We start from the raw sequence: 72,089 nt of genomic DNA, 5'->3' as shown, positions 1-72,089 counted from the left end.
AGGCCATTTCTACTATGGAACCCATGGAACTATTTTGGGCACTCATGTCTATAAGGGTGCTATAATGGGCTGTTGTACAACAGTACAGTAAAGCTGCAACCTCTCCGGGACAGAAATGGAAGCTTACTATGTCTGTTCAATATCTAACACAACAGAGCTCCAGTTCTAATAGCAGCCTTTAAGTGTTATTGCACTACAACAATGGGCGGTGATAACTTAGATAATGAAAATAATGTATGCATCAGGAGTATCTATGGCATAATTACACAGTTTATTCAAAGCACCTAATCAAATTGTTCAGCAACTTAACATAAACACAGACATAGAGACAGATACTCCTAGATTAAGGAGCAAATTATGATTAGTGCAGGTATAATTGCCTCGGAAACTCTCTACATTTTCAGTCAGGCCAAGGACTGGCTAGTTCAGGCAAGCATGTATTTCTCCTTATGAAAGATAAGCCCCAAACACTTGATTAAGAGCAGTCTGAAAACAGGAATCTGCAAACACTGCATCTTTGACCCCAGGAGAAACTGACCTCAGGCAGCTTGGTAAGCTTCAGAATTACACTAAGATGTCTTTAGGGCATTCTCCAGTTGATACGCTACACTAATAGAGTCTATTTAATTATTTGAATAAATCTTACTATTTAATAAATCACTTAACAAAGGAGTGAACTCATTTTGGTATTGACTAGTTAAACTACCTGGCAAAAACAGGTAATATACAGGCAAGTAAAAGTGTTACTTCTCCAGGTTCCTCAGTTCCCAATCCTTCCAGAACTGGGCAAACCTGCTGTCTCACTGTAGAGCTGTCCCATTATATCACTGCCACACACGCTAACTACAAAGGTCTCAGAAGGCTACACTACACTCATATTTGGTACCCATATGCCATCAGCCCACAGAGAAGACCCTAGTATAATCTCAAAAGCATATAATGCTGCCATCCAACATTACAGTATCCCATTCAGCACAGGATGACCTCCTTACCAGCACATCACTGCACACCCCTCCAGTGCTGTCGGATGTCATGCACACTCACTTGTGCTCCTGCTATGTGTCTGTCTGCCTTCAGGAAAACTCCAAGCATCAATTCAGATGTAGAGCTGGAGGCCTGAAAACACCCATCCACCTTTTCATGAATTAGCAGCACCAGGCACAACCCGCAGGGGTGGGGAACCAGCAAAAAAATGGCCTGTAATCAGGTCAGCTCTTGTAGTCCTGCTAAGACCCCTCTTTTTTTGTTTCCTTTTTCTGATCCCTAGCACCAAACCAGAACCTGGACACACGAGCAGACACACACTTCCCTCTGATGCAGCAGCTACCTTATAAATTATACAGAAAATTAAAATTACTTTATCACAGTGATAACACCATCATCTGCAGTGTTTATGGGTTAAGAAATTGTGTCCATGAATGAATACGTGCTGACTCATTAACTAAGCTGCAAGTGAGAGCCGTTCATCTCTTCTGCAATACCCTGAAAACCAGTGTCCCTCCTCTGCCAGGGAATTCATTTTCATTTTCCCTGCTTTGGAGAGGGGAGCGGGAGGGGGGAGGAGGGGGGAATTATTTCCTCTTGCTCACTTCCCGCATTAGTAAAGCCCTGGAGGTTATTTAAATGGTAACTTCAAAGGAGGTATATGATCGCTCTGTTTACTGCTGTAGGAGTCTCATTTTACACTCAGATTTAAAAGCCTCTCTGACTCAGAGGCAAACAGCATCACATACAGGCTTTGGAGCTTCACAGATACAGCCAGCTCAGGTGCAATGGACAAGGAGGAAAGGGAAAGACAGAGAAAGGATTTTTTTTCCCCTTTTATCCCCCCTAAAAATAGGGAACATTGGACAGAAAGGATTTTCTGGGATATAACTTACTGGGCTCTGTAGGGAGTGATAGGGTTCCCGATGAATAGAGAGCCTAAATGCTCCAAGTGGGGAGTAAGAGGCTGTTTTGTCTTTAGGACAGTAAGAGAAAGGAATTATGAAGAGCTGTTCTGAAGCACAAGGACAGTTACAGAGGGAAGACAATCAGAGATTCTTATGTATTGAGCCTCCTGCACACTTACCCACCATGACTTTTCAACAAGTCTTGAGGCTAGTATTAGCTACAGTTCATTCATTGCATTACCCTTTCCTCCTGGGGTGGCTATGGGTCAGGCAGTGAGTTACCTTGGTAAGGCTTGTTAAGGAGATTCACTAATACAAAAGGAAGGGTTTTTTTTTAAAAAAAAAAATGCTCCTGGCACTTGGAGTGGAAACTGCATTTGTGATGACTCTTTGTTCTCCTAAGCACTGATTTCTCAGTCTGACATTACAGGCAGATTTGGAAAGGAGATGAGCTTTAGAGATAAGGTAGTTCCACCACCACCACCACCAGATTAGACCCAGCCAGTACAATGAGCATTCCATGTCACATCATGGCAGTACAGCTCCTCAGCTACAGCCTAGACCCCTTCCCACTGTTTTCATGGCTGCACCTGGCTTTGGTCACAGAGAATCTACCACACATGGGAAATTCAATTGGTTAGTTTCAATAATAATGTTTATAGGTGTGGTGTTTTTTTTTTTTTTCTGGAAGCAGAGCTCTACTAGGAAAAACTCCTCTCCTCCATCTCTGAGCAACTAAGCACATGGAAGAAGCAGGCAAGATCAAAGAAATCATCTCCCTGGAGAACCTGAGGGTAGGATTTGTAAATGCAAGTGGTTCTGCAATTAGGCATATGGACTTGCCCCTAAAACTCAAGCTGGTCAAACCCGAGAACTATGAATTTTCAACTAAATCTATGCATGTGTTCCCATGGGCATAACTAAAATGGAATCTTGACAGAAAGCCATTTTGACAAATTTTCTGACACATTCTCCCTAATACTGCCTACAGCAGGAAGCAGCAAGATTACATGGTAGAAATATCACCTTGTGGGAGAAATAAGCTCCAGGTAGTGCCAGCACTCACATATGGTTGAATATAACTGCTCCAAGCATATTTCAACTTCTGTCTCCGTCAGGCTGGCAAATTATTGCATACATATACATCTGATACAAAGAAATTGGGCTCTGAAGGATTTTTTTCTTCTCCTCTGGAAAAAAAAAAAAAGGCTTGCTTTAATTACAGTCTTCTGGCTAAAAGCCTTTTTTTGGAGCAATTGCATCAATTCTGTTCCATTAGCCACCATATGAAGCCAGAGTAGGAAATAACTTGATACATAGCTGAAAAAAGAAAGTAAACGAGAACAGTATAACAAAACCCTCTGCCTAGAAGCAATCAAGTGTCCAAGAGTATTGTGAGGGGGGTTGTGAAGAATGCATACCCTTATTTATGTATTTCATTCTTTTTTGAATTATTGCAGAGTATATGAAAGCACAGGACTGACAGCAATAGCTAATGCTCTCAGAAGAGGTCATGAACCATGGCGAGCACATCTAGACAGAGAAGGCAGGTATCTCTGCAAGCTCCGGTGATAACCCTCCAACCTACCTGATCGCCCTCCCTGTAGTTCCAAACCATCCACTCTGGATGTGTTTGTACTCTCCCAAGTTCATCAATAACAGCTACCCAAATAACCTTAGTCTCTCAAGGCAAAATTGTATTATCAGTTCCACATGTACCTCCACTACTTCAGTCAATACATTCAAGGGTCTACATTCTGCTCAGGTCCTAGATTATTAGAGCTTGCAAGTGACAATGGCTGGGCTTTCAAATGTTCTGAAAGATACTAACTAGAAAGTGTGGACACATTAAACAACAAGGTAGTGTTTTTGCAAAATCTTTCTGTCATAGAGCTTATTCAGACAGATGGGAGGGCTGTCCTCTGTGTAAGGCTCTATTCTAGAAGCTCAGAGATGAAAAACAAAATGTAAATTCAACAAGTGAATATTCATAAGATAACTTCACTAGACTATTTTATATTTAGAAGCCTCTGCTTCAGAGCATACCTCCCAAAACCAGACATTTAAACTAATGAACCATCCAGACTGTGACACTAGCTCTGAACCTTCTCATCACAGAAGCTCAGCAAATAATGTCTCTTGGGAGATCTGGAGCTGACGGGAACCTTTCCCTCATGGGCAGCAACTGAACCAGCTCTAGATCTACCAGTGAAGCCTAAATCTGATCTGTTTTATCCTGTTCTCCTCTCAATTTCACATGGCATTAATAAAACAAGATTTCTCACCTGTGACTTCCCCTTGTGTAGAAGAGAAAAGGGTGGGAAAAGGTCATTTTGACTGACTAGTTTTCTTCTGTACACAGCTCCATCCTCCCAGGATGACAATCAGCTCCTAATCACAATGCAAGTTTCCTGGCAGTGCCACTCCTTTCTTAGCTGAAACAGCACTCGGTATTCATGCCTCCCCAGTTAAACCCCTTGTAGCACCCTGTCAATTTTTCTAAATGTTCAAAAAAGCAGTGGAAACACATTTCACCCTGACCTGAGTGAAGAGCAAGACTGAAATTCAGAACAGACTAAGTAGTCCAGTGAAAAGAAGATACAGATTGTGGAAAGTGGAGAATTTAGGATCCTGAGAAACAAATTTTCTGTAATAGTATTATTTACCATGCAGTCTCTGTAGACAATAAACCCAGACAGGGCTCATTAGTATGCTAAAAATCAGTTTCTAAACTGATACAGTTAAATTATGTAAGACCGTATGGATACCGATTTTAATATTGGACCATTTCATTTTATTAATGCATGCACACAAAAATTAAGTGTTTTGACATGAATATATATTCCGACAGACTACACCTTTATGCTTAAAAGTGGTTAAAAAAATCACACTTTATTATATTGATAATTTCTAGCTAGGTGAACAAGCCCAGTCAAAAGGTTATTTCTGGCTCCCACACTCAGTCATGTCATTCATTCTCTTTTATCCACTATACCTTCCTGATGCATTTTCTGACTACTATGCCATGCAAACAAAAAAGGACTGTTTTCAGAAGACTACACAAGACCTTTGCCACCTCCTTGTATAGATATTTCTGCTTGCGTTCTTAAAGGCCAGAGCTTGAGAAAGAACAATGAAAATAAGATTCAACTACAATATTTGTACTATCTTAGGCATCATGTCTCAAACAGAAAAAAAGGTATCGCAAGTCTACCTTAAAAAATTATAAAAAAGCCAACAAGAAATTACTATTTCCAATCCCTAATCCTCTTAAACATAGCCAAGACTATTATTGGAGGTGGATGATTCAACAGAATAATGCCTATAAATTCCTATTCAGATCACATTGATATTACCTGGACACTGCTGACACATAAGTGAAGACACAGCCCCTTTTTCAGGCAGCTCAGTCTAAATGAATGATGCTAACTCTTTTCATCTGCACAATGAAGAACTGAAACAGAGAAAAACAAATTACATGCCCAAGAACTCTGTCTATGTCAGTTCTTTTACCATCCTCATTACTGAAATATCTGAGTATCTTTCCCTAGTATGTTGACCAGACCATGAGATAGAAATAGTATCTGCCACACACAGAAAGTCTATCAGAGCCTGGAAATGGAACCTAGATTACCTGGATGCAGGCTCAGTCCTCCCACCTCACCCCTGAGGACACCTTCCTCTCAACAGATCTCCTGTGATGTGAAAAAGCATTGGCCCGAGATAGTGAAATACTGGATTCGGGGAATTTACTACTAGAGAACTTCAGAGTTCAACTGAAATTTCCTATCATTAAGAAAAAGCAGCAGCAGTGACGGAAAGTAACAAAAGTGTTTCTTTAAGTGACAGGACTGACATTTTTGTGATTTGAAACTCTCTCACTGCTAGGATTTTAAAGTGCTGATATTTTATCATCAAATTGGAACCCAGCTGGTAAGTATCAATGACATGAGAAACACAGCAGAGAAACAGTGACCCCATTATATGTGAAAGAGCACTGCTATTTTAGCTGAAGAAATGTATGCTTTTTCAGTCTTGTATTGCATTGCAGGAGTTCCTCTTTGATTTTTCTTAGGAGAAACCCTAGGCAGATTCCTCTGTGAAGCTGTATTGCAGGATACTGAATGAGTCTAGGAAAAGCTGCAGAGCCTGTTTCAGCTTCCCTGCAGATTTGATAATCCATAAACACATATATAATTGCTGAGGACTGCAGATGAAATCCTGGCTCCAGCAAATTCATTGACTAAATTTTCATGAATTTCGAGGGGGCTAAAACTTTCCTCTGAAGCTTTGGCTCTACAAAACGGTTGTTCTAGTTGTGAAGTATCTACTACTGGATCAAAAATGTCAAAATCACAAGACAACAAAATGAACTGAGACAAACCAACCTGATACTTCATATTAGTTCAGGGCACGGGTATGCTCCAGAAGAGTCTCTGATGAAGTTAGGGCTGCGTGTACTCTATAACCAGCATAAACACCACATAATATATTCAGGCTAGTTCCAACAGAAATGACATTGTATGTCTCATTTGCATTAAACACATACTGCCCAGTAATTTAGCAACATCCAAATGTTTTTTAATGTTCATCAAGCTATTGTCTGTGCTCTTATCACAAGGAAGTTGTAAGACCACCTATGTTAAGAGGCCTGAACAATTCAGCTTTGTGTCCTAAGGCGTGGATGCTGATCTACACCATTCTCCCTCACAGAACAGATGCATCTGAGAAAAGTCTTTGTAAGTCTGTAACACTGCACAGTCAGCCAACTTTAAGTTGATTTTTGTTCTTTGTCTTTGATCTCCCCTCTGTCTTTGTTCTGCTGGTGCTTCAGCATTAGAGGAACCCATTTCTTTAACATTATCATTGTCTTGGGCTGTAATTCACTGTAGGTTCTGCTACAACGTCATTGAACTCAACTACCAAAGAGCCTTATTAGCAAAAACTGACTTCAGAATCCACAGTTATTCTTATGCTTGTCTGCACTGCCAAGAACATCTGACATCTTTTCTTGCTGTATGGGACTGAATCAGGACAAAACAAGATAGGAAAAACAAAACCAGAGTGTGATAAGCCTTGATAGATGATAATCTACAGAATAGTTTAACTAAAAATTGAATGCCTAGACAGCAATTGTCCATGAAATACCATGTGACACTCAGTATTGCTGGTTGGTACCAAAACAAAATTGCATCTGTATAACAGTCACTTCCTAAGGAGGATCTTGGAATTCCTTTTGCAGTCACTTATATGAGAAAAGGAAGTTTATACAACATCAAAAGGATTCAGAGATGGAGAAAGCACGAAATGAATGACTCCATGCAAGCCAAAGAGCAAATTCCAGCAGTGAAGAGTCACAGGGGAGGCCAGGACTGAAAGTGAGAAGGGACAAAGATTAAGTCAGAGTTGGGATGTATTGAGGAAGATGTAGAGACCAAATCCTGCCTGTGGTTATGCCCATGAAAGCCTGCAGAAATCAAAGGACTGCATTAGTCCAAGATGGGATGCTAGATTTGGAAACAAACCAGATGCAGTACATGTAGATCTCTATTTCCTGAAAGAAGGGAGATAACCCTCAAACTCAAAGCAGGACTACCAGAAAAAGAGATGCAAGAGATGTGATGAGAAAATATAAACACCAGAATAAGGCAAGCATGTCCAGGCATCATTGCCAAGCTCAGCAGGTATGTTACAGAGTACACCTACACTTCATCTGGCTTTAAATTGTTCCTTTTGCAGGCAATAAAATTACTGCACAAATCCCAGAGAATAAACTGAGTTAACACTCCATTAAATACAACAGACTTTCAATTCAAGGTAAGGACGTACCCAGATTAAGCTACCCCTGTACAAGCTGACTCATGGGTAATATACATCAGTTCTACTGACTTATGGTCTGGAAAACAAAAAAACCCACCCACCCAAAGTAAAAAGAGAGTAGAAAATAAAAAAACTGAGATGCTTGGGAGTGAATTCCATTAGGAGGAATTTCTACAAGGTAAGAAAGGATACGTTCTTTGAAGCATGCTTAAACAGCACAATATATTCTTCCACAAACATTCTTTCTACAGTTGAACGCATACCCCAAGGGAGAAAGCTGGGAATTTGTTATTTTGTTTATTTTCTTTAATCAGTAACATGATCTTGCCCCTTGCCCACCCACCCGGATTAAGCAGTCTTGATTTTATACCCTCAGTTTGTTTTGTCAGTATCTGGCTCAGAAACTGGTACCAGAGAGAGCACTGTTGCTGTGTTGATTTGTTGCCCCCATTTCACAGAAGACAAGATAATTTAAAACATTTATTTCCATAGTTTTGCCTTTTCTAAACACTTGAACTGCACTAGTTGTGGGCCCCTTCCAAATTCACAACTCCAGTGACATTCGTTGAGAAAAAAAACTTTACAGGAAAAATCTTTGTTGGCAGAGGCACTTGGTCGATTTTAGCTGGTTTTAAGCTCAAACAGCTTAGCACAAAGGAAGAAGGCAAGAGAGGGAAAGAAAGGCAGGACAGGAAAACATACAGATGAAGGCAACAGCATGGAGTCAGGAGTTAGATTGTCATGTATTTACTGACAACTTCAGATGCTGAAAAGAGGATAGTTTTCTATAATCTGTGCTCCTACATCATTTCAGTGTACAGTTTCATGAAACAGTGAGCCAAAATGCAAGCAAGATACCTCCAGAAAGGAGTTCTGCTTCTCCCTTCTCTCCTCTCTGATCCTCTGGCTTGCTTTGCGCAAACCCCAGTGCTTGCCAGACCTCTACATGAGCTCAGCCAATTCACAAAACACAGAAAACTTTCAGCAAGAAAAAAAAATGGGTAGTTTCCTACTATTTTGATGAGTTAGTGAAGCTCACAGTTGGGCAGGGATGCTCTTGGCTGCAGTAAGATCATAGTGCAGCAGCTACCACCATGCTGTATACACTAGCTCCAGAGAGCTGGCAGTGCTCTTTAAGTGTGAAGCTTTTACAGGCTCCCAAAATTAAAACCAGCTCTGCAAAAACACAGTACTATGTCAATGCCAACAGTTGCAAAGCTTCCATTACATGGATTTAGGTATTCACAGCTCCTGCTAGTTACGAAGCTAGAGACAAGTCAGCTGTGCTGATTTTACATATCAGCCAACACACAGAATCAGCTTTAGCAAACTAGAAACCTTTATCACAGCCATAACTCGCCATCAGAACAAGAACTTCAAAGACACACAAACTGAGTTCATGTTTTATTTGCTGTACCAGCATTTCCTTGTAACACAAGAATACTTGCTGTACCACTTCCACCCTCACCAGCTCTCAAAGCACGGTAGGAAAAGGATAATGTATCTGCAAGAAACAAAGAAATGAAATAATTTTTAAAAACCCCACAAAACCGAAGAAAATACCATCTGCCTAGAACAAAACCAGGGAATTGACTTAAGTTTCCACACGCAGAAGCTCTCTGGCTCTAGCTGCCACAAACAGCCTTTTTCACTCTCATTTTCAGATACCAAGATTTATCATTAGAGGGCACTGCTTCCCCCAGCAGAAAATAGGTTATTTTCCTTACATGGGTAGATACTTCAGACATCTGGAAATGCACATTTACCACACAACTGTGCAGTCCTGAAACTAGGGTGCAGCTGGAATTCCATTTTCACATTTGCTACTTTTTCTGCTCAAAAGCACTTCAGGAATGTATGGAATTTGCAGGGCTGAATCCAAACTTACTGAGGCTAAAAACTCAACCATTTCTGTACTGGCAGCAGGTGAACATTAGCCTCAAGAATAAATGCAGATTCTATTCCTGTATCCTTTTATTCCTGCTGTCCTTATCCTACAAAGTCCCTTAACAGATTTTTAATGGGGTGAGGGTAGAAGGTAATTCTTACTCACCTTTTTCAGAAAAAAATGGGTTGTAAACAGAATTTGACTCTGTGCATTTACATATGCCAGGGCCACTCATTATTAATGCTAGTAAGCAGAAGGAAAATTACACCCTTCCCTCCTGCATATCAAGTTCATAACATGTGCTTGAAAGCCACATGCCTGTATAAAGCTACATTTCTTCTAAAGCAGCAGATGCTCTACTTCTATAGAAGTGTTTTAAGAGAACTGAAATCTATTGAGGGCAATGTCAACACCCTCCGTAATCCATACTTATACACAAGGAAAACAGCATGTGTACTGCTGTTTCAGAGCATATACAACGTTCATGCTAAAAAAGCCACAGTCCTTTCCGGGAAAGGCATTAGATTAATTTTCCAGAGCTTTTCACTCTCCTGGGCTCAGCCATCCTGCTGGCTTGCATTTCTGATAAACTTCCTGTACCTCTTCCCCCAGTCCAAACAGTTTACTTCTCTTCCTCCAATATTAAAGAAACAAAACCAATTTGGGCAGGAATATGAAGTGTCATAGAGGAAAAGAAGCTTCCTCTGAGAAGAATTAGAATACTAATACAGTTGTTAACATCCATTTTGAAGGGTGAGGGGTTGAAACAGTATGTTTATAGGCCTAAAATTTCAGCTTGGGATTTCTCTGCAAGTATCCTGGGCTTAAGCAATATTATTTCAAATAAATTACATGAGGGAATTCTCTCTTGACTAACACTGGAACAGATTTAATAAAACTAAAACTGCCAATATGAGATACAAAGAGAAATCCCATGGTACTATTACTCCAGATTGAAAACTAGACCTCTTTCTGATTCCCAGCCAGCCAGGTATTTGGTTGATGAGAGTATCATTCTACTCAATTCAAGGAAGCCAGACGGATATGTAGCAGCCAAGGATTTGGACAGGCAGAACTCTTTATACGTAAGTATTTAAAGTCCAAATTTATAAACAAAAAGATAGATGGACTTCAATGCACAGACATACTTCTAGGGAAATGTGAGAATGCCTTTCACCTTCCAGAGCATGAGTGACCAAAGCTACAAACCTGTGAACAGTAGTATTTAACAACTTCAGGAGATGAACCATTTCATCAACAGGAAAGGAGAAAGCAGAGGATCTTATAATCCTCTTATATCTTAGAATAACTTGCATCAATTCAATAATATATACACCATTATGATCTAATATCAACAAGACCAAATTTTTCAATCGCACTGTACCAGCATAAGCGCAGGGCCAGCTATGGGGCCAGGATAAATTAGCACCAGAACCCTGTTGCCAGGCCTGAGCAGATATGCACATAAGGAATGAAAATTGCTGAAATATTTACGTTTATGATATTCAAATTAAACATATGTATGTTACTAAGTCTGGAAGAGTATCCTGCTTACGTTCTTCATCATTCCCTTTACTTACTTTTCCTAAAGCTTATATTCTATAAACAGTAGCATTTGTGACCTGTTGGAATCTTTTCCAGTTATCAGCAGCAGAATCGAAGTTTTCTGTTTATTAAAACCAGAGAGCTTCTCAACTCTTTAAGCAAAACTTTCCTTTCCACATTCCACAAGCAACCTGCTTAACAAATTAGCAAAACATACCAACACCTATGCTTTCATGGAGAACCTTGTGTTTCCACAATCTCTAATGTAAAACAACTTTCCTTTTAGTATTGCAAAACCAATTTGTCCCATGTTACTATTATGAACTGCCGGAGCACCCAGCAGGCCCCTTCAGAATCCCACTGTACTATTTATCATGTTAAAAAGAGTATGTTCTCTTCCCCTAACACATGCAAGTTAGGGCAGAAGTTTTGCTACATCAAACAGTTTCTGAGATCAGCGAATTCTTTACATATACTTGTAGAGGAGGATGGGGGCTTAATTTCTGATGACACAAACCTGGATATAAAGACACAGCTTGACAGAGATGAAGGAAAAGGAGCATTCTAAATAGAACAACATACCTGGTTAGCAACACGCAATGGCTTCAAATCCCATTAATGGGTTAACTGGGTACACTGTTTTCAGTACTTTCTTAAATGTATCCTCATTAAATAAGTATTTCCAGATATTTTTTGAAGAATACATACTTCCTCAGGATTTTTGTTTTAAGATGTGCTTCATTATTTTTTCTTTCTATTTCTGATCTATAGCACTGATGTAGCAAGTAATAATCAATTTTTATGAGTGTAAGTCTAGTTAATTCAGTGGAAGCATTCACAAGTAGAAAGTTGACCTCATGCTTAAGCACTTCAGGATCAGGACCTAAAACCCTAGTTTAACTATGTTCGCATGACCCAATTCTCCACTCAACTGCACAAGCAATCCCTTCTCCTACATTGTTTCTCCACTTCTCCATCTCTATGCAGATCTTTTCAAATATTACTTCATGAAGTAATTAACAGAACTGATGGCATTTCAGTACTAAAATTTCCTTATTAGGATATGCATGCAAATGAAATCTGGATAGTTTAAGATAAACACTACTTTTCAAAGCTACAGAGCTGTCTGAACACAGTGTTGTGGCTACAAATAGACACAAACACAATAAACCTGTGTTGCAATTGTCCTCATACTGGGGTGAAATGTAAGTCAAAGATGGAAAATGAGAGAATACTACATAATTCACCCCATCTCCCTCCCAACATAACTTTGAAATAGAGATCACACACTAGCCATACTTTGGTGACACCTGCCATCAGCATCACACCTCTCTTCTCTGTTTATCTAAGTTAGAAAACTTTAGAGTAGGAAGCTGCGCATTTTCATGTGTAGTATGATTTCTACAGCCACCTTTTCCTCTTGCTGCCCTCCAAAATTGTGCTTAGAAATACCATAGCTGCATTTGCTTGTCACTGCTTTGGTACAAATATTCAAAAATTTGCATTGCACAGGTCTCCATATGCCAGTAATAATACAGACTTAAGCTTCAAACCTTCACAAACTCCCAATTTTTATATCTTCAGATACACAAACCATCAGTGTCTACACATTAAATGATAAAACCCCAAAACCCACAGCGTAAGAATTACAGGTTTATTAATTGTCATGGTTTAGCCCCAGCCAGCAATTAAGCACCATGCAGCCACCCGCTCGCTCCCCCTACCCCAATGGGATCAGGGAGAGAATCGGAGGAGTAAAAGTGAGAAACACTCCTGGGTTGAGATAAGAACAGTTTAATAATTGATGTAAAATAGTAATGATAATAATATAATAATGATAATAACAATAATAATATACAAAGCAAGTGATGCACAATGCAATTGCTCACCACCCACCAACCGATACCCAGACAGTTCCCCAGCAGCGATCGCTGCTCCCCAGCCAACCCCCCCCAGTTTCTATACTGAGCATGACGTCATGTGGTATGGAATAGCCCTTTGGTCAGTTTGGATCAACTATTCTGGCTGTGCCCCCTCCCAGTTTCTTGTGCACCTGGCAGAGCACGGGAAGCTGAAAAGTCCTTGACTAGCATAAGCAGTACTTAGCAACAACTAAAACATCAGTGTGTTATCAACATTCTTCTCCTACTAAATCCAAAACACAGCACTGTGCCAGCTACTAGGAAGAAAATTAACTCTATCCCAGCTGAAACCAGGACATTAATATAAGCCATAAATCAGTTCATATAAATGCCATTACTTGTAGTACATACTGGATGTGGATACTTTACCACATACCAAAATGGTACAATACACAGAAAATTTTGCAATTAAGATGGCAAATCATGAATATATTAAAAAAAGTGAAAGTTAAAAAAATCTCAGTAATATGAGCAATGAGGAAGAAAGAAGCAGCAAAACTATTCATGGTTCACAAGCAGAAAAATTCTATGGTAGAAGTAGAGGATAGGCCTGAGTCTACTCTGAAGGAATCAACTGAACTGAAGCAAAAAAAAAGTTTAAAAAAAGACCTCATTTCAGATTCCAAACACATTACCAACAGGAACCTGCCTGAGGAAAGAAGGGATCTCTTCCTCTTAGAAGAACCAAAAGCCCTCAAATCCCCCTAACTTCCCTTAAATGATTATTAATCATTGGTCCAATTGACCAGCAGCAGAGTAAACAGAGGGTAACAAACAGAAAAAAAACCAGCAGAAATATTACACTACACTGTCTTAAATTGAGCATGATTGACAACCATCTGTTCCTGATGCCACGTACAGCACCACAGGTTAGAAAGGAACTAGATCTTTGTCTTATAATGAACTGACTGCTGCTTTGCTCTTACTTTTTTCCTCCAGGTGTGCACCTGTTTTGCTATTACCTTCTCCAACTCTGGACTAGCCAGTATCACATGGCAGCTATTCTCCTATAGGAGATTTCCCTAGATTCCTTCAATTTTTTATATCTTTGTCATTTCATAATTGGTGAAGACAATTGGTCTTAAAAGATCTTTAAAATCATCCAGTCCAACCTAAAACTAACACTAACCTAACACTACTAAGTCCACCACTAAACCAATTAAGTAGTAATTTCATGTTTCCTGGCTTGGTAGCTGGATTATTTCTTAATGAAAGTAAAAACTAGGAATCACTAAGGTTGGAAAGGACCTCTAAGATCATCAGTCCAACCATCAACCCAACACCACCATGCCTACTAAACCATGTCCCAAAGTGCCACGTCTACCCCTTTTTTGAACACTTCCAGGGATGGTGACTCCACCACCTCTCTGGGCAGCCTGTTCCAATGCTTGACTACCCTTTCTGTGAAGAATATTTTCCTAATATCCAATCTAAACCTCCCCTGGCGCAGCTTGAGGCCATTTCCTCAAGATAGCAGACAGTATCTGAACCAAGCCTCTTGGTATACAGAAAGACCAGGCATTAATTTGGCAATCAAAATAATGAGATGTGACCACAAAAGTCACATAAAGACATGGTTGCTTACAGCACTGTGACCTCAGAAAGAGCATCAGTGCAGGCAGAAGTCATCTAAACTCCTCCAAAGAGGATCTACACCCAAAGTACAAATTTCATGAGGCTACAGTTTGGCTCCATACTTGGCAAGCAGAAGGGAAGATACATGATAAAAATCTAGTAGGGAAAAGAAAACCAAGTGGGGGGCAATAGGTATGATACAGAAGGTTTTTGTAGGAAGATAAAATAAATATGGTGGTGGGAAATTAGGTAGGACAAAGGAAGACAAGGATGTCAAAAAAGGGCTGAAGGAAAGAGACTCACAACATTTTAAAAGTTACTCAAGTTGGGGAACAAAGATGACAGGAAGGGCCCTGATAACAATTAGGTATAACCAAAGATCTCTGAAGTTTTCATCACTACAAATAATAACTACTTCCTTTGGCTTTTTCAGAAGGAGATACACTTAGGATGGAGCGGAGGGTTGGGGCACATTATTTCCTTTCAGAGGTTAACATGGAGTTGCCAAAATCTCTCAGACTAGACAGCAACGCTAGTAATAGTTCTTTCATGAAAATGCAGTTAAAATTGAATCAGAATGGATTCAGTGTTGAACAATTTTAATGAAGCAAGTGTCAAACAAGCACATCAACTTCTTAAAAACAAAGGAACTCCGAAGTTTAATTACAAAAACAATGTACAGAAAACTTGGCATCTCAACAATTCCAAACACATTAATCCAGCAAATGGATTCTGTTTTCATACATTTCTCTTAACATTTCTCTAAGTGACAAAAGCATTTCATCCTGCTCTTCTCCTTGACACTCACCTCATTTTTTTTTTTTTTATCAGCCAACATTGAAAAGTGTGAACTGAAGTGACACTCAGAAAACACTGGAAAGACAAAATCCATTTTTAAGGGTTAATCAATGTAAATAAGAAGCTTCTTAATGAGACAAAACATCATCTGTCACATCATTGGTGAGCAAGAACTTATTCTTCCCCCAGATGCTTTAAGATGGGTATACCACCTCCTCTCTTTCCTTGCAGGAAAGAGCAAAAGATTTGTTAGCCCCCAGCTAATAATATCACCTTAAATTTCCTGTCCCGTAACACTCTCATGCTACTCAACAGAATGATGTATTAGCAGTATGCCACGAGCTGATAGCTGCATTGAATTTACGTAAGCAGGGGCAGCCTGCAGCCACCCATACCTTATTTACAGTATGTGTATGTCACTGTGGAACTGCATCTTACTATCATATTACATAGCAATTTCTGGAGTCTTCATGGGATACAACTCCAGGTATTAGGTAAGATGCCACAGACTGAACTTTAGAATTTTGTAAATCAACTTTTGGCTATGCAGTGCATTTTGGCCACTTCAATAAAAGTCAAATATCAAGTCAAATCCTAAAAAACAAGATACGCACAGGAGATGAAGGTATTGGTGCTTCTTCTGAAGACATTATTAACCTGTAGGATTTTTTCCCCACACAATATTTGTTATAAAATCCACTAAAAAAGTTCATGCCAACATCAGTTGGTCTCATCCATGTTAAGGAAAATGAAGGTCAATGCAGCAAATTGAGGTTCCTTTTTGTGAAGTCTTGAAAATGAGACTGAGGACAAGAGAAAGGAGTTTCCTCCCTGAAGGAAGACTTGAATTTACATGGAAATCCTTGCTGCTTGGCTACAGCAATAAGCCCATGAGTAAGAGGAGAGCTGACATACAAGGTGTTGACCTGGAGATGGCTTCAGGCAAGCATGAAGTCCATGTGTACAGCGTGGGAAAAGAAGAAACTGCTTTTTAATCTTCAAATACTTACATTACAGATACATTAAAGTGATGCTGACTGCAATGCACTCTAGTAATGAAAGCAATCTCCAATTCATAATAGGGAAATCTTAAAGATTTCTTAAGGAGGAGCAAGGAGATTGTCATGTGGAAGAAAGAGCATTTCAACCACTACCATAAAACCCAGAGATGTCCAACAAGTGCTCAGCCAAAGTCTGAATTAACAATTTGACAGGAACCAAAGGGCAGCAAATCATTTGCATAAGTTAGTGCAGACAGTAGGTGCCTTCATCTTTGACAGGAGGTGCAGCGTAGCTCAGCAAGATTACAGACTCTAGCATGCAGAGTTCTACTTGATGTAAGTGAAAGGCCATTTAGGTCACACTGGAACATAATACACTGAATGCTATAGGCTCCACAGGCTATACTTTAACTATACAAAAAGTGAAAGCACTTACGTGCTGTAATGTAAAATTCTGTGGGTTGCTCTGTGGACCTAGCAGCTAATAACCTTCTCTGCTCTAATAATTCATGCAAAAATACATGTGCTGCTTCCAGGCTTATTGCTTCCCAGCACTGTGATTTCAGGAGGGCAGAAAAAAAATGCATTCCCCCTGCCCATTTCTCTTTTTATAGAATACCTCTCTCACCATGAGATCATTCTCTCAAAAACAAGGCAGTAACATTAAATTAGACTGAGCAACGTACCAGAGGAAGGGCCAGCTTTGTGGTTTTAGTCTAAAATGGAGATTCCTATTTTCCCTGCTGAGAAGGACTAACGTTTCACTTTCTATCTTGATTACCACTGACCTTTGCGGTAGTAAAATGCTCCAGCAAACATTTTCAAGAGATAACAGGAGACCTTCATAGAAGAGCAGGATGCTATGTACAAGAGAGGTGCTTGAAGAGAAGAGGGAGAGAGGAAGTCTGTCTCATAGTAGAATCAAGTCACAAAGCATCAACCACAGCCAGTCTCTAGCAGGGAGCAAACTCACATTGTACAAGTTGCAGGCTAACACAAAAAAACAGGATTCTGCTTAAGAAAAGCTTATATAAACATAGCAGGCAGGGTAGGACAAGACAGGGCACCAAGGAAGACCACCTGTTATAGCAGAGAACACAAACGCTGCTATCCAGTACTGCAAGTAACAGATAACAAGATCAAAAGAAGAAAACTAAAATGGAGGAAGGTAATCCCACAAGATAAACATGAAAACAAAATAAAAGACACTAGAAGACATTAGGCAATATAACACATCAAAGTTATTACTACAACACGTAGGTTGACTTCATTTCACAAACTGCGAGATTTCATCTCCATAGTCAGCCAGTCCACGGAACGTATGCACCCTCACACCCAGCAAAATTAATAAGAAACTGAAGATTGCACAGAAGTTGCATGCTCTTAAATGTTTACACAGAGGACAGTTCCAAATGTTTAGCAGGTGGTGTCCGTGGCTTCTTAAGACCTTTTAATGCATTGATCTGTTTGTCTCACTGACAAACCACAAAGGCAGGGACCAGGACAAACCTGCAATTCTGCCTCCCACCCCTAGTCTTTCCCTCATGGCTTCTTATTCCACACTGGCCAAAAAAAATTTTGTAAAGCATCCCTGGGTCACGAGACCTGCAGACGAAACAGAAAAATAAGTGTTAGAAGACTACAATCTGCCGAGACTAAATAGGCACCGTGACATTATTTTTTGGATGATTTATCTGAAAACACAATATTAAGAAGTATAGCAAAGAAGCCTATAGAGACAGAACTGTAACTGTATTCCATCCAAAGAACAGAGTGCTAAATAACAAAAAAACCTTCCTCTTCTCCCCTATATACTGTTCACACAGAGAAGTCCTCTTTACCATGCAGTACAGAAAACCAAAAACATTCACTAGTATAGCCAAATAGACACTAAATACAACATACTAAGACACCAAAAACACCCCAGTTCTGTGAAGGACAGTGGTTTTCAAGAGTATCATCATAAATAGATTTTTCTATTAAATTGATTTGTAATAGTCTGTTTGAGGTTGAGACACATTTGGTTGATAGAGATTACATTTAGGAGAATAAATATATTTCATATGCATGTTAACAAAGGGATGGTGATGATGACAGTTTGCTGATACAGTTTATCAAATGCTAGCCAAACCTTTCTATCCAAAGCTTCCCTCTTTCCTAGGGAAGCTCTATTTTTTTTTCTAGGTTTACATCCAGTAAAGCCCAACCTTCTCCCCTCTAGGATTTTGTCACAAACTATAATCATTGCCAAGTGAATGTCAATGTAATTAATAGCCCTATGAATTACTTGATCATTATATCCAGTTACATGCATGTCTTTGTATAATGAAACTAGGTGATGATTAATCATGTTTTTAATTGCCTCACACTGTTTTGCTGCTGAAAAGAGGGAAGGTATTGGTGGGAGGGGAAAGAAGGGAACGGAGTCCTATTTTTCAACTATAAAGTGGAAGGAAGAAGAATTTTAAAGCAAGAATTATTTTTTCCAAACCAATTATTGCTGAATCCAGTTTATCCAAGAAAAAAATATTTATGTTTTTAGGAACACAGAAATTGTCCATCATTTAGGAAATATGAATCTGCCTGACACGAGAACCAAAGTCTAGATTTTAGTAGCCTTGAGATACGATTTTTCTGGCAAGGTGCTTAAAGGACAAACATCTGTTTCAGGGCCTGGCATGCCCTTCTAGTAACTGATTGATGAGTAACTGCTTTCCCTCTTATACATTCTGTAAAACCTCCCCATCCCCCAATTCTTTCTGAGCTTGAGCGCTAATTGAAAACAGTATACAAAAATGAGGAGGTTGATGAGCTACTGAAAAATCCCAGACCTGGATCGACAAGCTGTTCCCTTCATAAATAGCAGCAGTAAAGGCACTTCTTTATTCTGCTGGGAGCTCAGTCATCTCTTAGAACTATAGTCTGTTCCATCTGGCTACCCTCTGGAAGGACAATGATCTTTTAGCTTAAGCCTCACTATAATGGGGAACGTGTAATTAACTGTTCTACAAGTATCACAAAAGGTCAGAATCTGAAAGGATGAAAAGCCCTGTCTTCATATTTGCAGATGGCACAATGAAGCTTTATTTGCATTTCTAAAAATTATTCAAGACATGTACAGTAGATCTCTACACAATAAATGCCTAAAGAATGCAGGTATGTACATAGCTAAAACAGAAGTAGGCAAACTTCTAATGGCTGCCTAGTGCTGTGCATCATGGGGGAAATGGGGGAGTAAGTGGTGTGGGAAATGCAAAGCACAGTAATGCAGAAAGACTGGTATTTTTTTGTTGATTTGTTTTTTCTACTCAGTTGCCTATTAGTTTTCTAAGCTGTTAAACAGAAGCAAAAATACAGAATCATGAGCTCAGTAATAATCTATGCATAAGCCACATGATCATTAGAGTCTCAGCAAATGCTACATACAGCCTGACCAACATGTCAGTGCTTCATTGACATATAAACCTTCAAAACCAGACCAGCTTGACTACAGGTACTACAGAGCAGGTAGCTGTAGGGTATTTTCAGTTTATAACAGAGTTGAGTTCACCTGTAACCTCTTGAGACAAGTAAAATTTCACTGTGACCATCAGATTCTACAATTAATGCAGAATTTTTCAGATTTACTTCACTCAAGAAAGGAACCTTCTTCTGAATTAGTGACCCTGTTACTAAAACATAAATCATTTTTCTTTCTTTTTTTACACCATTCTGTCAGTATTCTTATTCACCTTACACAAATACAATGAATAATAGGACAATCAGCTATTTATGTTTTTATACAAAAGACCTTGGAACTAAGGGGAATTTCAGAACCCTTTAATGCTGTTGCATATTTTCAACCCCTTTTGGCCTTCGTTAAGCGAACCTGCTCCCGTGGCTCTGAGGAAGAAAACTTTTTGATTGTACAATATGGTGATCAGCACAAGAATCAGTGTCAGAACAAGTGCCAGAGGTACAGAGTAGATGCCAAACAAAAGCAGCCTAAGAGTGAGCACTTACCCAGTCACTAGCGTTCAAGTCTGTTTACCACATCTCGGACTGTGGCTATGAGGTTTTCATTCTCCTGTGGGTTAGCCATAATAATACTGTGCAGCCTATTCATGTAGGAATCAATAGTTTCCATCGTGGGTGTTTCCCCGCTACCTATAGTAAAATGAGCCACAGAATATTTAGATGACTGCAGCAATTCCAAAGAGTTAAGACTATGCAAAGGGCAATTTGTGCCAACATGCAAACTGCTATAGGAGGTGATTTTGCCATGCACCACCTCTTGTGACAGATTCTGTAAAACAATGTCCTCCTAAGTGCACAAAGTGAGTAGTTCCAAGAGTATCAGAACTAATGAAGCATGGGTTTTCTTTGATTTGGGTCTCATAGTTGATTATAATAAACTCTTTCAGCTGGGCATTTATAGGATCTAAGTGGATTCCCTGGCATCGGACAATACAGATGCAGTCTTTCTTTTAATCAAGGCACTTGCAGGTCCTGTCTTCTCTATTTAGTAATATTTTCACAAAACAAGCAAAGGAGAGCAAGGAGTGAATATGTGTCTCACTTTATTAGGAAGAGTAAAAGTAGTAAGAAAAAAATGCCATGCTGAAATAAAGCACTGACACTAAACCTTCCCCTGCATGCCTTTTAAGATTTCATTATCTAATACAACAAAAGCTCAGAAACAGACAAGACCATAGAACTACAAGAGCAGGACACATGTTGTAAATTCACAATGTCATATAAACATCAGAAGTTCAATTTAACATGTCAGACAGTCATAAGTGGAAAAAAAAAAGTCTTACCTGGTAGTGGGACTCCAGCAAAGCTGGTTGTGAGTGCTTGGCGTAAGGTCTCTAGATGCTGTTGCAGCACTGTGTTGCGGCTCCGCTCTTGTATCACATCCACCTCCAATTTCTCCACTGCAGTACGCATACTCTCAACATGTTTCTGCAGAGCAGCATTCCTCTCCTCAAACTCCATGTTGGATTTACGCAGCTGCCGCAGCTCAGCTTCACGTGCTGTGAATATCAATCCATTCCCATGTAGTCAAAAAACTGTATCTATGATTGGTAGGCAATGAAGCAGAATGTTCTAGAGTGCTCAACTGACAATTACAAATGGTGCAGTTTTGGTTTATAGATGAAAAAGCATCATATCATGGGATCCCGACAGTGCCTACAGTAGTACTTAAATAGACTTAATTTCTAGATAGACAAATTAGAAGACATTCAAAGCATCAGAATGGAAATGAATAGGGGAATTGATTAGGAAGGAAGACTACAAGACTGATTTCAAATGCATTCAGTACAACACAGCTTAGCAGCAGTGGTTAAGAGGCCTACAGACAAGATACGAGTTACAAAAATACATTTCTGTTGATCATCAGGAAAAGTATCTGAATCTGAAGTCTGTTCAGTCAAAAAAGTCTCCAGGAGATCTGCAAAAAATACTGAACTCTTGGGACATGCAGCTATGAAAACCAAACAGAGTAACAGAAAATGTATCAGTGGAATCTTCCACATATCCAGAGGAAAAAAATAAGACTGCTAACTAGCCTGAATCATCATCATGCTATATCTTCGGTATTTCTTTATCCTACAGAACAGCAGGTCCAGCTTGGACTGGCTGGAATAACAGCAAGTGGAGCTTAAACATCAGAAACATTCTCCAAAAAGGATAGTTTTGGAAGACAAAGCCAGGAAAAACTGCTGTTGCAGTCACTGTGTTCATACAGAGGTAAGGTAATATCAGAAACACTGATCAACTATACCCAAGTCATTATCTGAGCTGAGATGGGAGAATGCCAGGACCCTTCAGCTGGACAGCACCTGGCAAACACTTTGGAAAAGCAAAAAGCGGGCCCTGCAAAAGTTTAACTTACCTTTACTATGATTCAGGAACTCTTCGGTGAAGATTGGGATATCAAAAACAGATCTCTCCTTTGTATCTACTTCTTTCTACAAAATAAGGAGTAATACTGTTTGTTTTCAGGAATTCATGAAATTGTTTTGATCAAGAAAACAGAAAGAGAAGGGAGACCAAAAATGGAGGCAGATAAAGAGCTGGATGGATGGAAGACAATTCCAGTTCCTACCAAGAATGGCCAAAGGGTAGGTCTCAGCTTTTTAAGATATAGGTTTAATAAAGGCCAAATACCATTATCAATAAATATCATGTAACATACTAAAATATACCCTTTCACCCTAATGACATTACACATCAGAATCATTCAGTTTTAAAATCATCTGAATTCATTTATATTTTCCACTGGAAAGAATTCCACCATCAACCAACCGACACATTCTGAAATAGTCTATACAGGACTATCAACAAACAGGAGATAAAGCAAGCAAAATGCACAGTAAGTTTCATGGTTCTTTGTCTTTCACTACCAAAGCAAAAAAGAAAACAGCCAGGAAAAAGAACAGCTAAAGGAAGAATAAGCAATTTTTCCACAGTGTACCAATTCTGCATGTCTGTTTCAAACTGGAAGATATGGGCATTTTGGCTCCAAAAGAGATGGGAGCAGCACAGTGCTTCAAGCAAGCCACATTTTTTTGAAACATTTAGATGGATGCTGCCACTACTGAAAAGAAAGTGTATAAACAAAATTTGTAAGAGGAGTCTGTGGGGAAAACCTGCTTACAGAATATGTAGTATCTTGGAAAGATAAAGGTGAATATGTATATGCATATTTTGCTGTTAGAAAGCAGTCATTCACCCTGGCCATGGCAGGTATGTGTTACTGGAAGGGCTTCAAGGAACTGGACTGTTGTCTCCTGCATACTGCAAAACCAAACACTGCAAAATTTTTTCACTTTAAGACAAAAGAGAAGCTTGTCATCTTAAGATAAAGCCTGTAGTCAAGGGTTTCCTGTCAACTTTCAGGTCTCTTCACCTAATTTCTGATAAAGTTGGTGAATTCAACTATGTGACCTTGCGGCTATTAAAATCTAAGAAAGCATTTCAGGTGCAGAAGATTTGATACCAATTTATGGTTTGTGACTATAATAGGCTTTCTTTAAAAAAAAAAAAACACAAATCCTTTTAAATCAGGAAATGCTCTGTAACTTAGTTAAAAAACCTAAAAAACTTAAATTGATTCAGGGAAAAAAACCTACCATAATATACTTCAGTCACCATTTGTGCACGTCAAAATCAATGGGAATTAATGCTTGCTTTAAAGCCTGCATTGTTACTGACAAAGCCAATGCAAATTTGGTTTAATAAACTGCAGCAACTACAATCAACCTGTTGCTTAATATAAAAACAAAGTTAAGCATGAGAGAATGTCTATAGAGAACAAAAGCTTTTCAAACCTCTCAAACACCACAGTTAATAATGTACCACAAACTCATCCTCAAAAATTATGTAATGTCAAACATGATTTAGCACCCAGAAGAAAACGTAAATGTTTAACAGCTGATAAGGGAATTCTGGCACCTAAGCTCAGAGTATCATATTGGTGTCTGCCATATAAAGGGGTTAGATGCACTGAGCTGAATGCCATTTGGCAGTCAACCAAGATAGACAAGACTAGATGGAACTTCAGATACCCTGTCGTTATCTGAGGAGACCATCAAGTAAAAAGTAAGCTGAGTTTTATTCTCTAGTAGAATTACAGCTGGGAAACTCTGTATTTGCGGAATGAGAACTCAAAGCTCCCTTGGCCTGAATCACCTGAAGGTGCACTAGAAACAGGCGGGACAAGAGGGGTGGGGAAGAAAACTTCCCAGCTCTGAGACACACAGTAGGGTGTCACTAGGGGTTCATGATCACATGCGCTCTTCAGTGAAGTTTTGACACTTGCTACTATAGGGAAAAAGTCTCAAGAGTATGCACTTAGAAACGAGAAGTCATGTACAGAAGTGTGCATAATGCATTCATTTTGTCTGAACACTCGCTAGATGGCTAGGAATTAATTTCACCCCAAAATCTAGGATCTCAACATTAATATGCACTAAGAAATGTTGGCAGTTATGAAGTCTGGTTAAAACACACTTATAGGACATCCATCTTAAGATGTTCTAATTCACACTTACTATTGCTACCTGTGTGCAAAGAGGCACTGGCTTGGATCATCGCTGGCTCCTAGACAATAGATGTTGGAGGAGAGGGTACTGTGAAGAGGAAAGGGTATTCTATGTGCAGCCCTAGCGTACAGGATCTTCAGGTAAAACCAAAAAAATAAAGTGATTAGGTGAAACTGTTCAGCTTCTGAAAGGCAACCAAGAAATTCTACTAAACCAAAGAGTGATAATGAAAACCATCAGCACTCTTCCATTACAGAATACATTACCTAGCATGTACAAGATCCTTGAGAACTCTGAAGTACTTAAGCCACTCTGAGGTTCACTCAGTATTAAAATCATAAGGTTTTGATTACCTCCCATTGAAACGGCCCAGTCTGTTCAGGCTGCATATCATTTTGTCACCCCTCAAATCAAAAGAGAACCAAAACTACTGTTTCTATCATTTGCCTTAAATAAGACTGAGATGCTTCCAGAGTGTCAACAAATACCATTCTCATCTGCTTGTTAAAACTGAGGTTGATATCTTTGGAGGTTCCAGAACAAATCAGACTTAAAGTTCCTAGAGACATGGTAGAGAGAAAGCTGAGAATTTTTTTGGGGGGGTGCTGGGGGGGGGAGGGATGTGGGGGGATAGTGCTAAGCTCATCCTTCTTTGTACAGTCAGGTGCAGACAATGTAAGGAACAGATATAATAAATACACTACTTCATAAAAAATTGTTCTCAAAGTAGATGGTTTTCTTTTTGTGTGCTCATACTACGGCAGCCATTTCCCTGTCTTCAAAGGTTGCAGATACTAGGAGGCAATGCCTGTTCTTCCTGACATATCTGTATAAATCTTTGAAATCTTGCCAGTAAGATGTTGTGTAACTGACTGCCTGAAGCTAGACCTACTCTGAATCAAACAGCTTGAGGAATGAAGGAATAACGTAACAATGGAGAACAATTAACAATGGTTTGGTCACTGCTGATGACAATAGTTCTAGTGTATGTTGCTATATGTCATATTTACGAAACTAGGATTTGGAGGAAGAAAAATGTTCTATTTCATGCCCACAGATGAGCTCATTGAGACAGTGTCTCCATGTTTTTCATGGCTACATCACCTATTAAAAGTTTCCTCTAACCCTTCCAAGCCTCATCCTTTTGTTATTTTTTTATTATAATTAGTATTTGAATTGGTCATTGCAATACTTTTTGGGTCATCTCTATGTACAATATTTAAAATTACTTCAACAGTTATTCACAGAAACTAGGGAAGCTCGTGGCTCATGGCCTAGGCAGGTGTACTCTTCGCTAGGTAAAAAACTGGCTGGATGGCTGAGCCCAGAGAGCTGTGGTGAATGGAGTTAAATCCAGTTGGTGACCAGTCACAAGCAGTGTTCCCCAGGGATCAGTTTTGGGGCCAGTCTTGTTTAATATCTTTATCAACCATCTGGATGAGGGGATTGAGTGCGCCCTCAGTAAGTTTGCAGATGACACCAAACTGGGTGGGAGTGTTGATCTGCTGGAGGGTACGAAGGCTCTGCAGAGGGATCTGGACAGGCTGGATCGATGGGCCGAGGCCAACTGGATGAGGTTCAACAAGGCCAAGTGCCAGGTCCTGCACTTGGGTCACAACAACCCCATGCAACACTACAGGCTTGGGGAAGAGGGGCTGGAAAGCTGCCTGGCCAAAAAGGACCTGGGGGTGTTGGTAGACAGCCGGCTGAACATGAGCCAGCAGTGTGCCCAGGTGGCCAAGAAGGCCAACAGCATCCTGGCTTGTATCAGGAATGGTGCGGCCAGCAGGAGCAGGGAGGTGATCGTCCCCCTGTACTCAGCACTGGTGAGGCCGCACCTGGAATACTGTGTCCAGTTTTGGGCCCCTCACTACAAGCAGGACATGGAGGTGCTGGAGCATGTCCAGAGAAGGGCAACGAAGCTGGTGAAGGGTCTGGAGCACAGGCCTTATGAGGAGCGGCTGAGGGAACTGGGATTGTTTAGTCTAGAGAAGAGGAGGCTGAGGGGAGACCTTATTGCTCTCTACAACTACCTGAAAGGAGGTTGTAGTGAGGTGGGTGTTGGTCTCTTCTCCCAAGTAGTTAGCGACAGGACAAGAGGAGATGGGCTCAAGCTGCATCAGGGGAGGTTTAGATTGGATATTAGGAAAACTTTCTTCACGGAAAGAGTAGTCAAGCATTGGAACAGGCTGCCCAGAGAGGTGGTGGAGTCATCATCCCTGGAAGTGTTCAAAAAAGGGGTAGATGTGGCACTTGGGGACATGGTTTAGTAGGCGTGGTGTTGGGTTGACGGTTGGACTGATGATCTTAGAGGTCCTTTCCAACCTTAATGATTCTGTTCTAGTTTTACTTTCATTAAGAAATAATCCAGCCACCAAGCCAGGAAACATGAAATAAATTATTACTATACCCTTAACTGGTTTAGTGGTAGACTTGGTAGTGTTAGGCTAATGGTTGGACTTGATGATCTTAAAGGTCTTTTCCAACCTAAATGATTCTATGATTTTATACTCTCTCAAGAAATAAGTTAATCAGATCGTACCTACTAATCACAAACACAATAATAATAGTCAATGTGGATAAGAGAAAGCAGCAAGACAACAAAAAGCTTTAGTCTTGCTTCTCGTAACAGCTTGAGTATATTCTTCTAAAAGCAATCTAAATCTTTTCTGCTTGTTCCTTGCCTGTGCAGGATTATAATATAATAATACTTTACTCCCTTGCAGAAAAGATGTGAAAGCATATCAGGTGGTAAACATGTGGAATTTTATAATACAAAGGTGAAAAATGCTAAGCAGCTGAAGGTGGAGACTTTCAGAAGAGGATGCCTGCCTAACATGGTGCTAACTCAACTATGCAATAACTATCTGATGAAGCTTAAAAGCCTCACAGGGTACAGAGGATTCCTTTTTAACTGCATTTATGATGTGAGATTTCAGCAATGATAGCTTGAGTTACAAGGAGAGGTAAGACTCTGAATTTTTAGTTTGCCACCTGTATAATTTAAAGGTTATGTAAATGTCATAGTCAACCTAGAACTTGAAGCTTTCAGTAATCTGTTTTTGTACAATTAAAGACAGACTTAGATTCAGTGACTATAAACTCAGAAATCCTGGGGACCATGTACTTCTAAAGATTAATCTTACTGCAAGTACTTCCTTTAAGAGTTAATAAAAGGGCATATTGAAAACATGCTACCAAAGCATTTTCCTGCAAGCGAAACTTATTTTCCTTAAAGTAGACAAGACCAGTAGTTGCCCCTCAGCAGTGCACAGCCTTGTCACTATTGTAACGAACACATTAAAAAGCAACTCAATTGCTTTCCCAAGGCAAAAAAAACTCACAAAGAAAAACAGATCTTTCAGAAAGGCCTATTGCTTACAAGTAAAGAGGCTGTGTATAAACAAGATTTTTCATTGCTTTTTGTTTGCAATTTATTGGTAACCATAAAAGAAGCTCTGTGGCCCTAGGTAATACAACTGGAGAAAGTTTCAGCACTTCAAGGGAGGAGATACCATAGTCAGAAGGATGCACAAGATTTGTGACATGTCTCATCAACTAAAGCATAGGTATCTTATCTCCAGACATTATTACTCTTTTCCAATATTTACATATGCAAAGGGGAAGGGGGGACAGGAGGAGGTTTAAGCCAGATATCTCCCAATGATTTGGTTACTTTACCCATTTTCTTCTCAAGAAAGCCACGAGCATTCATGTTGCTGCAGAAAATCAGTACCTCAAAAAACCAACCTAAAGGTGCTAACTCGGAAGGTTTATCTAGGTCTTGAGCTATTTCTAAATTTTACCTCAACGTTTACTTACCAAATAATAATTGAAATTCTCTGCTTTGAAAAATTTCAAAGTAAAAATTTTGCATGTTGAACCTCTAACACGCCAGATACTTAAAGGCTCATTTATACTGACTTGCTCCCATTGAATTATTTAACATTACAAAACAGATCTATGTTTTAAGTGTACCCTACACTCCCACTTCATCTTAGATCATTTGTACCTGCCCAAGACTTACTAAATTTAGTTTTCATCATACTAATACAAGCATAAGAGTACTCGGTTGTTTCTAACTTTTGATCAAAAACTGTATAGGAAGAGGAAGCATTCATACTCTAAACCTCTGATTCGGGTCTTCAACTGGCATAAACTGGTTTTTATTGACTTCACTAGATACTTTTGTCATCTGAAAATCTACCCACTGATGTAAGGGTAGAATGAAGAGGTTTACCTCATGCTCATGGGCTGGCTGTCTTGCTCCATCTGAAAAAGAAAAAACAAACAAGAAATCCCCCAAAATACACAAGATTTGAGAAAACAAGAACCAAAGAATTAAAGTAGTTACACAACCATAATTACACAACAGTTACAGACGGAAAACTTGTGCAGCTTTCCTAATAAGTCACATAAAAGCTAAATCTAACTGATGCTTTTGATGCACATCCTCCAATACAATCTAGATACAGTTAAATTTACATAAACCTAATCATTTTACACACAGCTGATGCAAACGCCATAGAAAGAACACATACTCACTTTTTAACAAGCCTTTAAATCAAAGGCTTTAAATGAGTGTCAGGCTACATGACTAGCTGGGAATCTTCTGTTGTTCTAGCTAGACACATATTTTTGTCCCATTCAATACCTTGTCTGTGTGATTTGCCTTTTTGTCTGTCCTGTGCTTTCCTGCTAAAGACTTTGTAGGCTTCAGTCTTCTGATACTGCTCCAGCTCCCGCATATAACGCTCCTTATCTCTATCTGCTTCATCAAGGTATCGCTGAAACAAAAAAGTCCAAGAGTTTCAGGGAGTTTCCTCCCCTTCAGGAGAAGGGAAGAAAAACAACTTGTCAGGTGAAGTGCTGATCCATTTCACCTATGCAAACAGGAAAGGAGTGAAGAAACAATGAGAATGTATGTGAGATGCAAAGACATAAGATTTCTGGATAACATTACTGTATTCTGATGTCCCTTTTTTCCTTTTTTTTTTTTTTAATTCAAATCACTATTTTGTTAATTCTCTTTTGTTAGACCTAGAAGTAACCTGCTACTAAGCTACTCACCTCAGCTGAGTATTACTTACACATTATAGACCAAATACTTAAGAATTGCCTTTCTGTGGCCAGGATTAAATGCCGTCAAACAAGAACACCTTAAGAGATCATGCTTTAAGGTTCAGATCTGTAACAGTGGGATTCCAATACACTCTTGTTTTCATGCCCCACAGACAAAAAGCACTACCATTTTACAGCCACACACTTTATCCATCTGAGGGGTGAGCAAAATATCATGGTTATTGGAAAAAAAGCATAAAGATAAAAGAGCCTAGATTATATCTATTTAAGCTGTCTATACTTAGGTTAAAAGAAATAATTTTTTTCTAGCCTGAAGATATTTCACACATCTGCATAACAGAATGAGCTTAACTGGAGAATTCTTTAGGGGAACTGATGAACTGAAAACCATTTAAGGAGTGGTCACAACACTTATTAATGGGATCCTTTCAAGAAAAAAGGTGCCTTTCCAGTATTTTCCCCCAATGAGTTTAAAATTCAATGGAAGTAAGTATTAAATCAGAGTGAACCTTAGTCACCCAGTATGCCTTTTATTTTCAGTAAGTCATCATGACATCACACATAGGGGTTATAAATTCCATGCATTTGTAACATTGTTTTGACCCTGCTGTTAGTGTTCTGGATTGGGGTGCAAATTTGGCGATGCTGGGTTTGCATTGCTTTTGGATGTTGTATTCTTCCATAAGACACTAATTCTTCTTTTCCATCTCCAGCAATGTGCTGCTGAAAGAGTACAGTAACTGAGTTAAAAACACAAGTTTTTCCTCCTTAACTTGTGTTTTGGATGGATTGTTTTGAATCAGTAAGAATGAGTTCTGCTGCACTACCTGCAAGTAGATGCCCTAGGTCTTCTAGCACAGTTCTATACACCTCATTAGATATCTCCCCATACAGGGGAATAACAAGAAGAATGATTATTAGGATGTTTGCTTTATGACTATAGTAATAGTCTTTTTCTGGGGGAGTCTCACTATTTGGTCAGTCCAGTCAGCTGAACTGACCTGTCCTTATGCTCGCCAAATACAAAGGGAAGCAGCAAGACTACAGGGCTGGAACAGGGGAAATGCGAGACTTTCCCTTCAACTTTTATATCAGACAGCTATTTTGCTAATTTCTGGACATCAGCCACAAGAGCAAAGTGTCAGGCATGCTTTTCCCCCAGCTTATGGGACGCTAACCCGCAGAGCAGTAGCATACTATGAATCCACTGCTTACTTCAGGGGAATGAAGTCACAGTTGTTAGCTAACGAAAAACAAGCTTACTTAGCTTCAACAAGAATTTTGGGCTGTCATATTAGAGACATGGGTTCTGAAGCAGCAGTGGCCTTCACTACCCCAATAAAAAAGAGGCAGGAGAAACTGAAGGGAAGGAAGTGCTCAGCACTCTTTCCATGACCCGCTATAGGTTAGAGACTCACAGCTTTACTCAAAACCAGACAGATTCCCTGGGGATTTCAAAAGCAGCACATAGAACAGAGATTTGAACTCAATCTCCTTCTTCCTAGGTTAAAAATCTGTCTTGGACATGATAAGAACATGTTAAGGGCAGGTGGTAGAGGAACAGAACGTCTTATTCTCTTTCCCCCCTCTCCCAGCAGACAGCAACACCATTCTCACCACAGACGTGTTATCAGCTGCTTTGCCTCGGCACACATTTTCCATAATGGTTAAAACACTATGCCTATACACAATTTTATAATATCTCTGTATAACTTGTATTCTACAAGCTTAGTAAAAAGCAACAAAAGGAACTCTTGGGTTTTTGCATCCCTATTTTTCATCCAGCCATCATAAAAACTTTGCAGTATTATATTCCCCTTAAAGTATTTTTGAAAGCTTAAATGTCCTGCTAAATTCACATGATAGCATCAAGTTGCACTGTGATTTAACTACTGCTTTGCTATAATCTCCAACTGGCAATCAGGCATGGATGGTAAGACACCCATTAGCAATACCAAGGTCCACTTCAGAAAGAGTTAAAGAACCAGACCCAGCATTGCCTTGGTCTTCATTCACGTATCAGGTAGTGCAGAAGGCAAAAGCAGTCCCAATTAGAAGACATCACATTCTGACTGAAAGGTGGGAAAAAAAAACCTTTTCCTGAAGTAATATGTGTAGAACTAGAATACGTAACTCTCACTGTCCTGTCCACCATACAGATCTCAACTTTCTCTCTAGGGCTAGCCATACTTTAAAACATTGTCTAAAAGTTTATTCATGCTAACCTTCTCCTTCAGTGACCTGTCCTTTCAGGTCTGCTTGTCTTACTTTAAGACACCAGATGTTTATATACATTGACAAGTCTGTAAAATAAACAGAACCGCAAAATCCTTCAAGCAGCTCTGAAATCCCACCACGTTCTCCTCAGCCACAGCGAATAAATGCCTGCCCCATCCTTCCAATGGCTTTGGCCTTGTAAACTGGTAGGTCTCAGCTCTATCTGAGTTAGGTACAATAGAGTGCATCCAGATGAATTGCATAAACCGTGGGATGTCTCACTAGAGCAATCCCCCCTGTTCTGAATATATTCTTGAACAATCTAGAGGATACAGCTTTCCTCCAGTCACACCTGGATGAGACGCTACAGCCCTACCAGGATTCATTATTTGAACTCTGGAGGACCTTGCCGCTTATTTTGAAATATATTCCTAAACACAACTTTAATCAAAAGCCTATATTAACTTCCTCACTGAACAACAATATTCCCATTTAACAGTAATCATAATCCAACAAGGAAAAGGGAGTTTAATGGTACCCGTTTCTCCTCAGGAGGCAGTTTACTCCATTCATTGCCCAGCATCCTGGTGATCTCTGGGAAAGGAACTTCAGGCCTCTTCGCTCGAAGCTGCTCCCTACGCTCATTCATGAATCGCACATACCCTGTGAGGGGGGATTTGGGGGCATTGGTGTCCCTAAGGGGTTTCTTCCTCTTTCTCCCTTTGGCCCAGCCTCCTCGTTTAGTTCTTTGCTGCTGCAAAATGAAAATGGAAGAAAATTCAGATCGAACGAAAAAGAATTATCACCTCTGGAAGGAATAAATATTCATGTCTCAAACATTTTCATCAGGAGTATGTTGCTGCAATACATCCTCTCCATGGATGTATGTTTTAAACTTAAACTTTAGAGCAATCCTGACTTTTCTCTAAGCAAAGCCAAAGACGGCTCATTGCGAAAAGTTGTTTGCGGTCCTGGTCCACAGGGACAATAAAGTAACATTTGCATCAACTTTTGATTTTAAAACCACGAGGATTGATAACCCATGAAATTACATCCTAGCTAATGCAACTGCAAGTATCTTTTTTTTTATAGTTATTTGTTTGTTTTTAATTTTTTACTCACCCTCACATCCCCCGTCCCCCAGTCATTTGCCTCAATATCATGTTTGGAGAGATTCTGTGTATTAGTTAACAATTGTTAACTCATTATTTTGCTCCTTCCAAATCTTTTGCCTTTGTGCATTATGTACCCAGAATGTGGGTGAAAGCACAGTATATAGGCTTTTCTATTCTAATCTGTTCTATAGACTTTCTTTCCCACTAATCAGGAGATGAGCAAACTCCAAAGGAGGGAACATTGTAAATTTGCCTTGTGGCACACTGTGAGCTCACAGGCATAACATAATTGCCACTCATCCTCTTGGCTTCATAGTAATCTCTGGACAACACTATTTTCTTACGCTATGTACATACAACTGTTTCAGTACTTCTGATCTCTCCCCAGATCAACATGTTCCTGCCATCATGTTAGTTTTGGTTTCCTTTCTGGAATTTTACTGCTTCCTTAATTAAAGAAGGACCTCACAGCTGAAGACAAACTACAAGAAGGAATATCAAATTTATCTATAAAAAAACCAAATCCATTTTCTTGTCAAACTTCAGTTCCTTCATGATTTAGTCACCAAAAATCAGTGTGGGATGGTACACAAGGTATAGTCTAAAGTAGTAAGCATAATGCTTTCAAAGACTTCAGTTACTCCCAGAAGAGTACAATGGTCTCGCTTTCCTGACTCACAAGGGATAAAATAAGTTGTGGCAGTTCAACAGTCAGTCTTCAGAAAAAGACTGAATGCAGTAGCAGTCTGTGGACCCTGCTGCCTAAGCAGAGACACTCATACTGTTCTTTGTGCGTTATGACTGCCAGCTTTCCTTGGCTATCTGAGCGCAGTTGTGCAACACAGGAGAAAACGAGAGAAAAATCAAAAGATGAAAATGGCAAATGGGTGAAAATTTGTGATCCTATCCAAAAAAATCTGAGTAGGTAAGACAAACTATAACAATAAAACTCCATGCTTTTGCTTCATTGAGAAGTCACTATTATTTCATCTCACCTCCTCCTCAGGCTTCTGCTCAGTGTTTTCAGCAGTATTCGAGGACTCATTTTGCAGCTGCTGAACCTGTGACAAATCCTCCACCAAATCTGGGTTATTCACAGACTGTGAAGTTCCACCACCGAATGAACTCTCAGAATGAGCTAATCTGAAAAAGTACATAATAGCAAAAGAAAAAATTTAATCATCATATTGCTAAATCACTTCCTCCCTAATCTTCTAAAACATGCAAAAATTTTGCAAATACATTCAGTTCTTACACTAGCAAGAAAAAAAAAAGGTTTTAAAGAGTAATTTTTGAAGAACTGGCTGTTCCATCCAAGCAACTGTTATAACTACCATAGTTACAACAGACTTTCAAAGACAGTTTGATTTTCAGTGTTACTTTGTTTCATTTTCAGTGAAGCTTTTGATTATACAAACAACTGTCAAGCAAGTAAACGTTTGGATCAGAAAACGGAAAGCCTGAATCTATGTTTCTTCAAAAATACCGTAAGGAATTTAAAATTAATGGTTTCATCTTCACACCCTCCTGGATGCATTTAATATGTTTCTCCAGAAATACACTTAAAGGTTTGTGATTGTGTATGATTTTGGATTGAACTTCATTCAACATAATCTGCTGTTGATACATGTGGATATTTAAAGAAGAAACATGACTAGCTCCCAAAAGGCTCCTGAATGACCACTATTTAATTTTCTGCAAAAGCTGTATCAATCAACCTTACTCCAAGAAAAGGCAAGCTGTCTGGACACAAAACCAAAAAGCAAGCATGCAGAAATATTTCTGAAGGTAGGCAGGCAGAGATGAGCACATTTTCGGGCAACAACCCCACAGTCATTCTCACCACTGCACTCAGTGGGCAAATTAATGCAAGATTTTGGGACTCATCTCAGATTCTAATCCCTTTTTGAGCCAGGCTAAAGATTACTTGGCCTTGCCCAGTTACATTCATGAAAATTACTGTAACAGCAGCATATGCTTCAAGTCTACTTTGTTCATTTACTCAGATCTACAGCTGCTTACATGCATGCCAAATTTTAAATGTTCAAAATAATTGTTCCTGTTAATGTAGGATACAGCTATAGAAACTTGAGATATCTTAACAGAATTGTTGGTTGAATGCTTACAGGAAAATTTGTCTTTAAATAGAACAGCATATTTTCATTACTCACTATAATCAGCAATTGCAGCATAATTACTGGTAAAGACACAAGGGCTGCAGAGATCCATGCCTGAATTTCAGATATCAGATTGAATTCATATTACTAACAATTAGAGAGAGAGAAAGGGAACAAAGCACACACAACTCCTATAAGTTAATTACATTTGGTATGTGTCAAAAAGAAAATGGAACAATGCAGTTTCTTAGAATCACTGTTCTGGTTTGAAGAACATTTCAGCTTTCCTATCTGTTGCCCTCTCAGCAAGAAAGCTTTATAAACTACACATACAGGAAAAACTTCAACGTGATGTAGCCATTTGTAGTCAAAGCTGATGAAAGCTCATTCAACACATTAATACCTCTTAAACACAAATCTAACTTGAACATGTACCTCATTTGGCACCAGCAAGTTTGAAGTCCCAGATATGTAAATCCAAATTCAGACCTGCTTGAAGTAAATGTGTCCATATTAATTTTTACAGGGCTTTACCTGCCTGCAAAGTCTGAATTTTATTGCTTGGTGCTTTACAAAACAGAAAAGAAACTTTAAGTATTAAAACACAGCAGGAATCCAGTGTATTCCTAAAAGACAACTTCTTTTGTCATTGTGATTTTAAGAGCCCATTGTTACAGTCTGTAAAAGCAGAGTCACTCTGACAAAAACGAAGACATCAGTTTCTCAGTGATTTTCAGAGATCAGTGATGAATAGTGTATCTTTAATAGAAATAATTTATATAGCAGGGACCACTGTAGCTGCCAGATACACCCTCCCCCTCTGCCTGCATCATGCTGTCTAAATCTGTCTTAAAGACTAAAATCCTAGGGAAGCAAACTTTTAAAAATAAGAGATGTTAAAGAAAAGTTTGTGATCATTTCCATCAGTTCAGAAGAGTCCTGGTTTCTCCTAAATAGTCCTGTGATGTTCTATCAAGGCCAAGGGAATGTTGTAGGATTTATTTTTGTTGGGTTTATTTATTTGGTTTTTTAAATTACTTAGAATGCCCTCTTCCTACTGAAACAGTTTCCCTGGCAAGTCTAGAGATAGTATCTATCAGAGGAAGGTTAAAAAGGAATAGTTGCTTACCCAGTTATAGTAATTTCACTACCTTCCTTAGATCCATCTTCATCTGCAAAAAGTGGAGGAAGGTTGGAGCCAGGCACCAAGTTCTCCATACCTCTAGTAACAAAAAAACCAAACAAAAAAAAAAGGCAAAAAAGGTTAAGTTAATTATCTCATTGTTTCCCTTCAGCAGCACTTCAGTTTCAACATCACAACATACCACAGGTTTTTTTACCCCATAAACCAATTGGCCAGTCATAGCTGGTTGGCCTCAGGACAGATCCTACACACAGCTGTGCTTAAGGTCAGAGAAGAGTGACCATAAATGATGCTTCAATTCAGAGTTTCCCTCTTAACTGAGCCCTCTGCCAATGCCACAGTGTTGCTGGAAATCACACTGTAGCATTCTGTTTTATCCCTTAAGAGAAATTTTCATTCATCATAGTCAGCACATAGGTACGTAGATCCCACTCTTCCAATCCACCTTCCTGTTCATCCTCAACTGTGCACCCTCACCACTGAGGTTTCTGTGTTGACCCCAAAAGAAAACTGAAACTAAGTCCCCCCTGAAGTTTCAAATTAAGATTGTATTTGATAATCCCTTGTCCACATTTTCACAATATATCTATGCATGTAGAGTGTAATTGCTAAGTAAGAGAACACAGCAATGTTAGCTAGATTATTTAAAGCCTCGACTCCCATAGAACAGTTACAGAAACAAGCAGTTTAAGGCACAATGTACTTCTCATTTAATACAAACTCACTCTACAATTACAAGTTGCAGTCTCAGCCCATTTTAAAGGGCCATACTAGTTAACTTTCTGTTCCTTAAGTTTAGATGTCACCTTTGATGAGCTAGCAGATATTCAACTTGAATATTGCTAGTATACTTGGGCTTTAAGCTTGGATGGACTGATATGAGTTATAATCTTGTGCTGCTTTCTCCTGGATTGGTGTTTTCCATTCAGCATTGAAATCAAAGTGATCCAAGACACAAAATCCTGCTCCATATTTTTTATATTATATGTTTTCCCACACCTCAGTTCCACAGGTAAAGGTTTTCTACAAACAAAAGTAACAACACCATTTTTTCCATCTTATATCATTTGCAGATGCCTACCACAAGTACTACATCTGATATGGCGCAAAACTTGTGCCAACAAACCAGTGAATACAGCAGGCCACCCAAACAGGTGAGCACTGTGCTCCTACTCAAAGGACTTTGGATGCGACAGACATTTATTCCACAGCTATATTTGGTTAAAATTGGCCAAAGGACTCAAAAGGCTATTCTCAGGAACCAAGAGTGTAATCATACATCTGACATTCTGTTTTGAGATCGTGAGCTCTGCTCTGTGGATTTCATGCCTCCCTTTGGAAACATAAGAGTATCTACTCCCTTTAGCAACAGCTCTACACCTTCATAAGCTACTACAGATGTTAGCTGATAAATGAATCTCTAGTAAGTCTCCAGTTTGTTCAGTTAAGCAAATGTTCAGTTAACGCTCACAGCAGATCAGTTGAAGGTCTCCATGAAACAGGCACTGTGTCAACCTAATTTCCACCATGAGGTTCATTTAAGTTTCCGAAGAAGACTATCCTTCCTATACAGAAGGAAAGTGCAAGAAAGAAGAGTGGTTACCTTCTCCCATTTCTCAGATGACATTCACCGTTTTCTCTTCTGCTTTTCCAACTGTTGAGATCCTTAGATCATCCTTAAGAATCTCATCATTCTGATTCCTTATCTAGAAAATAAAGCTAAGCAGACTGCTTCTAGGTGGTACAGACATTGACCTCTAGCAGAGAAACATCCTTTATTGATGTATAGGACAGACTCAACCAGGAATGAAGAAATCTAATTCCTGCTCTACCATTACAAACGATGAACTGAGTATAGTTTCGGGATCTCAGCCTCAACAGAGATGTGGCAAAGCTGGAGACTGTCCAGCAAAGGGCTGTCAAGACGGTCAGGAAACTAGAGCACCTGACCTGATAAGGGATGTTGAGGAAACTGGGCTTGCTCAGTCTGGCAGAGGAGGCTAAGGGCAAATCTAATAGGTGCCTAAAGCTACCTGATGGAAGTAGCAGAGATGACAGAACCAAACTCTCAGTAGTTACATTGGCTTTGCATGTTCAGATTGGACACCAGGAGGGTAGCACAACACTTGAACAGGTTACCAAAAAGGTGGTGGTGGAGCCTATCCTTTCAGTTTTTAAATGCTCAGTTACACAAAGCTGTAACTGTCCTAGTGTTGGCAACAGTCCTGCTTTGAGTGGGAGGCTGGACTAAGATGACCTCCAGATGTCCCTTTCAAGCAACATCTGCAGTTCTCTGAACCAGAACTCTACATTATGCTTTCTTTCAAATACTAGCATCTTTGACATAAAAAGGAAGAAAAACAATACAATGCTTCTAGGAAAAGCGGCAAGGTACTCTGGTGGAACATATAGGATTTTAATTCTTAAAGAAGGAAGTGTAAACAGTATTTCCTCACACGTAGAAAAGAATCTACATCAAGGCTAGTGCTTTATGTACTACAAGAAAATCTGAAAATTCAACTGAATTGAAGAATGAGCCCAGAAAGCTGTTTAAGCACAGCTACTAAATATAAAACAAATTACTTCATGCAGTTGTCAAGTAACAGAGTAATGAAGTTTTGCTTTATGTTACACAATCCTTTCGTTTTGTCAGTCAAAAGTCCTAAATTAATATCTTCAAAAAAGGAAGCTTAAGCAATTAGACTAAAACCTTGCAATTCTATTTTAATGTATAGCTATGAAAAGCTTTATGCATGTCTGAAAAAATAAAATAGCTTTCTTTGTTGTCCAGGAACCTCTGGTAGCCATCTTGGGGTCAAGGACCTCTTCTCAGCCTCACCACGTCAATCTACTGGCACTTAGCACTCCCACACATGCCTTAAAAGAATACATATCCTCTGCATCTGAACATACCATTACCAAGTGCTTCTGTGCCTCATGCCCACTGCAACCTTCTCACCAGGTCCCGATATGTCTGTTCACATCTGGACCTAGTCAGCAGCAGCAGAATCTATGCTTGCTTTCAAACTGTGGGGAAGCAGCTGGACATCAACCTTAACAACATATAAACAGAACACAAACACAGGAAGCTGGGAGAACACACAATTCATTCTTTTCTTTTTTTTATTTAACCCATATGATTTAGATACTCACTCTTTCAGACAATACTGAGCCACATCCTAAAGAAAATTTAATATCAGTGAATTTACAGTGGCTTCTAATCTATTCTAGAAAGCAAGAAAACATGATAGTTCCCCCAAAAGCTCACTGAGAACTAATGGGAACCTACACAAGTCTTTCAGTCATATTTCTCATGGATAACTGTCCCATTCCTTTGCTCTGAAGCCACTATCCATTAGTTTTAACCCCACTGCAGAGCTACATGTTCATTTCAGGGATATAACAAAATGGGCAAAAGAAAAACCTGAGGAAAAGAACAGTAATGGGGAAGGGAAGGGAACTACTGCTTCTCAAACCTGAGCCTTTACAAAACTCACAGGACTTGAAAAGGACAGTTGGCAAGTCCCATCTAGATTTGTTCTGAATATTTGTGGAGCTTTGTCAATTTAAACTCTGGCTAAAGCACCTAGTGAGACACATTTGACTAAATTCAAGGCACAAGAAACAATGTACACTTACTTTTTTAATGGCTAACACATATATCTTATTTTCATTTTTTAACTATGTCTACCCAAATGCAAAATAAAAATGAAATTGATGTTAAACTCTAAACCTTTACATGCACTACAATTCAATGCAAGTAAGCGCAACCTCCAAATAAAACTAATTCAAACTAGAGCAGCTCTGAGTTCACTGTACTGCTGCACTATTAGTTGTATTGGCTCAAGGAAGCAACCAGCTAAGCAGGAATACAGAAAGAATGATTTATTTATTAACAGCAGCATTTGATAAAGTGCTTGAAGAACCATGACTTATTTTGGGATAGATCAGTTCTGGAAGATCTGGCATGTACTCAATTATATTTCCTTTACAACTTCTGTAGGGTGGAGCAAAGACTACAGCCAAACCAAAACTGTAACGCTCAATCTTACCACCACTTGGAGTTTCCATAGAGATTCTGCTTCCATTTTAAGAACAATACTGCTCAACCAGAAACACTGTTCTCAGAATGCCAGCAGCAGACATATACCTCCCACTCTACTATGGATAAGATGATATAGTCAGCAATACATTCTTCTGGCTTTACCTTAGTTCCGAACACTTCAGGCTCTCCTGTGCACTGATTTTACTCCCAAACGCAGACTCCACAGGAACTCAAGATTTACGGGTTTGGTTTTTTTTTTTCCCTTGTATTTCCTACATCCAGCATAACAGTGGTCAGTTGTGGAACAGTACTAACAACCTGACCTACAGGGGCTGGAAGAGTTTTTGGATGTCTGGTTTGGGGTACTCTACCAACAGGTATTTGAAAAGGACAAAAAAAACAAAAGCAAAAAAGCAAGTACAAGGATCAAAGAGGAAGAGTGCAAGCTTGAGCTCTAGAGAACAAAGCTGCATTATGTGTGGAAAAATCCGAGATGAGACTGAGAAAAACACCAGTGAAGAAAAGTTTCCTACCATTCCATGCTCTCAATGTTTAAACATTGATAAGATTTCCAAAGATCCATTAGTGACCTACACTAACATTAGTTAAAACTCTTTATGAACCTAGAGAAGATTCAACATTAACCTAAGCTATCAAAAATCTGGCTTAATTTATCTTTTTCTTTCCCTCCCTTCCCTCATCTCCCAGAGAAAACAAAGGCTTCATGGTGCAGAAAATCTACAACAGTATTCTGTAACTTTCTGTAGCTCTCCAAAGTGTTCACTGCTTCCACAAAACGTAACTTGCTTTCCTTGTGTAAAGTGATTCACAACATATGTGAAATGAGCCTGTACTCTACAGTGTCTGCACAGGTCTGGTCATGCAATAAGTCACTGTCAAACGCAGACTGACTTCTCACTTATCCCAAGGCCACATGGACTTTTAAGATGGCTCTGAACACTGGAAAAGAAGGGTGAAAAGACTCCTTTGCAATGTTGTCTTTGCAATGACTACATCGTATCAGATGAACTTGAGGAAAAAAAAAAGAAAAAATCAAGAATTACTAAACTATTTAGTCATTCAATTAAAAGATAAGGTTATAAATACATATTTATCACAGTTAATCATATTTAAATATGAAGTCAGCATCAGAAATCCAACTTATGGCCTGATTATAAAACACCGCAGGAGTTCAAATTACCTCATTGCCAGCTCTAGTTTTAGAAACATTACTGCTGAGTGGAAGATTTTCTCCCATACTTCTTATTCCTGAAGTCTCTCATCCTTCCTTGCTGGAACAAATAGCTCCAAACCTTACCATTCAGAGAATAACAGATTAGAAAAAAAAAACTTCTGCTACGTCATAGAAGAATCATAGTATTCCTTATACAAACATCAGAATCCAAGCACTTAATAATGTAAATAATTTAAACTCAGATGATTTACTGAGAGGAAAAAAAACATAGCATCATCACTTCCTCTGTCCACATCTAGCCAGAATATCAGAAAGAAAACTGGAACAAGTACATCTCCAATTAAAACCACAATGCTTTTGGAGCTGTCAGAGGAAGTTCAGATTCTCTCTTGACAGCCGCATTTTCTTCCATCAATCTGGAGCAGAAGCGTATTATCCAACATCCTTGACTGCAAAATCAGATTTGACTTTTTCCCTACAGGCAACTCATTAGACAAAGGTCTTTGTGACTTCAGGAAAATTGCAAGCCAAACCTAATAGGATGAAGGTTTTTCTGTCAGACCAGGAAGCATATACCAGAGAACAGCCAACTGCTTTTATTTTTACTTCTTGCCAGTAAAAACAAAGAAACACTAGAGACCAAAATAAAGACTTGCAGGAAAAAATTCCAGAGTTCTGCTGCATTTCGGAGCAGCTTAAGAAAAGAAGGGAAAGATGTAAAGCTTAGTTTTCTGCTTAGTTTATTTGGATCTTTGTGGCAAACTCTAACAAAGCTATTAATACTCAAACCTTAGTAACAGCTGCCAAACATATGCAAACACGTATTTTTAAAAAGACAAAAGTGTTTGATCTATATTCTATTCTTACTTATATAAATGCATTAGAATGGGGTATATACAAGACATCTCATATATACATAAAATCCTCCTATTTCTGGAATTTCAGCCCTTATTCACACAGGAAAGGTATATACTCAACTCTGCAGACAAAAGCAACAACAGCTCCACACTGAATTCCCCTCTCCCTTCAAACACATGAAAGAAATCTTGCATCGGCAATAAAAAAGCTTTTTAGATCCCTCAAGGGAAAACAAAACCCCACAATGAGATGACTGTACAATTAGTTGTGCTATCCACCCCTAGATAGGTAAAATCAGTAACTGCGGTATAGGTACCCAGAGCTTTGTTATCCAGCCCTTCATTGCAGGTACTAAAGCATCTACGGATTAGGATAGTTCATTTTATTCTGAATTAACTTTCTTAATGATAGTACCAGATGCCATTTAAAATAATACCACTAACATATACAACTCTGCAAAATTAATTTAATCCTCGTGTTATAGATCCCACATGAGAAAATATAAACCATTCAGATCACAAAAAAATAAGTATTGAAACAAATATTGAGATTTTTTTAATTAATCACTAAGGTAGGTCCACTATTTGACTACCAGGGGATGGCACTGGCTTTTGTAATTTGTCTGTAAAAAACTCCTCTGAATTTCCAGTTACTATAGGCAATTTAGTCTACCTCTTCACCTGCTCTGTCATTTGAAAGTTTCTGTAGGATCTGAGGACCTCGTATTTCACAGGACAAAGTTTTCCAATAGCTACTTTTACGTTAACAAGGCAAAAGGGATACCCCATAAAAAACCCACAACCACCAACTATGTAACAGGCACAAACCACGCCTGGAGCTCAGGCACTTCTCTAAAACCACAGTGATTATAAATCACCCAAGACTTTACCAGATCCTGCTAACTTCCCTCTCAGTAAGTAAATGGCTACTCTCCTTCAAAATTAAAGTTCAGTTCTTCTAATCATTTATGTCAGTAAGACTCAAATCATTTCACTGTTTGTGGAATGCAAACATATAAGTGCCACAAGCAAAGCAGTTTATTAAAAAAAGTAAATGAACAAACTGAAGTTTTTCATGGTGTTTGCCCAGCTCTAACATTTACCAGCATCAAACAAGTGAAACAAGAAACAGTATTAATTAATCCTTGAGGACTACTTTGATTTAAAATACCAAACAAGTATTCTGAACTAGACATAACTCTGAATGTCAAGGAATCCTGATTGTGACTGGACAGCAAAATGAAAAGTGACATATTTGAAAATAAAATAGTTGAAGAGTAGGTACACTGGCTGAGATTGAAAAGTTGTTTTAAAGGTATTTTAGTACTTTTGCTCTCTCTCAAAGCCTCACTCATCACAAAAGTTGTCAGGGAAGTACAGCATATACTCCTACCTCACTTAAATTCTGGGAGAGGAAATTCTGACTGCTGCCACAGAGGAATACAGATTGGAATTTCTCATGCACATACCCACCAAAACAAGTCATTACTGACCATTTTACAGAATATGGGGTTGAACACTTTGGATGTGAAAATACACTGAAGAAGAGACTGAGTATGTACTTAAAAGAGTGACTCACCACAGGCTTCATGACGCAACACAAAAGCATCTACTTTGACCTCAAGAGACACAAAGACAGCATGGAACTGGATATTTTAAATGCATTGACATGGGTATAGGGACAAAGGTTAGAGGAAATGAAGTGTGGGAAGAGTCAGTGATTCTCACACAAACAGGCAACCCAATTCTGCCTGTTTTCAGAAAAGACCCATCTTTAGAAAAAACATGACATGCCAGCTTCCATACACTTTTGCTCTCATTTTCTTGCTGTTGCCCTGCACTATTCCAAGACAAAGCAAATTAGTTTGAGCAAACAAAAACCTGTCATTTAGAAGAAATCACAATTTTTAGATAGCCTTAGTTGTGCAAAACAACAGGTATATAAACGTTCACTCTGGTCTGCTATTTCTTTCCCTTTAAAAGACCAGCAGAACTGATACTAGCAAGTTCTTTCTTTCTAATAGCAAGAATAGTGAAGATCTGGATTGGACTGTTTGTTTCTAGTTTGTTCTTAAAGCTCTCCGGTAATAGATAAATATGTATCAGAAATGAAAGTTTGGATGTATATTGCATGAAGTGCATGAAAATCCCTTTTCAGTCAAGGCTCTTCTAACAGTCTTTAGTTTGGGATTGTTTCGTATACATCTATCATTGGCATCACAAGATAAAAATTGTATAGACCTCAGAAACAGAATGATGGAAAAATGAGTAAGGAAAACAAGCACAATAGAACAGACCTGAGGTTCAAGCAAGTATCAAGATCTGAATCAGCGGACACTGCTTACAAAACCTTGCCTGGATTCATAAGAAGAAAAGAAACAGAAATGACAGCACGATCTTGCTAAAGCATCCTTTCTCCTGGAACAGCAGATAGCTCCTTTGGCCAGTACTAACAAGCTTTTAAAGTTGTCTGAGGCCACAGATTAAATGTGTAAAGATAAATACTATAAGGAAAGACTACACCCTTAACATGAATAAAAAATTTTAGGGATATTGGAAAAAGACTGTAACTAAATGCTCTTACTAGGCACATACCAGGATTCCCCTCTCACCACCAAAATGGAAAGCACACGGAAGTTTTAAAATAATACAAGAACCCAGATACTTCTATGGATCCATAAAAGAATTAACTTATATCAACAGCAGAATGTAGACAAGTTAGAATAAGGCTTTACCTATCCTCATCTTCATCCTCCAAAGGCAACAGGAAATTATGCTATTTAGCATCATGAATGGAAAACAAGGGAAAAAACCAACAATGGCATAAGCCTACTGGAATAGTCTGACTGCTCTCCAACTTTAAGCAATAAATCAGACATCCAAAGATGTGCGTGAGGTATGGGAAGAGGCAGGCAGAGAGCACATTTCTGGAACACCTGTGGCATACATAATGAAAATAGTTAATTTTGCAGCTGAAGTAGGATTGAAAAGAAAGAAGCCAAGCCAGCAGCATGTCTGAATATCCTAGGCTGAGTACTCAAAACAGGTAAACATTTGCAGTATTTCATCTGATCCCCAAGCCACTTCCAGTAGCTCAAACAAATTGTTGTGAGGACAGCAACTAACTTCTTCCTACTGTCTTACTGATGCTGCAATCTCTTCTTTGTGTCTATCCTGTCACATCATAGGCAAGAAATCAAAAGCAGCCAGGGGAAAACAGTGACTAAGAGCAGAGCATCACTGCCTAGAGCTTGAAGCCAAACAGCAAACAAGACCCTGGGAAAAGTGTTGCTAAGACCTATAATAATCTACTCTTCCAACTTCCCTCTTCCACAGCTGCTCCTTAGATGCTGGAAACAAGGAACTGCAGATGGGAAACGTGCACAAGCTCTGCAAAATAGACGTGATTTATGTAAGCAATAAATCTAGTCCTAAAAGAGAATGTAAATCTTTTCAAATAGGCTGAAGACTGAAGAGACACAAGGATGGAGGTCTTGCATGTAACACACGAAGTCTCAAGCAGTTACATTTGAAAGGATTCCTAATTCATGTTTAGTTATAAATGTTCTGAAAGATACTTGGCATTCAGGTTTGAGTATTTACTGTATTTAGCAAAGAGCAAAGATTTATACTGCTTTTAACATTTCCTTTTGATTATTTCATTTCTATATATATATTTGTTAAGTAAATCCAGGAAGGCTGGGCCTTCTTCAAGAAGGAAGTCTTAAGGGCACAGGAGCAGGCTGTCCCTGTGTGCTGTAAGACAAGCTGGCGGGGAAGACAACCAGCCTGGCTGAACAGGGAGCTTTTGCTGGGACTCAGGGAAAAAAAGGAGAGTCTACCACCTTTGGAAGAAGGGGCAGGCAACTCAGAAAGAGTACAGATATCTTGTTAGGTCATGCAGAGAAGAAATTAGAAAAGCAAAAGCCCAGCTAGAACTCAATCTGGCCACTGTTGTAAGAGATAATAAAAAATGTTTTTAGAAGTACATCAACAATAAAAGGAGAGCCAAGGAGAATCTCCATCCTTTGCTGGATGTGGGGGGGGAACATTGTCACCAAGGATGAGGAAAAGGCTGAGGTACTTAATGCCTTCTTTGCCTCTGTCTTTAATAGCTAGACCAGTCATCCCCAGGGTACTCAGCCCCATGAGCTGGAAGACAGGGACAGGGAGCAGAATGGAGCCCTCATAGTCCAGGAGCCAGGAGGAAGCAGTTAATGACCTGCTACACCACCTGGATGCTCACAAGTCTATGGGGCCAGATGGGATCCACCCAAGAGTACTGAGGGAGCTGGCAGAGGAGCTTGCCAAGCCACTTTCCATCATCTATCAGCAGTCCTGCTTAACAGGGGAGGTCCCTGATGACTGGAGGCAATGTGACACCCATCTACAAGAAGGGCCAGAAGGAGGATCCGGGGAACTACAGGCCTGTCAGCCTGACCTCGGTGCCAGGGAAGGTTATGGAGCAGTTCATATTGAGTGAACTCAACAGGCAAGTGCAGGTCAACTGGGGGATCGGGCCCAGCCAGCACGGGTTCATGAAAGGCAGGTCCTGCTTGACCAACCTGATCTCCTGCTACGACCTGGTGACCCGCCTAGTGGATGAAGGAAAGGCTGTGGACGTCATCTACCTGGACTTCACTAAAGCCTTTGACACAGACTCCCATAGCATTCTCCTAGGGAAGCTGGCAGCTCATGGCTTGGACAGGCGTAGTCTTCGCTGGGTAAAAAACTGGCTGGGTGGCTGAGCCCAGAGAGTTGTGGTGAATGGAGTTAAATCCAGTTGGCGGCCGGTCACGACCACTGTTCCCCAGGGCTGTTTTGGGGCCAGTCTTGTTTAATATCTTTATCAACCATCTGGATGAGGGGATTGAGTGCACCCTCAGTAAGTTTGCAGAGGACACCAAACTGGGTGGGAGTGTTGATCTGCTGGAGGGTACGAAGGCTCTGCAGAGGGATCTGGACAGGCTGGATCGATGGGCCGAGGCCAACTGGATGAGGTTCAACAAGGCCAAGTGCCAGGTCCGGCACTTCGGTCACAACAATCCCATGCAACACTACAGGCTTGGGGAAGAGGGGCTGGAAAGCTGCCTGGCCAAAAAGGACCTGGGGGTGTTGGTAGACAGCCGGCTGAACATGAGCCAGCAGTGTGCCCAGGTGGCCAAGAAGGCCAACAGCATCCTGGCTTGTATCAGGAATAGTTTGGCCAGCAGGAGCAGGGAGATGATTGTCCCCCTGTACTCGGCGCTGGTGAGGCCGCACCTGGAATACTGTGTCCAGTTTTGGGCCCCTCACTACAAGCAGGACATGGAGGTGCTGGAGCATGTCCAGAGAAGGGCAACGAAGCTGGTGAAGGGTCTGGAGCACAGGCCTTATGAGGAGCGGCTGAGGGAACTGGGATTGTTTAGTCTGGAGAAGAGGAGGCTGAGGGGAGACCTTATTGCTCTCTACAACTACCTGAAAGGAGGTTGTAGTGAGGTGGGTGTTGGTCTCTTCTCCCAAGTAGTTAGCGACAGGACAAGAGGAGATGGGCTCAAGCTGCATCAGGGGAGGTTTAGATTGGATATTAGGAAAAATTTCTTCACGGAAAGAGTAGTCAAGCATTGGAACAGGCTGCCCAGAGAGGTGGTGGAGTCATCATCCCTGGAAGTGTTCAAAAAAGGGGTAGATGTGGCACTCTGGGACATGGTTTAGTAGGCATGGTGGTGTTGGGTTGATGGTTGGACTGACGATCTTAGAGGTCCTTTCCAACCTTAATGATTCCTAGTTTTTACTTTCATTATAAATGATCCAGCCACCAAGCCAGGAAACACAAAATTGCTACTCCACCCTTAATTAGTTTAGTGGTGGACTTTGTAGTGTTAGGTTAATGGTTGGACTGGATGATCTTAAAGGTCTTTTCCAACCTAAATGATTCTATGATATGGTTCCTCTGAGCTAAAGCATAAATATTATCCCAACACCCCTATATATGGGTAAAGAGGCATAGCTGATTTAAAGAAGGTCTTAGAGGAAATCTAAGAGCTAAGAATACAACTAAACTTCAGAAACAGTCTTCAAAATGCTACCAATCTTAACCGTTTTATCTTGGACATCTCAGCTAACTGTTAGTCATTGCTTGGTTTCAGACATCTAGACTTGAATACACATTATGCGATTCTTACTGCAAAGAGAAATAACTAAAGTCTGCATGAAGCTTGACAAAAGGTCAGTAACACTCTGGTTTACACAGCATTAAATAGTGGGAAAATGGAAAAATATTTGTATTTTCAGAAGGGCTACAAAAGATTTCCCCTCAGTATAACCTCATAATCTGAAGTTCATTGCCTTAATCAGAAACAGACAAAGCAAACTGGTGGAAAACAGGAGTTTAGGTAATACTCTGTCTTTTTTGATTTGTAGAACCTTAACATTTTACAACAGAAGTACAGCCACAGTGCTGCCAATTCAGGAAACCTACTTTTTTTGGTTACATTTTGCAGCTGTTAGAAGTGAGTACACTAGTTATCTGAGGATCCATTACCACATTTAATCCTAAAAGTTAGCTCAGGGGCTTTTCAGTTAGACAACTGTCTTTTCAGTCACAAGCATTCCCTTTTCCTTTAAAAAAGGCTCCTCTGAAAAAGCACGCATCTGTATTTTGCTCGTCCCTACGTCTCCCAGAACAACATCGAAAAAGTGTGACATTGCTTTTTAAACATTCCATTTTTGAAAGCAGAAGGTATTCAGCTTTTATGAAAACTTTAACAGTTATATTTGAGCTTATGGACTTCCTGAGATAAAACATTTATTACAGTAATGGAAGCTTGGCTTTCCTGGTCTTTAACAGTCTCCCAAAACAGCTAATTCCCACCCTGGAACTGTTTCCTGACCTCTAGAAAGGGTCATCTATGTTTAACTGTAGACAAAATATGCCCATGGCATTCCAAAGCTCCATGGTAAGCTCACTAAAAAGAATCCAGCAGGTTCAGTTCACATCAACAGAGCTTTGTTTTTCATGATAAAATATCCACTCCAGAAGAAACCCTTAAGTAAGTAAACCTTTAAGTAACCCTTACCTGCCTGCCATAAGTAGCACACACTGATTCTTCAGCAATGAGTACATAGTTCTCGAAACAGGCTAGTCAGCTCTCCTATTGCTTCCTGACAAGTAACAGCAATGAGTAAACCTCCAAGAGCAGGTTGCAATGAGACCACGGAGGACTACTGCACCAGACACTAAGTATCTCCCATCCACAGCATAACATACCCAGGTATTTGGAGTTTAGCATGTAAAAGACAAATAAAAGGAGAAGCCTATTTGAAACTATACCAAGTAATCAAGCTGATTAGGAAAGACTGTTTGAAATTTCAGCTTGTAAAAATTCTATTTTTTGGGCAATTAAAGTATGTTGCATTTACAGCTAACAGTTCAATTAACAAGAAGCAGAAACATTCATCCACTTCACACCGAAATTTTCCTCCACTCAAGTATCCATGTCTTAATCACCATGAACTTGTTTGTATTCCTATTTAAAATGCCTCTCTCAGTAGCATTTCCTAACATCATTTGATAATCGCACATTTTATACATAAATATCTCCTAACCATACAAAAAATCTGCAGATTCCAACTAGTTTTGCTGACTGAGATCCACCCAGCAAAGCATTAACAAGCAAGGCATGTGTCTAGTCACTGTGTTTTCTTTGTTAGCTGTTCCTGCCTAGTTGTAAAGGAAGAAAAAGGAAACACTGAGAGAAGTCCACATCATCTGCTATACTGAATTAATCCCACTTCCATAAATCAGGAAATACATCTCTCATATCATTCACATTTAATGACTCAAAGACTGCTTTAGACTAGAAGGGACTGCTGGAGGTCATCACCTACTCAAAACCAAAATGAAGGTCATCTTTATGGTAGACACTACCATGGCAGGCTGTTTGGCTCAAAGCTTCTGGTCAACACAGAAGTAAACCAGCAAATGTCCTCACTGCCTTTTTTTTTTTTGGTTAGGAAGGCTACCGACAGCTGAAGAAATAAGCACCTTTTATTCTCAGGACAGAGACAGCGATGAATAGAAGGCAGGACATAAAAGCAGTTGAAAAAATTCCTCACAATGGCCACAGGACTAGAGGAGTATCAGACAACACCTCTCCCAGTCCTGACAAAGCTTGATGGACAGAAGACAATTCTTCTCTCTACGACCAGAACAGAGTTGGAAAGTTTTCACTTTATTCATCTATTAACTGGGGGGGATTAAAAAAAAATTATAGATATATATTCCATCAAGAGCAACCTTAGCAAGGAATCCAAGATGATCTTTCCAATTACTGAAGCTAGAGCTGGACTTCCAATATTATACTGCCCCTACACAAAGATTCCTTCACCCTTTGCATTAAGCTCAGATTTACTCTCAACTCCGAATACAACAAGCAGTATTTATCCCAATGCAAGCCATTTCAACAAACTGTAAAAAACAGTGGCAAGTTGTCTTTTCAAAGAGGAGTTAATGTGTTAGGCTCACTGCACAGAACCCAACATTCAGTGATTTCAAGTAGGTTTAATTCAGTAGCAGTTTTAAGTAGAGTTTTTCCCTTTTCTTCAAATGAAAAGCTTAGCTTGGGGCTGCTATGCTTGCCACTCCACTAATTAGTCCACTTGTTCAATATATTGTGTGCCTTCAAGTGGAGGACACAGCATAATGTACTGCATACACTTTCACAAGATTATACGGACAGACAACTGAGGGACCAAGAAGATACTGTAACATCAAGCTCTTCATTGTGTATAAGCAAAAGCTAGGCTCTCATTTCTAGACTCACAGAGGATATACTATAATTTGCATGACAATAGGGGTTTAAATCTGAAAAGAAATGGAATCTCTGCTATATCAAAAACTGAGAAGACATTCTGTGCCAAAGCTAGATTAAGGTTCACAAACTAACACTCGTGCCGCTAGTAGCATGCAACCATCTTCACAGCAATATGCAAGCCCTACCTGAATAATCAAATACTACATCCTTACTACAAGCATGGCAGTTCAGACTACAAGTGACTGCTGCCACATGTGAGGCTGGGAGCTATTATGTTTGAAGGTAGGCCTATCTGCATGAGAGAAAGGTCACAAAAATCAGAGGCAGAGATGAGTGAAAAAATAGCCAGAGAACTCACTGGAAGAAAGAACACAGGGAATATTCAGGTCTCTTGATTCCTTCAAGAATCAGCTGCTTGACCACACTGTAACCTCAAAGTGGTCATTTAATTCCAAAATGAAGGCTAGAGGCACATTAGCTTCAGCAAGTGATTGTAGAGACAACACCACTTACAGAGACAAATTCATTTTCACAATGTGAACTGGCACCTGATGCCTTAATTTCCTCACTATGGCTTTAAAAATTAGATCTTATCAACCACTCTGCATCCTCTCATCAATACAATTTCTTTCAACTCCATCACCTTATTCCCACATGGCACCATCTCCTTATGGGTTTCAACAAGCCTCCCATAGCCTTTGAATTTCTCAAAGGCAGTTACAAATCATGGCTTGCCGCTGCAGTATTTAACACAATACACTTGCAAACCCTCCTACATGTTCAACATCCAAAAAGCAACTGATTTGTCAACTATTTCACTGATCTGTCATTTCTTCTCTATTCCTTCAAATAAATTGCCATTCTAATTCCTTGTCAGCTTTTGCTGATGGTACTGTCTAGCTTCTTTGGGGTGATTACTTTGCAGTTCATTTATCTTTTAAGCACTAAGTTATTTAGCAGTATAAAGTCACAGCAAATGCCAGGAAACTTGTTTCTCTGATCTGCAAAACCTCCAATTGCTCAAATTTCTGTATTTTTAATTACAATGGTATGCAAACACATCCACAGTAGTGAGATGCTACCAAGCAAGTTCAGAACAGAGACACAAGTCTCAAAAATGGAGGTATGATACATTTCCTATTATAAGCTGACAACTCATTCAGGTAAAATTGATCTGCCTATGACAGACTAGTGTACCTTTTTCATGATAACTTTCACTTAATATATTACTGCAAGGCTGCATTATCAAAATCCTGCCTCATCACTTGCCCAGAATCTTCTCTTGGTCAGTCACTGATCCACATTCACACAATCTGAAAGGAAAAAAAACCAATCATGCAATAGAGCTATAGACCAGTAAGTTCCTACATTTATATAGCATTATTTAAATGTCTCCACAAAAAGTCAGTAATAGACACTTATCTGACAAATATTACTGACCTCAGAGTTGAGAATAAAGAATTGTGCATCAATAAAGAAAAAACTTTTTTCTAAACATAATTCCCAGAAGTCTATAATATAAAGACACTGAGATAAAAGCTGAAGTTAGATTTTTTTTTAAAGTTTCTAGCCTTTGCTATGCATTTGAAATCTCCTGTCTTCCCACTCTTCCTCACTATAAAAATCTAAACCCTTTGTGTGTGCTTATTTGCATATCAATACTTACAATATTCTTCTACATTCAGCAATGCAAGAACATAAACTTTAGGAACACGTTGGAAGTTTCTTGTAATCTTATTCTCTGCATGCTTTGCAAACCCTTCTGATAAACGTCTTTTCTGTAATTCCCTTGAGAAATACTTTGTTGAAATGGCATTGGGACAGAATATGTGTTTTTACAACTGGCAATAGAATTATGCAAGTAACTTACCTAAAAAACCCCCAAACTTTTAAAGCATTTTTCTATAGAGAAAATACAAGTAAGCCATCTATAATGCAGTTCACATTTTTTCATACTTGTAATGAATTTTAAGTTTTATAAGGTTAAGACAATATTAACAGAAAAGGTTTCTCAAGTAAGGAAAATATCATTGATATTAGGATGATTTTCATATCACTACTCATTCAAAACAATTCCCCTAAAGTCATACAGTCTAAATTTAACTTGCAGTTACTAATTCTATAGCTTTTTATATCCAAATGTAAACAGATGAACAATCAAATAAAATGTTATGTCAAGACAAAGACCACTTTGGTTAGTCTAATACAAATACTTGCAAGATTTTTTTTACTTTCAAAAAAGTTTCCTGGGCTAGAACTAAAAAAACTTATTTCCTGTCTGTAAAGCTGCAGTATACCCACATACACAGGCTAGAGGGGATGACTGTGATCACCCAGACTGACCCATTTAGCATCGGCTACCTACCCTCTGTTAAAAAAAGAAACACAAAGAGGAATTCAAATCTACATAATAGTTACCCATTACCAGTTTTAAAGACAGACAGTAAGAGAAGCATCATTGCATCATTTGACCCACATGATACTTATGCACACAGTAAATTTGTACAACTTTCTATTGTAGCAGTCACTTAGATTTTGTTACACTTTCGCAGGCTAGACCCTATAAACTAAGAACCTATATCAATAAATTCTTATTAAGTTGCAATTTGATAAATGCATCCTTTCAAGAAATTGAATGCAGTGCCTGCATTCATTTTCAGGACTGAAAATATGCCTTTAACTTATTTTCACACTCTGACCTTTTTCCAGTGTGCTAGCAACTCTTTCTGAATTCCAAGAGTAGCTGTCACACTGCCCGCTGCAGAAGACGTGTATTACTACCTTGCCTGTTAGACTCATCTGTTCTTATACCTAAGGCTTAGTTGCTCAGAGCTTCACTAAATGCTAACATTCAGCTGAATTAATCCAGTCATCTCCAACACCTCTTCATGTCACTGCTTCCAAGAAGGGCTTCCCCCACCTATACCTGTCCTGAGGCATACTAGTTTAAATGTGACCAAATGTAAAGTATGGTTTGCTTGAGTACAGGCTTTAAAAACAAAAAACTAAACTAGGTTAGTAAACCACAACTATTTAAAAAGCAGTTGTCACATTACCTCTCCTCAAGTAACGAAGAAGTTTTAAATTGATGCCATTTTGTTCAAAGACATCAAATTTCAGAAAGCAGGATGAATCAGGCACTATTTGTGACTTTAAATTGACATTTAAAAAGCCAGGGATCACAAACTAATATGATTCAGAAGCTTTTTTCTGCCTTTCTTTTTCCTATACTCAGAGCTTAAAAAAAATACTTGTGCTTCCACTTTTTAATTGTTTGGTGTTAAGTGAACAGTTTACAGAATCCTAATAATGTCACATATCGATTTATACACGATTGTCAACTGATGAAGCAGAATAGGAAAGTGGCAAAATACTGGTGGCATAAGTTGAGCATTAGATGAACACAATTTTCAGGCCTCTTTCTCAAGCTTTGCATATTTTGATACAGCCTAGATTTAAGGATTGGTTACAGAGTAATAGCTTGCTGCTGCAGAGAGGGGAAGGTCTTGCTCCCTTGTCCTTTCTCACCTGGTTATGGCAATCTCCACAGCTTACTGGACTTTTCACAGAGCTGCTCTAACTCCCTAACTCTTCCCTTTGGGAGAATGGCAGGGGAGAGGGGAAGCTAGGTATCTTCCACCAGCTGAGGTACATAGTCAAAAGGACACAGAGGGCTCAAATAAATACCAGAGCTTATTAAAAAAAGAATGCATTTGGAACCTCCTACTTCCACACGTGGTAAACAGTCATACTAAGCTACATGAGCCACCCCCAATCACCAAAGATAACTTGTTGGACTCATTCAACTAGCAGTCCCTTGTAGAGTTTTCACATGACATTAAGAGAAGCATTCAGAAAGGTCATCTGCCTGCATGAAGATAAATCAAGTGCTGGAAGGTGCAGACAATAGCTCTCCACTGCCTAAGGCTACAGTTCTATGGTAGCCTAAGCCTATTTAACTACTAACTACTCCTATTGCATCTTCTTCAGCCTGGCACCTCTGTTCACTGGACAAGTCATGCGTTTCAGCATGCTAAAGAAACAGAACAGCTTTTAGTTCATTTATAAAATCAGTTTATGCCAGATTAAAGGGTGAAATGGCTCAACACAGGATCCAACAAGCATTGCAGCTGGCAGAAGAAAAAGGGATGCAACTAGCACAGCCAAGAGTTAGTGACTTACATTTCTATAACCCTATAGCCTGAGATTCAGCTCTCACTAAAATTCTAGTGGTGTCAGAAATGAAGAACATTTGAAACTATTCCAGTAACTGAGGTCCCCAAAATAGTCATAAGTGGGAGGAAATATAATTACCAGAAAAAAATTAGGATTATCGCATAAGCTGACTTGACATTCTCAGGTTTTTTTCTTTCCAATCTAAAGCTAAACATTTATTCTCCTGATGAAAGCTGAGATTCTTTCCCATGAGTATGGAAACAGAACTTGAATTCCACAAATTCTGATTCATTTGTTCTAACAAGGGATACTTATTACACTGGCTTTTCATATCGTATATGAATTGCAGCAAATACACTTTCTTATCTTAATTAAACTCAGCAGAAAAGTAGTTGTAAGTATTCTGTCATGCTTCCCACATACTGAAACAGTGAGGATTTAGTCAAATATTCGTTAGCTCGACTTCATTTTATCAGTAGCATGAGTCATTTGCAACACCAGCTAAAGCATACTCCAATAAATGTACCCAGAGCCAGAAATCTGCTCCAAAAGAAGACTTTAGTATAGTCACCTATGATAGTAAATGACTAGATATCAGGACTGAAAAAACTGCTACGATATGTTTTTTACATAACTACACTGCTAACCAGGCACACATGAAGAACATCTTTTTCCTGTGATTATTATTCAATTTTACATTGGCAAGTTTGAACTCCAACAGAAACAATGAGCACATTATATCTTCTAATGCTACACTGCCTCCACTAAGCTTTCCGAATTTCTCCCCATTTATCACTGCTTTGGTACTCTGTTTTGAATCAGAAACTTCCAGCTCATGTTTTAGAGCCCTCTTTTGTTGAGACAATCACAAACATTCAGATCCAAGCAGCAAGAACTAATGTAAAACCTGCTCATTAAGAAATACATCCTGAAGGAGAAATAAGCATTCTAACATGCCTATATAGCTCAGGACTTTTGGAAACTCCGAAGATTTGCTCATCTACTCTAGAAATCCTACAGAATTTGTGATTAATGAGATATTCCAACAAGATGCTTGTGTATTTGAAGATGTGGTTGCTTTAAATGGCATATCTTTCTACAAAAACTCTTAAATTTTTTATTCTTTAGGTATCAAAAGATGTCTTTGTCAATGTACTGGATAAGTAAAAATGCAAACAAGGAAGATTATGCTTATTCTTAAAGTACGCTGTAGAGAAGTGGGACATGAGAGGAGCACTGTACCAAGGGAAAAGGCTTAGAATCATAGAATGTTTTGGGTTGGAAGGGACCTTTTAGAGGTCATCTAGCCCAACCCACCTGCAGTGAGCAGGGACAGCTTTAACTAGGTCAGGTTGCTCAGAACCCCGTCCAACCTGACCTTGAATGTTTCTAGGGATGGGGCCTCCACTACCTCTCTGGGCAACCTGTTCCAGTGCTTCACCATCCTCATTGTAAAAAATTTCTTCCTTATATCTAGTCTAAATCTATTCCAGTTAATGCCAGTTAAAAATGCTTAAAACGAAAATGTACACCAAGTTTTCTTCTCTCACCTTTGTGTGCCATTTACCCAGTCTGGGAACATTCCTCCCTGTCCCCCAGTCTTCTTGGCAGAAATGCGATGTTAGCAAACTCCGGATTTAAAAGTGTGAAAGAAGATTCACAGTTTACTGTTTTCAGTATTTTGCTTAGTGTTGATCTTATTTTCTCTGTTGTATAGTCTCATACTATTACCAGAACTTGCTTTGCCACAGCTCTCCACTGCTTTTCCAACTATAGAGACTGACACCTTATCTTTCCATATATTGCCAGGCACAGCATATTTTGAACACTAGTATGGGACACTAAATTCCATTACATCAGAAATTCAATCTTTGATCAACAAATAATTATGACTCCAGAGTCATAAGCCTGAGATTATTATTTAGCTTATTCAAACACAAATAACAAAGACAGTCCATTCTTCCAAAACCAAGTTCATTTGCATTACTGATGTTCTGTCAATTACTTGTTTTCAGCAAACAGTATTCCAAAGTTAGAAAACAACAGGCCACCTTATGTCCAAGGCTTTGAAACAGCAGCCAAGGGAATTCCAAGAGAAACAAATTGCTTCTTTCTTAAGTAACAAACACAAAAATTCACAAAACCAACTAATTCATGTCATACCACTCACCTGAAATAAAAGGAACAGACACAGCTAAGTCAGAACTGATTGAACCACCATTTGGTTAAGACTGCCTGAGAACCCATCCCACTAAAGCAAGCAACCATACTGGCAGGCTTAGGTACATATTTAGGTCGCACCATAATAATAAAAAAATATTCCTTAGTCATCCATTAAGCTTGTTTCAAAAAAAAAAATCCCCAAATCTCTCTCATTCCCTGCACTTGCTGGGACAGCTACCACATCCAGGGGACAAACCAGGTAGCAGTTGCACTGAGTAGCTAGTTACTCAGTGCAGTTTAACATCACAGCTAGGGGCATCTAAGGGGCTTGTCCTATTCCTCCCACAAACTGCACAACTGTTTCTCTTGAGCCAGAAGTGATGCACACAAATGCAGCAAGCTAGTTGGTGTGCCTGAAGTGGAAGTAAAGCAATGCCCCTTCCTGACAGTAACATCCCCATAACTGCTGCATAATCACATAAGCATCAGGATAAAGAAAAGGAACAGAACTGGCCTTTCAGCAACTACTATATCAATACAGATCCAGAGCAGCTAAGGTTGAGTACCCCCTCAATTTGGTACATCACACAGTTTTATGTCACAGGTAAACCATGGGCCTTACCACTTCCCCATCTTATTACTCCCAGTCGTCTTCACAACCAGCTACACTCACCTCCCCCATGCATACGCTGGTGTTCATGCAAACTGTTTGGTTTTCAACCTGTCCAAGTCCTTGAACTAATTTACCAGCTAGATAAAAGTTTTCACCTCATAAGTTCTTTGAAACAGTTTGCCAAAAACATGCACAAGTGCTAGCATCAGAGGGCAACAGCAGTGAAGATTCACTGGCTCAAGCTCCTTCAGAATTACATGCCCAAACAGAAAGCACAAATCATATATACCACCACTTAAAGTCCTAGCAAGTTCTATAGATGACAAATATTTTGAAGGGCAATTAAGAACACTGTGTTGAGAGTTTCTTTTGGCTGCAAATGAACCCTCCAACACCACAGTATAATTAAAGCTATGAATTTACCTTTTCATATTTGAACACAACAATGTGTTTTACAAGTTGTTGTTTTTTTTTTTTTTACAAAAGTACACTTTCCCCTGATAATCCACTGAATAGCCAAGAAATCCTCCCTGTCCTGCACTGGTCTGCAGAAGAAAAAAAGATGGAAAAAGCATTCAGAAATAAATTCTGTCAGTCTTAAGTCTCTTGAACTCAGTTACTAGCTGACACTTTCACTATCCTCATTCTCTTGTTTATGTACTTCACACACTGTTATCATCAGTAAAAAAAACTTTATGCCACCAGTCTTTTGACTAAAACAACTCTTCCCATTTTCATGGTACTGCAATTTTCTGAACTACAGGTGAAGGGTGTCAGCTGCTTGCCTCATTACTTTTCCCAGCCATAATGCCCAAAGACACACTCAAAAGTTTTAGATTCCCTTTTACCTGAAGAAACAGTACAAACAATCCAAGTCATAAGAATTTCAGAGACAGTGAAGTATAAGGTTTATTTTGTTATTCATTGTATGCCATGTAAGATGTATGGTCCAAAAGACTGAAATCATTCAGTCAAAGTAAGCTATTGCCCTAGTCTCCTGCAAAGGAGAGCAGGATCATTTGTTTCTAGGATCAAAATTGTTAATAAGCCTCTTTGAAGACAGCTTAGCACAGCTTCCATTTAACATATTTACTATTAAAAAAATCTAGTCAGTAATGGTCTTAATATAATTTCTGAAAGACAAGTTTTCTTCAAAGGGCATCAGTATTTGTGTGAGTAAGGTCAAGAAACAAGGAAGATTTCCTAACAAATTCAGAACTTAGAAGTATTCAGTTATTCCACTGTAATTGGTTTTGTTCCCCTGTAACACAGAACGAAGATTTCTCCCAGATAAACAGAGTCATTCAAAACTAGCTCTAGCTGCAATTCACCAAAAGCTGTCCTTATCAAACTGTTATTAAGTAGCCCTTCAGCAGTAGAATGTCAGTCTCAAGTTTGTCCCTAACAGACAGGTATGAACACCACAAATTATTCCTTTAATAAGAATTAACCCTCTGTGGGATTAACTTGCATACAAAAAGCTTTAACAGATACATCTCACCAATCCCATTATAGAAGAGTTTATTACAAGGCTAGTCTGTTTTAAATTGCTTACCACCTGACCTATCCCACTGGGAGTAACACTGTCAGTCCATGTATAAACTCAGATGCAGTTTTTTTGCCCTCAAAACTCAAAAGACCAGTACCAGACCACACGTAGTAAAAAACAGTGGCTGCTGTCTGAGCTAATGGCTGCATTACCGACGCCCCTGGAACAACTATGCCACTGGTAAAGGAACAAGCCAGTTCTGTAGTCAGACAATACTACAACATGGCCAACATAGCGGATCTTGCCAATGGAGGCTGACCTACATTACTAATGAAAGTTTTAGTTACCACTTGCACCGTGTATTTCAAATAGACACCACCTAGCCTTAGCTGCTTTCATGAACAAATCCAGTGGGGAAAATAATAGTGGTTCCTGAAAACAAACTGTTCTTAGTTAAGTCATACCTAGCGAATGCTTAGTATTGAAGTGTTTTTATCCACCACTCTTCATCTCTTGAAAAGAACTGAAGCTTAACAGTTCCCATGAAAGCAAGAAATATTCCCCCTCTCTTTCCAAGAGAAATCATGGAAGTAAAAATATAAAAAAGCTTAAGGAATGCAGAAAGCAACCTAGTTTGGGGAGCTCTCCAAAGCCAATCAAATTATCAATAGAAAGGGCATTTTATTAGTGTACACAAACAACTAGCAAAAAGAGAAAAAGACAGCCTTTCTTCATCCACCTACTGTCCTTGAAAAAGTACACACATGTTCCCTTGAGTTACCCTTCTCTCTCACAGATCATTATCAGAAGAGTATCCCCATCAGAAGAGTATCCCCATTATTATAAGTGCAGCCTCTTCACCTGTGTTCCAATGTCTAACAGTTTCTCATAGCACATGCCACGGTACTCGAAAAAATCAGCACAACTTTGTGTACACTTCAGTAATGGTGAGTGGGAGTACTTAAGTTTTTCAACCACAGCCTGCGGAGGGCAGGAGGTACAGCAAGAATTCAGAAACCTATACCAGCTTGTTCTGGTGAAGCATGCTCTAAATTTGCCTGCAACTTTTGTCCCAGTCAGTGGTAAGCTTGAGAAAAATCTCAGCCAAGAACTGGCCCTAAACCAAATCATATTTAATGAAAGAGAGCACTTAATATGGAAGGCTGAGCTTGCTTTGGCAGTTGAGAAGGTATAGCTTGCTAATCAGGCACACCTTGATACTAAGTGACCCTTTGTTTAAATACATTGTGAACAGATGCACTAAGAAAGAAAGCTTACAAAGTTAACTTGAACACATTAGTTTACAGTTTTCTCGATTCCTGTGCTCTGATACAAAGAATAACTTTGTGATGCGGGTACAAAGCAAAAACACAGCTCACAGTCACTGATTTCATTCAGAAGTCTAGCAGCACTGGGGAAATCAGCACGTCTTCTCAGTTCTCTGCGCAGTCCCTGGCCATCAGACACAGAAAGCCTGGGCTTGTTGAGGGAAGGTGTCCTGCAAGAACAGAAGATGGAAGACAGTAAGAATCTCTCTCCTCTTGGTTGCTTTATTACAAAGTACTAGAATTTGTTATAGTCACCTCATAACAGTCAAGTACACATAGAGGAGTTGAATCCTATCCTCAGATACTAAAGAAACATCCCTGTAAGAAACCTGATTTTCTTCTCCCTTTCCTGAGCCATAAAAGGTGTATGTCTCATTACCCTTTATGTGCCTCACCATGAACAACCAAAGGAAAAAAGAATACCCAATTTACAATCAAGACAATGGGGTTGGATCACACAATCTTCATTTTTTTTCTATTCTGAAGTGTGCTAGTATCCTACACAAAAGCTGACTTAAGAAATTTAAGAATAATCTGAATACTTTGCTTTAGCCACCATTTCTAAGCCTAGTTCTCCTTAGAGAATTAGTAATCTCAACTTTATTTCAAGACATGCCAGACTTCTAAGGACAGAAAAGAAATTTAATCACTTTCCCTCAATTTCCTGGACTCTAAATTTACAGTATTTGCCAGCAACTAGTATAGTTCTAGAAACGCAGAGTATTTCATCCCTTCTAACAAGCATATAACATAGGTGTGTGAGAAAACAAAAAAGATAAAACTGCATTTCACTAATGTCTTCAAATATCAGATAGTTTGTGTCCCTACGCATATGGCCTGGATTTAAAAACAAAACAAAACCCCACCAAGTCATGAAAATAAATTCTTTGTTTTCAACAGCTGGTTATGTTTAAATTCTTATAAAATTAAGAATGACCACTTCCGAGTAAGATACATAAACTTGCTAGAGCATGGTTCCCCCAAATTCTTGTACCCACTTCTGTCGCTATGTGGCCTTAGCCAAGCTTAGTCCACCTACACAACTTACTTTCCACAGGACAGAATGATGTTTTCAAAGCTCTAACAAGACTTTACCTGCTGAAAAAGACATTAACTGTAAACCAGTGAAAAAGTTTCCCCTGCAGTAGTACTAGCACTGACATGACACCCAGCTTCTATTTGCTTAGAAGAGAGCAGTCCCAACCAAATTTTGAAACCTAAGTGCTCTAGAACAGTAGTCTCTAAAGTGGGTCACACATGCAAGACAACCCACTGAGGTGTGGGAAGAAAACATTTTTTGTAACATTAATAAATAATATTTTAAAATAGTGTTTATTTCATCTTTATCTTATCCTTTCTTAATTTCTATTTTTGAGTACGTTTTATAAGGTATATAGCAGTACAGTAGCACGTGTATATAATTGATAAAACAATAGATATACATATATTGGGGGTGCACACGAAAAAGGGTTTTTTTACTGATAGGCATGCACAGCCAAAAAAAAAATTGGAGGCCACTTCTCTAGATAGCAGAAGCTCCCTTTCCCTGTGAACAGAATTTTCCTTTTTTCTGCTGAGTAAAAAAGAGGATTTGTATTTGTTCTGCCTTCCCTTATCTCCCTAGATGCCACTACGTTAACACCAAGATACACAAATCTTTCTCACTCACAAGGTGATTCGGGGGTTCTTTCCTTAGAATATCTCCAACAGCCAGCTCCACATCTACTGCTAGCTCTCTTCAAAGGTCCAACAGCATAACAATACAATCAGCTTTACTTTGCTCCAGGAAGTGAGAACCAGGCGGCTTTCACTCTAGTGCTGGTATTTCAGGGGACTTGAATGAATGGCACCTCACAAGGCACGTGGCTCCAGTGTTTTCAATTCTAGGGTTGGGGCTTTTTTTGCCACCTCAATGATAAGAAACTTAAGTTCCTCAGGAACAGGCAACTGAGTGTGAAAACCTATTATTGGAAAGAAGTATCAGCAAACCATGCTATGATATATGACCTGCTTGACAAGGGAGCAGTAAGTAGACGTAACAAAACGATAAATGAATAGAATTAAGGGGCCCTCAAATATTACTACCTCTTACCGCCTTGCGGGAGCCAAGGGAAGAGATGAGAGTTATAAGGAAGAATATAGAAAGCCGAGAGCCTAGACACTCACCCAACGCGAGCTCTGGCGGATCCCCTCAGCCCCCCTCACCGGCGGCCCACAGCGAACAGCCCGCCGGCAAGCGCGGGGCGGGCGGGAGGCCGGCAGCCAAACCTGCCAGGCCTGGCCGCTGCAGAAGGCCGGCCCCAGGCCGCCGGCAGCGCCGCGGGGGGGACCGCTCCCGGCGGGAGCGGGGCGCCCGCCGACCCCCTTCCCCCGCCCGGGCAAGGAGAGGAGGAGATGGGGAGAGAAGAAGGGCCTGCGGCTGCGGCCCTCCCTACTGACCTGCCGCAGGGCGGCTCTCCCGCAGGGCCGAGGGGTCGCCCAGCGGAGCCCGCTCCCCTCAGCCCGCGCAGCCGCTGCCGCCTCCCTCACGCGCACGGCCGCCTTACCGCTCCCCCAGCCCGCTCGGATCTCTCCGCCCCCACCTCCCGCCTCAGCACGGCCCTCTCGCCTCGCCCGGAGGAACCCTTCGGGAGAGCCCCCAGCCGGGCCGGGAGCGCCCGCCGCCCCCTCTCGCCCAGCAGCCTGGCGCGGAGCGCGAGCTCAAACAACACACCGGGACTACTTTCTCCCCGCCGGCGGAAGCGCACTATTTCTCTGCGCGCGCAGCTGCACGAGGCGATTTTAAAGGGCCGGGCGGCGCGCCGAGCGCGAGGCACGCTGGGAGCTGTAGTCTTCCCGTGCCAGCCCCGCCCACCTCGCGGCGGCTCCCCCGGCCGCCAGCGCGCCTCGCGCCACCCGTGGCGGCGCCCCGCCCCCTCGCTGCTCCCCAGCCAATGGGCGGCCTACGCCGCACGGCCGGGCGGGCGGGGGGTTCCCCCCCACCGCTGGGCGCGCGGGGGGCGGGGGGCGGGGCGCGGGGGGGGCGGGGCCGGGCCGCGGCCGGCGGCGCCCGGAGTTAGTTGTTGCGCGCGGCCGCGGCGGTAGCAGCCCTGTCCCGGCAGTCGGTTCCCCTCCGGGGCCCGGCGGCTGCGGGAGCCGGCCCTGACGAAGCCTCCTCGGCGCAGCCGCCGCCGCCTGCCCCTCGTTGCCCGCCCACGGGAGGCGCCGTGGGGCCGGGGAGCCCCTGCCAGGTGAGGGGCCGGTCCGAGCGCGGGGCGGGAGGGGGGTGACGGCCCCTCTCGCTGTGAGGGGGAGGCCGGTGGTGGTGGTGGTGGGGGGGTGGCGGCGGCCTCGCGCCGCCTCGTGCCCTGCCCGCGCCGCCGGCTCGGGTTTCCTCAGCGAGGCCCCGGGCGGGGGAGCGGAGGGGGCCCCGGCGCGGCTCGGCGGGGTGTGAGGGGAGCGGCCGGGCGCGGCCGCCCCCCTGCCCGCTCCTCCTGAGGGGGTCCCGCCGGCGCCCTCCCCGCCCCTCCGGCCCGGCCTGCCGCGGCCCCAGCGGGCGGTGCTGGTTGTTGCTGCTCCCGGAGGGTCCGGCTGGCGCCGGCAGCCGCCCCGGGGGCCCCGCGGGGCCGTGCGGCGCCCTCGCCCCCAGCCGCGGCCCTGGGCCCCCCGGGTCGCCGCCGACAGCCCCCGGGGCCCGCGGCGGCAAAGGGCGCTTTCTTCTGCCTACACCTCGGCTGGAAGTTTTGCGACGTGATCCTGCGCTAAATATATTGTGCCTGAGCCTGCCGGGGAGCGCTGGGCGGCTTCGGAGCTGCCACCTTCTAGGAATTTCATGACGATAAAGCCGCTGTAGGTGCCAGGTGGATGCCGTCCCTGTCGGGGCTCTGTCCTTACTCTGTTATTACCGTGTATTCCTGACTTAAAAGGCTTTCGACGTTAGCGTATACGTGTGTAGCTCCGCTCCGTTCGCCTTTCAGGCTTTTGGGGCTTCCTTTTCTCTTGAAGGTTATTTTGGATTTTTAGGTGGGTCGGTCTGTTTTGCCTGTTTTCATTGTGGGTGAAGTTGAGACTAGACTGGAAGGGCTGAGACTGGCATTGGAACAGCAAGTGAAACGATGTAAATACCTTGCAGTGGCTGGTTACTTATCAGACAGTTGATATCTAACACAGAATGGCCAGGCTGCTCTTAGGTGAGCACAAGGAGGAGGAGGAGGAGTGTTGCCTGGTGGATCTCTGACGAATTTAATAGGGGTCCCTTTTCAGAGAACATAATTTCTGTTTGCTTTAGGTCTTTGCTGTTTCATTTGGTAGAGCTTGGCTTTCATTTGTCTTTAATCACTTCCTAAGGGGCTCCAAATTTTTTCCCCTTACTTGTCATGGCTTAAAGGCTGTCCAATGTCTGCTAAAGCACTCTGTTCTCGCATATTTTGGGAAAAAAAAATACACAAGATATATGGGCAGGAAGGAAAGAACACGGAGTTGTTTTAGGAGCCAAGACTTTATGGAATTCCAATAATTAGGTTCTGTAGTTAGAAAGTTTAGGTAAACTTGTATAAAATTGCCAGCTGAACAACTATCTTTGTTACAAATAAGATGCATTTAATTCTGTGTGACTTTTGTTTGACTTACAACCTCATCTAGACAGTCTGATTCTGTGTAGCAGAGCAGGAAATACTCATGGATGTTGTATTTGGTTGTTTTGACTAGTTAGAGCTCTTAACCTAGTTTCACACTGGCTTAAAAGGTTTTGTCTGTAAAATAGCTAAGATGATTTATTCAGATGAAGCATCTTCCTAGCAGAACTACTGCTCCAGTATGTTTTCATGAAAACCTCATTTTGTTCTCTGAAATGTAGAAGTATGGAAGAAGTGAATTACCAATTTTTCCATGAGTAACTTTCCACGATTAATCTTATGTATTCATTTCCTGATGGATTTACCTTATTGTTAGGATATCTCATGTAGATAACTTAATTCACAGACTTCCTAAATGACTTAATTGGATTGTTCTGTTTGGCTGGGATGCCTCTTCCTCACCTGAATAGCAGTGGCAGGTAGGGTGTGATTCCTGAGCCAGGGCAGGAGGTACCAGCTGCAGAGCAAGGAGCCTGCAGCCTTTCCTGTCTGGCCTTTTTGCCAGTAGGCACTTTCACCCAGCTGCACGTGTGTGGAAATGAGCAATTGATAAGAGAGCGAGCTTCACTTGTGAATGCAATGTTTGCATTTCCTTCTATTTTACAACATACACTAACCATGTAAATAAATATACAGTTATTTTGAAATAGCAGCATTCCCTGTGTATTGGTAAGTCTTCTGGTTGCTTCAGTGAAAGAGAGAGTGAAGAGGCAAAATACCATTTCAACTTTTTAGGTAATTTATGTCTCTGATTTTTCAGCTCTTTAGAAAATCTACTTGCAAATGTATTTACCAAAATATGTATTCTTTTCTATTTACTTTCAAAATAAAGGAATTGGTTGGAATCAATCATTTAAAGAAAAATAAGGGGGGAGGGGGAGAGGTGCTATTTGGCTAAATGGCTCCTAAATGTTTTCTTGCCTAAACAGGGTAGTAAAATACTAAGATAACTATTGTAAGTTACTGATTAGGGTCACAGATGTTGGTAAGCACTGTTAACCTTCTGTATTGTGCTAGGAAAAATATGTATATGAAAAGCTTACTCTAAGTTAACAAGTTGTAACATGTTTTCTCTACTTTTTTCTTGAATTGACACTCCTATATTAGAGACATCTTAGGTTTCCCTTTTTCCTAGAGCTGCCCCTCATCCCAGTTTAGAATTAGACCCTCCCATCCCCGCTAGTTGCCAATGTTTTCTTTTGCCTTTTCTCTGAAGGGATCTGCAGCTTTAGTCCTTGTCACTGCTTTTCTTCTACTTGCTTTCTGATGAGGTTGGATTTCAGGTGGTGTTAACTCAATAGTCCTTTCTCTTTTTTTTGTATCTATGGTTGTTAGACCCTCTTTTCTACTGCCCTTGAAAAGAGAGCCCAAAAGGTCTAAATTGGGGATTTCTAGGTACAGGTCAGAGATGAGGTCTGTCTCCTGCCAGCTTCCACACTGTTCCCACTTCCTGTGCTGCTGCAGCTCCTGAGGAATCCTGCCGAGCTGCTCCCTCCCGTGTAGTCAGTGTGTCATAGCTGACACTCGGGTATGGGCAGAATATCGAAATTCAAATGTCATGGGTATAATGAGGAGATAGTGTTGCACTGTGAAAAGCACTGGTAATGTGAACATTGTGAGTACATGTGATGCAAAAAGAGATAGTAAAGAAAACACCTGACATAGAAAACTGAAAATAAAACCTTCTTATCTTTCTGCTATTAATATGTGGTAACTCCAAATGTTTTTAACCTACTTCCGGTACAAAAATCACAATCTGTAAAACATGTTCTGGTTTATTAGTTGAAGCAAAGTTCAAAGAAATAATGTCAAGTTACTTGCAAGCCATATGTAGTGTTTACTGCCTGTTAGTGGCAGCCAAAAATGACCAGCGAGGCAAAATCCACTCTATATGTATGTAAAGTAACATGGATTTTTGGAGGAGGGGATGTATAGCCCCAGTCCACAGTCGAGGGAAAGAGGCTTCGGACTCTCCATGCTAATACCAGAAAGAGCTGATGGAGCCTGGTGCCGCTTTCTGTGATTGCGTTACCTGCAACAGGCTGGTACGGAGACCTTGTCTGTAGAGTTTTTATTGGTATTACCAGTGCTCCCACACATGACTGCTGTTTAAGGACTAAGTATTGCAGCAATGGCATTTGCATTGGCCTAAGGCTGAAATACCTTCATTGTTTCATGTGTATCAGCACAATAATGTAGAATTTCCATTACCATACAGTTTTAAATTTAGAGTAGAAAAATACAGACTGCAAACTGGATAAGACTTGCTAGTTGACTTTTACTGTTTTAAAGAAGGGTGAAGTAGAACAAGTGAACAGTATACACTGAGAAGAATTAGAGAGTTTTTGTATTTCTGAAGGGTTAGTGATGGGGATAAATGACTTGTTTTTACTTGGTAACAATTCTAATTAGTTGTCCAATATTTGAGCTGCAATTTCAGTAAATTGTGATTTAGTATCATAGGTTGTGTGTTTCCTTTGGGGCTTTCCAAATCATAAGCAGAAATTATCCACCATGTAAGAAATTTTTAGTCTTCCTTTTTCCTAAGATAGATAAGTGGCTGTGTCACTAAAGCAATTTCTTTCCCCATATTTCTTTAAGTGCACCGAGTTGATTTGAGATTGCCTGATTGTTGAAAATGTGGCTAGAGGAAAACTACACAGTGGGTGTAGCTCTGAGGTCACTTTCTTTAAATTGATTTTCTTATGGGACCCCATCAGCTATTACAAAAGTTACCATGTTAGCTTCTCAAACACTGAGTTACAAAACAGCTTCACCGCAAATGTTTTTGGGTTTGTCTGTTCAGATGACACAAAGAACAAGAGAATTTCAGAACCCCTCTGGAACCTAGTTCACCATTTCTCTCCTCCCTGTAATCACATATTGCTGTGCAGGATGAGTGCAAAAATCAGTTTTAAAGCACACCACTTGGAGAATTATTTTGTAATCATCTGGTTTTTTGGTTTTTTTAAGTGTTTGATTTTTGGAAAATTGTAATCCTGACATTTTCTGTAAATACTTGGGAAAATCTCCAAATAGTAGGTCCCTTTGCAGGCTCGCTACTCATGCCTGTCGTGTATGGGCCTGGCCTTAACTGAGATGCTTTTGCATGAATTATAGTAGCAGTAACAAAGACTACAATTATGTTTATTGAACATCTGCACTTTGATCACCAAATAGATATGTTTACATTTCAAAGATGTGTAAATATGGGGTGTAAAAAGTATTTAACAGCATTCATTTGCTGTCTGTACCTCAAAATGCCTTCAGAATTCGTGGTTCTTCTGCTTAGGAGTCTTTTTCTTAGTTGCCAGCTTTTAGAGCAGGGGATGTTTAATTTCCACATAAAATGAAATACTCAACATGGGGAAAAATTATTTTATCCTTTTAAAATGCAAAAAATTATAAATGTTACCTGGAAAAGACATTTTACAATTTTTCCATTTGTAGGCTTTATCCCACATTTTACTTCAGAGTAGTATTTCAGTTAAAAACCTTATGGGCACTTAAATACAAAAGCTGAAAAATGCTCAGCCATATTAATGCAGTCACTGTTGACTGCAGGAGACGTTCTTAGTGAAGTTTTTGAAATCACAGTAAACAAATGGATAAAAATCATGCCAGGCTAAACATTGTAGGCTTCTAGAAATACTTGTTTTAGTAACATCTTGTCTGAGACACCAGTTCAGTGTGGTGCTAAAAAGTAAGATCACTGACTTCATAAAGTTAGTGCTATTTCAGAAAACATTGCTACTAGCACATAATTTGCCAAGTGTGACCTTATTGGTGTTTAAGCAGATTTGAATAATTATATTATTTGGTAGAGGTTCTGTAGGAGACTATTTAGTGATATATTCAGTTTGACCTTAAATGTTTTCGTAAAACCATTAAGTGCCAATCTCAATCCAAAAATATTCTTTCTTGGATAGATGCCTGTATTTATACAGGCCTCTCTACAAAGCTCACCAAAGAAGGAAGACAGTATATAATGCAGAAGATGTACATTTTGCATGTATATATTTATATCCAGTCTTCCAGTGCTGAGGCCCTTCCTGTCAGAAGAACCTTCATACACGCTTAAAAGACATTTAAATGTACACTATAAACATGGACAAATATAGACATCCTTCTACACTGACTTCATGTATAGTCCCTCTACTATAAGTCTCTGTACCTATCACAGATGCTCTTGCTGTTGTCTCGGCTGCTAAATAGCCGAGTTAGTGAGCATCATTGTTTTGCTTTTATACTTGTCGGTGTCCTTTCTGTGGGCTTTTTTCATGTGGCAGGAGGAAGGAAGAACAGTTTTAAAAAAGGAAAAATACTATAATCTCCCCCTCAGATTGGCCAGTAAATTCAAAAGCATGCATATCTGACAGTAATGGAGATGCTTAAAGATCCTATAGCTCTTGAGTTGAAACTGTCCTTGTGTAACTATTAGTCTTTTTGCACTTTTTTCCCTGAGGCAAGTTTTGCCTCTCTCTCTACCTTGTATTAGCCCCTAGTTGTCTTTTGCAGAGTAACCCCTGAGCCTGTTTGGAACCCCATTAAAATCACTGATTCTCTCTGTAAAGGCTCAGTATTACATCATATTGCTTTAATAAACCTTGAAGTTTAATGCAAATACATACAAGGTCAGAGAGAATAAATATTAGTATAGGAGTTTTCTATGGAGGGGTAGGTCATATTGTGTAACTGTTTTTCTATTTGCTTTAAGCTTTGCTAATTGTCTTTCTCTGCCTCCCTCATCTAGATTGGGTAGTTTTGCTTAAAAACAGGTTGCACAATATTCTCCAGTCTGAGACTTTAAGTCTGTAACTATATGGTTAAGGAGTGTGACTCCTACTGTTTGGAATGATCCTTGGAGAAGATAGTTTATTTAATGACTTTTGCACTGTAAACTGTAGGCATTCTCGGTTTTTAGAAGCAGGGAGATAGCTCATAGTAAAGATGTAGAGAATGTGGGGCACGTGAAAACTCTCAATATGATCAGTTACATATGCTTTGATTGTGCAACAGTATGTGGTCTGTTGTAGTCAGTGGAACAATTCACTGAACTTGGTGTTAAATATACATTCAAAGCATAAATGTGGACTATTTTAGAGCTTTACATCTGTAAAATTGTGTTTTCATAATGTGGGGTGGGGGTGTCAAAATTTGCTTGTTTAAAGGGCTGCAATATCAGATTATTAGCAAGAAAGTCTCAAGCCTGTGCTCCTGCTAATGAAGCAGTCAGTAATGTATCTTTCAATTGTAACAGCAATATGTAAAAAATATTATGGCAGGCCTTCTTAAAATGAGGCAGACTCATATTTAAAGGTCACTATCTCTGGCTAGAAAAGATTGCTTGGGAAGCGTGGAAAACAAAAGCATGTTAGGACAAAGCTTGCTGAAGCCTGAAGTGCTCTTGTGCACATGAATTTTGCCTAGTAAGTATTTCTTGTACAGCGAAGGCAGTGTCCCTGTTAGAGAAAATGTCAGTACAAGCTGAGCTTAGAGTACATTTCATTTACCCTGTAATCTGTATTGGTTCTGGCTGTGGTATTGTAATTGTCATCTTGCTCCATGAACCTGTTGGCAGGTGGGGTGCTGGTTCTTGGGTCCTTACAAGTTAACCCACTTACCTTAGAGTGGGAGTGAATCTCTTCCAAAGGTGGTTCTTTCAGGAGAGTTGTTCAGAACCAGTACATCAGAAGGACTGTTGCACTCTGGTATATAAAGTACCTGTTTTTAGCAGCTGATAGAGAGATACTGTTAGTAACAGTTGCCATGAAAAACCTCCTGCGACAGCTTTGCAGGTTTAAGGTGAGATTGCAAAGCGGTTAGTCTGAGATTCTTCAGCTGCACTGGAGCTTTAGTCATGGTGAGTTCTCCTGTCTTCTGTGTAATTATCTCTGTTTTTCTGCTTGTTGGAATGTGAGAAGTGTTTGACTGTTTTGCTTGTTTGTGCAGTTGCTTTCAAAGAGAGCAGCTGAATCAGGTTCCTTTCTGATTGGTATTGCCACTTAGCATCAGTATGGTATTTAGTAAATACATTCTTTAAATACACTATTGCAAATCATACTAGATTGCATAACATTGTAAATAACAAGAACTGGTGCATTAAAAAAAAAAAAAAGCCCAGTTCTCCCCCCCCCCTTTTTTTTAACAAGCCTGTAATTCTTCTTTGTAGTGCATAATGGTGATAACATTGCAGGCTTTTTTCCTACTCTGTCTTTGCAGATTGACTTCATTGCTTATGGTTGTACGTTATCTTTGTTTATCAGTGTAAATCAACAGAGCTATTCCTGAACAATGGAGATAGCAATGGACGGACCTTTTGAAGCCAAATTTGCAGACTGAGAAACAGTGTTGTATAGAAACATGTTGAAAAAGATAACCAGCGTGGGTTATCAGGGGGTTCTGCTCAAGCCCCTACAGAGGAGATTATGGAAAAGGCTGTGTAATAGCATTTTCTAAAACATTCCTATGCAACTGCCAGGGCACTGGATGGAAGGTTCATGCATACACTAATAATTCATATGGGAAATAACTGTAAACAGATGAAATACCAAAGCAACAGCAGTTAAATGTAAGCGGGAATTAGATTTAAGATTTCAAATGTTACATAATTGGGTTGGTTTTTTTTTCCCTAGACTTGAGTACCTCCAATTCTTTGTATATTAAGTC

At 40.1% G+C, this 72,089-nt stretch overlaps 1 protein-coding gene across 5 annotated transcripts; it reads right to left on the bottom strand.

Moving 5' to 3' along the window:
- Nucleotides 1-15,109: 15,109 nt before the first annotated feature.
- Nucleotides 15,110-63,534, bottom strand: HMG20A (high mobility group 20A). 5 transcript variants are annotated; one of them, XM_075714291.1, is made up of 12 exons: nucleotides 63,521-63,534; nucleotides 60,859-60,977; nucleotides 36,132-36,224; nucleotides 35,438-35,491; nucleotides 33,881-34,028; nucleotides 32,309-32,524; nucleotides 29,126-29,258; nucleotides 28,712-28,743; nucleotides 22,320-22,395; nucleotides 21,241-21,456; nucleotides 20,444-20,587; nucleotides 15,110-18,046 (listed from the first exon to the last, which is right to left on the bottom strand). In XM_075714291.1, the coding sequence occupies exons 3-11, from the start codon at nucleotides 36,218-36,220 to the stop codon at nucleotides 20,451-20,453; spliced, it is 1,101 nt and encodes a 366-aa protein (XP_075570406.1). In that variant the 5' UTR covers nucleotides 36,221-36,224; nucleotides 60,859-60,977; nucleotides 63,521-63,534; the 3' UTR covers nucleotides 15,110-18,046; nucleotides 20,444-20,450. The 5 variants fall into 5 exon arrangements, with proteins under 5 accessions (XP_075570406.1, XP_075570405.1, XP_075570408.1 ...); XM_075714290.1 differs by lacking the exon at nucleotides 63,521-63,534 and adding an exon at nucleotides 63,354-63,379; XM_075714293.1 differs by lacking the exons at nucleotides 35,438-35,491; nucleotides 63,521-63,534 and adding an exon at nucleotides 63,354-63,379.
- Between the last annotated feature and the right edge of the window lie 8,555 nt (nucleotides 63,535-72,089).

The sequence above is a fragment of the Pelecanus crispus genome, chromosome 7 (genome assembly GCF_030463565.1).
Source record: "Pelecanus crispus isolate bPelCri1 chromosome 7, bPelCri1.pri, whole genome shotgun sequence".
In the NCBI taxonomy this organism is placed as follows: Eukaryota; Metazoa; Chordata; class Aves; order Pelecaniformes; family Pelecanidae; genus Pelecanus; species Pelecanus crispus.
This window is presented reverse-complemented; position numbering and strand designations above follow the sequence as displayed.

Coding starts and splice junctions, on each gene's coding strand:
- HMG20A (XM_075714291.1), bottom strand. CDS start 36,220: ATGGAGAACTTGGTGCCTGGCTCCAACCTTCCTCCACTTTTTGCAGAT. Junction 32,525..33,880: donor AGCAGAAGCCTGAGGAGGAG/GTGAGATGAAAT, acceptor TTCATTTTGCAG/CAGCAAAGAACTAAACGAGG. Junction 20,588..21,240: donor TGCTGGAGTCCCACTACCAG/GTAAGACTTTTT, acceptor ATTTTACTATAG/GTAGCGGGGAAACACCCACG.